Genomic DNA, 72089 nt, shown 5'->3' with positions numbered 1-72089 from the left:
GGTATCTTTGATGAATATTCTCCCCTCCTTTTGTGGTTCGTGGGGCCCAAAAGCATGGTATGAGATATAACCTGGCCCTGAACCAGGTTTCTGTTACTGCACAGATATCGATGTTCTCCATGCTAAGGAGAGTTTCGAGCGTGCAACTTGAGGTTTAGACTTCTGGCGTTGAGTAGCATTACTCTTAGTTTCTTATCCTTTGTGATACCTATGGAGGTGGGTTTGTCTTTGCCAATATCCGAAAGCCCAGGGTGACAGGTGCAAGCGTCCCTAGCGAAGCATGCGTGGCTTGTCGAGCATATCATCCCAAGCTGACAGGCATTGGATCCCCTTTGAATGACACCAGTACTTAAGCCAATTGTTGAAATTGATCATCTTGTCTTCATATTGTGGCATCATTCTTGGTGAGGGTAAGATGCTACTCAAGGTCAGGTCATACCGGCCTGGGCTACATGCTCAGAGACCTGAATGCTTGTGTTATGTGGAGGATCGACTCTCTCCTTGTTCAGCCTGGTGGCGGGACGTCAGTGTGCCTGACGATAGAGTCATCTATTACAAGTGTATCAGGTGTGTTGTTTAGTCTTAAGGGCTGTGACTGTTTGGCACACTGGCTTTGTGAGATATGGTTTTGTTTGGGGGTAGCGGCTGCTTGGGTGTCTGCTTTGGAGGTCTCTGCTGCTCGGCAGATCTTTATTTAGAGCCTGATTATGTGTTTGGTTTGTAGGTCTATGTGAGACTGGAATTGTAGTGAGTATGGTTTCCTTCTCCTCCTGACTGGTTATGCCAGTACTGAGTTGAGAAGCCTCCAGTTTGGCTATATGGTTGCATCTCTCACATGTGTTGGAATTTGTTGGGAGGAGGAGAGGGCTGTCTGTGTACATGAGGCAGTTGTAACATTGCCTCAAGATTCCCAGATTCACCAGCTGGACGGCGAGGAGATTGACAACTGACCTTTGGACATGCTAGAATAATATTGGGAATTCCTTAATAATTGAAAACCAGGGCCAGTGGGGAGTGAGGGTGTAGTGCTTTTAATTTTTAGTGCTGACTTATATAATTGCTTTAGTGAGCAAGTGCCAGGTAACTTAAGTGCAATGTGTTACAGGTAACTTAAATGCAAAAACGACAAACAGTAACTTTCTTTCAAGTGAAACAAGGAAATAAGTACAGTAAGCAATGCAGATATCACTAGTGAGCCAAGCGCTTGAGAAAGCCAGCGTATCAGGTGGAATTAAAATAACAAGCAAACAAACAACAAGCATATAAACAAAGCTATATTCAGCAGGCCTGGATCTAGTCTATGCTACAGCAAACAAGGTGTACCAATTTCAGTAAGATACAGTTCAAATATTCAGGCACTATAAACCTTTAACCAGAAATTCCCAGCTCAGAAGGGCAGAGTCCAGCCTCTTCTCCCACAAGAGTGCAGACCACAAACCTTCTTAATGTAAAATAACTGGCCTGAAGCCCAACTGCCTAAACCAGAACTAATACACTTTAAGAATAACAGACACTGGGCTCTCAATCAGCAGTTCCCAACTTAGAAGGATGAAAGCTACCTGTCCTGCCACCACAGTGCATGCCACAAACCTTCCTAATGTAAAACAACTGGTCTGAAGCCCAAGTGCTTAATCCAAAAGACTTAGAATGACAGCTAAACTTTAATCAAGTTACTACCAAGCAGTAATAAATACAATTGAATACTTTAGAGAATGCCTGGATTAGTGCTCAAGTTACACAAACAAAGCTAGATCCAGCAGGCCCTAATCCAGTCTATGCCACAGCAAACAAGGTGCACCAACTTCAGTAAGAAGCAGTTCAGATATGCATGCACTATAAGCCTTCAATCAGAAATTCCCAGCTCAGAAGGGCAGAGTCCAGCCTCTCCTCCAACAAGAGTGCAGACCACAAACCCTCTTAATGTAAAATAACTGGCCTGAAAGCCTAAGTGCTTAAACCAGAATTAATACACTTTTAGAATAACAGACACTGAGCCCTCAATCAGCAGTTCCCAACCTAGAAGGATGTAAGCTACCTGTTCTGCCACTACAGTGCAGACCACAAACCCTCTCAGTGCAAAACAACTGGTCCGAAGCCCAAGTGTTTAGACCAGAAGGCCTAGAATGAGTTACACCAAGCAGTAATAAATACAATTGAGTACTTTTAAGATGATGCAAAAGTAAAAAAAAGTAGGTAGAAACACAAGTACAGTAAAAGCAGATTAATTTTTTTTTTTTTCTGAACAAGTGCTGAGATCAAAGAAACAGATTTGAGTGCTGAAACTAGAAAACTGGCTAGTTATAGGAAAGCTAGAAGAAAAAGAAGGCTTCCCTCCAACACAGAATGGCTTGAGGGCTCAAAAGCCTACAAATAGTTTATACCACTTAACAGGAAAGGCAGGAAACAAGCTTAAATTTTTTTTTTTTTTTTTTCTGTTTCCCAGATGCTCTCTTTGTACACAGTAGGAGTGCCTGAAATCAGAATATGATCTCACTGCACTCAGTTGAGTGAGCAAATGAGATGGGCCCAGAAGGTGTATCCAAACACAAATTTACAAGAGGGGCGGGCAGCTGCAAGGCCACTAAGATTAACACCAAGACAAAAACAGGGAGGGTGAGAGAAGAAGCAAAGGAGTATTGTATCCCAGCAAAGTGAAGCTATGCTAAGACCAGCATTAGTAGTTGCCAGGCAGTTGCCATTCATATGACTCCCCTCTTTTCATCATTCTTAGGTTAGTACTCATAGGTTCATAGGTTAGTACTCGGCTAACTGCCTTTGTGGGCCATTTTAAGCCTAGCCATTTATCCCATCTGAGAATCAAACCCTGAACCTTGTGTTTGTAAGGTGAACACCTTAACCATTATGCCAACCTCCCACCACCTTGACAAGCTAATTCTTTATTTTTCAGTAAGTACTGGTTGAATTCTTTCTAACTTCAGAATATTTTCCTAAATACTTCATCCTTAAAGTTTCAGGGACTACGTATTACTTTCCCCTCAGGTATTTGGCAGTGCTCTGTACAGACTCAGACACACTGAGTGACATTTTTCCTGTAAAAAGAATATATAAGGAAACAGCTTCACTACTTAGTAATAATGACCATCCCTCCTGGCATGTCTAATGCTTTCTCCTATTAACCTGGTGAACTTGAACATTCTGAGGCAGTGTAGCAACTGCCTCATGTACACAGACAACCCTCTCCTCTTACCTTCCAAAACTCAGACTTGTGAGAGATGCACTTATATATCGAAACTGGAAGCCATGCATTCTCAAGACAAGACCGAAATAGCTGGTCAAGAGGAGAAGCTCAACACCTGCACCACACCACATGCAACACATAGCCCTCCAGAACACCCACCATCACAGCTCTCACATAAAAATACAAACCACACACCCACCTTCGTGGAGGATCTCAATAGAAATCTACATAAACAGCATAGACCTCCAAGGCAAAAATGCACTCAACCACACAACACAGCACAAACTACAAGACACATAGCTCACCTACACAGTGTGCCCCTTAACCTAAGCCCTTAAGGCAAAACAGCTTGCCCAATACAATAATCTTAGGTGAATCAATAGTGAGGCACACTGATGTCCCACTCACTAGGCTGAATAAGGAGAAGGTAACAGTCAGCTGTCTATTAGGTGCCAGAATCCAACACATAACACACGCACTCAGGACACCCCACAACAAGTACAAGTATGACTCTGTCACTGTCCATGTGGATGTGAATGACCTGAGACACACCTCCCTGGACTACATGAAAAGAGACATGGAGGAGCTCTCAGATTATGTGGCCCAGTCAGGTATGACCCTAGCCCTGAGTAGAATCCTACCATTGCCCAGAATGATATCGCAGTACAAGCAGAAAATGATTGATTTCAACTATTGGCTAAGTTTCTGGTGTCATTCTAAGGGGATCCAGTATCTGTCTGCTTGGGATGACATGAATGACAGACCTCGATGCTTTGCCAGAGATGGCCTGCATCTGTCACCCCTGGGTTTCCGTATACTGACTAAGGCTCTTGCCACCCCTATAGTGCCTTTTTGGGTGATGTTCCAAAGACCAAATTACCACTGTAACAGCTATAAATAAATGCAATCAGAAGGTCATGCTGCTCAGTGCTAGACGTCTAAATCTCAAGATGCACTTGCTCAAAGCACTCCTCAAAATGGAGAACATCAACATTTGTGCTGTAGCGGAGACCTGGTTTAAAGCAGCAGAAAGCACCCCTGTGCTACCAGGCTGAATTCATTTGACACCTTTTGGCCGCAGAACATGGACCGAAGCTTCAAATGCAGTGGTGTCTCCATATTCATAAAGGATATGCACACCTCCAGACTAGTTGCCCAGCATAATGCATCTGAGATACTTCAGGTACAACTAACATTGAGTAAGATAGTGATTCAGGTAGTAGTCTGCTATATGTTCCCAGCCATGTTCCAAGACTCTTACTCCATGTTCCTAAGCACCCTGGAAACTATTAGGGTCCAACCCAACACTCTCATACTAGGTGACTTCAACTACCCTTAAATCAAATGAGAAAACTACTCATGCACCAATGCACTGGCCCCACACTTCCTGGTGTTCATCACTTTCAATGCCCTGGACCAACTCATTCTTACCACCACTAGAGGAAGCAACATCCCTGACCTGGTTATTACTAACATGGGCAACTGTTGCTCTACACTAAAAGTCAATTCCTCCCTGGTTAGATCCGACCACAAACAAATCATCATGGAAATCCTCATCTCACCCACACCCCCCGCAAAGGTAACCACCAAGAAAAACTTCTCAAAAGATGACTTTAGACTCCTAAAAACAGAGGTGGCTAACTTCACAGCACCCATGTCAATGGAAAATAGATTCATGACTACCAAGTCATACACCGATGCACTATACGAACACGTACATAAATGCATGAAACTAGCATACATGACAGAACCAAGATGCTCTCCTCCAAAAAAAGGAAGCCAATCAATTGGTCCCCTGTCATTAATAAACTCTACAATAGAAGGAAGAAACTGTTGCAGAATAAGGTGAAGTCCCAAGACTGGAAAAACTCCCTTATTAGCCTCAACAAAAAGTTGAGATCCCTCATCAAAACCTCTAAAGCCAGTTATGAAGGCAGAATTGCAGCAGACGCTAAAAACAACCACAAAGCCTTCTATAGTTATATCAAGAATGTCCACGGCAATAGCCAGGTTTGATCTGAGTTACTGCAGAATGGTATCTTGTATACTGAGCCAACAGATGTTGCCAACATACTCGCCAACAGATTTAGTGCCAACTTTAACCCCCCCCAAAGGACCAATCACAATACTGGAGGAATACCAGGCACCCAGCATTACTGCAGCACAGGTTAAAGCTGCATTGTCCAAGGCCAAGAATACAGCTTCCATGGGACCCAACAATATTCCTGGATGTGTTCTACATGAACTACAAAGTAAATTGACAACACATTTGTGTGCACTGTTGAATCACAGCCTCACCTCAGGCTTTGTCCCTACCAAATGGTGCACTGCTACAGTCATTCCTGTCGATAAAGGGGGAGTGACTACAGATCCTGGGAATTATCACCGCATTAGGCTGATGAGTCTGGTATGTAAGGCTATGGACTGCATCATTATGGCTCTAATTAATAAAGATACAGGGAATCTGCAAACTCTAGATCCCACGCAATTTGGTTTTGTGAAAGATAGATCATACCTGCTCAACCTGGTTGACTTCTTTGAGTCAGTCACCAGAGCTGTGGATGAGGGCAAGGCAGTTCATACAGCCTGCCTTGATCTGGCCAAGGCCTTTGATACCATTCCCCACTCAGGAATTATTGATAAACTCACCAAACTAGGCATCAACCGCTATATCACTAGGTGGGTTGCAAATTAGCTCACAGATAGAACCCACATGTGAAAGTAGCAGACTCCAAGTCAGACTGCTGACCAGTCATAAGTGGAGTCACACAGGGATCCATCCTGGGTCCTTTCCTGTTTGGCATCTATTTCTCATAAGTCCAGGCCAACACAGAGGGACTCTGGCTGACCAAGTTCGCAGATGACGGCAAGCTGGGAGCCATTATTAACTCCCCAAGTGATGTAGAAATCCGACAGAAAGGTCTCACTGAGGCCAATGACTGGTGTCGAAACCATGGCCTTAAGCTTTATGCCAAAAATGCGTCATCATCCCCTTTGGGAAAAAATCAGTCCCCACTAATTACCACATTAATCGGAGCCCACTGAACACTGAAGGTGTTATAAGAGATCTGGGGACTCAGGTTGACAGCAACCGCTCCTTCGACCACCACATTGCCACTGTGGTCAGAATGTCCTTCTATGTGGCACATCTCATTACCAAGGGTTTTGCATCCAGGAAGACAGAGGTCACCATCTCTCTCTCTACTCTTCACTCATGAGGCCAATCATCGAGTATAATGCCCTCGCTAGACACATGCAACAGCTGGAAAGACCACAAAAGTACCTCACGAAGAGGATCCTAGGCCTTAATCACATGTCCTACATGAACAGACTCAAAAAAACTCCAGCTATTCTCTGTCTCATGTCATCTGCTAAGAGGCGATCTCTGCTTGACTTACAAAGCCATATCTGAACCAGCTCTGTTAGAAATGCTACAGCTAAAGAAATCCCAATCCCGCCACACCATACGCTCCAGAGACCTCAACCTCATTACCACAATCAACAGAACATGCTGGAGGGACAGATTCATAACCCAGAGACTGCCCATGCCCTGGAACAGACTTCCCATACATGTCAAGCAGAGCACCTCATTGGGCCTCTTCAAGAGAAGTCTTGATGTGTGGATGGGAAATGGAAAGTTCACCCTGGGGATCACTCCAGTGGCTCTACTTGATAGATGCACTGGGAACACCATACCAGGGCACTTCTATGGGCTAGGCTTGTAAAGGCTCCAGGGCCATTAACCTAGTACACACCTATGAGCCTATGCATCTGGAGTGTTTCTACCTGGGCCTCTGCTGAAAACTGGCTCATTCCAAGTCAGACTTTCCTGGTAAAAATGTTAAATAACATTTTACTTTTGATGTTCTGATGTATTGACTTGGGTAGAAGTTGGTTACTTTGTGAAAATCTTTGAAGTGGGATATTGTGAGCCTAGGAGGGAGAAATACAGACATAACATTGCATTCAGTGATGCCATGTTAAAATATGCTAGCATGGATAAAACTTATTTATTTAACATTTGTTAACTGGGAAAGTCCAACTTGGAACAAAATCAATTTTCAGCGGAGGCCCTGGGAGAAACGGTCCTGATGCATGTCTTTGTAACATGGAAGGAAACCAGAGCATCCAGAGGAAACCCACATGAATGCAGGGAGGACATGCAGACTCCACACAGAAGGCACCCCAGCCAAGAATCCAAACGGAGATCCTCTTGCTGTGAGGCGACAACGCTACTGCTGCACCACTGTGGCATTAATCATGAGTGTATTGGTATATGGAGGTAAGTAAAGTGTTAAGGGAAGGGTGTATGCTTTGTAGATAATGAATTAAGTTTTGTATGTTGAAGAAAGCATGGCAGAATATTGTAGGAGACACTGTGTGATATTGTTAGGAATATCAAGAAAGATTTAGATTTCAGTGGTAATTGTAGACAGTGTTATTAAATATATATATCAAATGCATGATAAGGAAAATGTATGTATTGATTGTTTTCTCTTTTATAACTGTGTGTTTACTCATGTCACTTTGTAATATTTGAATTTAATAACAGTGCTTTGGGGTGCTATGGAGTCGCACTATTTGCTCCATGCATAAGAGACATAATTCAAGTTAAAACATTTCCATTGTAAAATAATAAGCTGTGTAAACCCTGTAATCACGAGTTAGCAGGTTGGATTTTTCTATTTATTGTAGTGAGGGAAGGATGTTAGATGCTATTCACTCTTAATATGATGATAATTTAAAATCTAGCACTGGTTTAAAGCAGCATAGTTGAAAAGAGTACATGTGCATATAAGGAGATGCAACCCCTCAATCAAAAGTACACGATAATGCAAGAAAGTACAGTCTATATACAGTGGTGTATGGATAATAAATGTAAACAAACAATTCTGCAAAAAACACAAGTAAAATGAATATTTCACACAAAACTCCAACTCATGATATAATTCCCAACATGAAATATTTAGACAGTGACATAACAGAACATAAAAGAACAAACTACACGTAAAATTGTGTGACTACACACAGCACACACACACACGCACACACACACACACACACACACACACACACACACACACACACACACACACACACACACACACACACACACACACACATGCACGCACGCACTCACACACACAAAATAACAAAACTGTAACTGTAAGTATGTTTCACATCGGGCAAGAATGGTTCAACACACACAGGAAGAATATTAAAATTTCCCTAAGGAATGGAATCCCTGCTGGTATATGCCTAGAAATCACACTGGCCATGATTTCCTATGAAGAACAGGAATCCAGGATTTCTGCTTCACTGAGTAATGCTTGACAAGTTGATTCCTCAAGGAGTCTGTTCTCATTAAGTAGTGTAGCAACCCATCACAAAATAAGAAACTTAATCATACACAAATACACTAAAAATATAACCACACAGCAGTGATATAACTATCTATATATATATATATATATATATATATATATATATATATATATATATATATATATATATATCTATATATTTATATATATGTGTGTGTGTGTGTGTGTGTGTGTGTGTGTGTGAGCATGTATACATACATATATATATATATATATATATATATATATATATATATATGTGTGTGTGTGTGTGTGTGTGTGTGTAGATATATATATATATATATATATATATATATATATATATATATATATATATATATATATATATATATCTTGAGAGAGAGACTTTGCAGGAAGCAAGCTCCCTGCACTTACATGAGGGAATAAGTACCTCACAGTCAATGTTTTTATGTCAATTCCATAGTGAAAGGGAATGTAAAACAAAACAAAACCAAACAAATAATCAATGGGAGTGCTGTAATACAAACAATGCTGGTAATGACTTCATATGACAAACAATATTCATTGAGTTGCAACTCAACCAGTTTTGTGAGATGAACTGAAATATCAACCAGAAGTTACTTAACAACTAGAACAATTTATACTACTCTTCTCAAAAAAATAAACAAAACTAAATAAATAAATGCAGGGAGTAGAGTAACATGCCACTGTAATCAGATAATCCATGCTTGATTATGAAATACAGGGCTCTTCCAATCCCCAGTCCGCATAAGCTAATGGGAAGTGGCAGAGTTGTATGTCCAATTCCAAAAGAGGTCTAGGATCGCTACACTGATCAAAGTCAGAGTTGTATGTTATTAAAGTTGAATTATATATCAGAACGGGCCTCTTGGTGTGTCTTTCACCACGCGCTGGTCTATTATACCCTGCCCTTCCCACTAATCCTTTTTCCACACTGACCCTTCTATCTACAGCCTATTGACTCTTATTGGAAGTTTCTCTCTACTCTCCTCTTCTACAATTGCTTCAACTGGTTAGCCGTTGTACATGTTAACACTTCTACTTATTGAGTGCGTCTCTCACCACGCACTGTCTGCCTACCCCTGTCTCTTGTCTCCTGGAGCCTCCCAGACTCTGTTCTTTCCCTTCCTTTATCTAGTGACCATCATTTCTTCTACTTTGAACATAGAAGAATAATACACTCGATGTGATATCTGCCCATACTGAACTAAATGCTCACTCATATATAAATTTATATGTATTTTACCTTAATTGCCTTTTGTTATATGTGCTGTTAAACTGCTCTTTTTTTACAAGTGCTGCTTTAAATCATTGACTATCCATGGTGCATTTACTAGGTATAATATCTGCTGTTTAGGTGATTAATTACCTGTTTACCCTAAGTGTACTAAGTGATACAGACTGGCACCATATTCTGCTGTCTGAAGTGATTGAATCTCTTATGTTATTTGACTTGGACCACCTCTTACAATGTCTAGATAGATTGTTTTAACTGCAATTGAATTCCACCACTCTTTTGCACCCACCACACTAATCCCTCACCACAGCCCCCCACCCCCACTTGTATCTCACCCTATTCTACCTTACACTTACTTCAGTTGTTCCCCATATTACTCATTCACTCAGCCACTGTTATAGCTCCTATTTATCTTAGTCCCTTGCAACTCACTTGTCTTTACATTTCTAATTTTTGTTTTGCAGATTACTTAATGCTACCTGTTCTACCTTGCATCTTCTCCCGACCCTAACTGCCTGGATTTGCCACCTCCTGCCAAACTTCTGTAGACTGTGTCCTCTCCTAGTGGACTTAATCAAAGTATGTACTACTCACCTGGAACATTGTTATGCTGCCTGTAATCTCAGGGCTACCCCTGTGCTGGCTCTAGCTTACCTGCTGACCGCCCCCTCTCCACTACCTCATTCTTCTACTCTAACCTGCTAATCCCTCAGTCCTCCTACCCCCCACTCAGCCCTACTCCTCTCCACTGTTAAGCACCCTCCCATAATCCAGATCACTCTTCCCTATAACCATTCCTTCTTCTATCTGCTTGTGTCCTCTCTAACACAGCAAGTGATCCTAGACTCCCCCTTACTCCTTGCCATACCTTGCTCTCCCTTTAGCTTCTATAGTTGTGCCTTGCTTCTAACTCCCTGCTACCTTATCTCTCTGGCCCACTACCTCTGTTTATAGGTTAATCCCTGCACTCTTTTCTCACTCTTTCTCCCATTCTCACTGATTGATTGTTTTTCTACTGGGTTCTTCCTTGCTGGTGCAGCCCCGCTCTGTTCGCCCTTGCTACGCTCGGGCTCACTTCGCTCCCCTACCCTACCCCCATTCTCACCCTCCCGCAGTACAGTTTCCTTTATACTTAACCATCCCTCCCCTTCCTGCCAATCCACCCACTACAATTCCACTTCCTGCATATCTCCACTCCCACATTCCATTCCTAACTTCCTTTCCCCACACCCAATCCAAAATAACTTCCTTTCCTAACTTCCTCTCGCCACACCCAATCCAAACTACTAAACACGTTGCATCTACTTATATCTGCAACACTACTCACTCTACTCTGTGTATCCACCTCCTATCACTACCACCTCACATATCCATTCCTCTGTTCTCCAACTTCTCACTCAGTCTACAGCTTTCCTACTGCTTCTTCCTTCACCATTTCTCCAAACCTGTTTAACACTTTTATCTCAACTCTATATAAAAGACACATACTTCACATTCTCAAACTATCTAATAAAACTAAACCTAAACCACCCAAATACTATCAACCTTTCACATTAATTGCTCTTCTCTCAAAAGACATACTCTCCTCTGGGGACATCCACCCCAACCCAGGCCCCTCTACACCTCCCCTTGCCCCATCCCCCACATCTACCTTATTTACCTCCTTCTCAAAACTCTCTACTAACAACTTACCAAACACACTACCCCATCTCATAACTCACCTCCATGTAAACACCTAACATTCTACTCACTGAATATTTAAAGCTTAGTTAATAAAACCACTGAGCTACACTCATGGATTGCTTACAAAACCCCTAACATCCTATCCCTATCTGAAACTTGGCACAAGCCACATATCTGTAATAGTGAAATTCTCCCTCCTGGCTATAACATCTACCGCTCTGACAGACCTTCAAAGAAAGGTGGTGGTGTAGCCATCCTCTTCTCTAACACCCTCAACCTATCACCTTACCCCACATCTATTCCCAGCTTCCACCCTGCTGGACTTCTCATTCTAAATATTCATCTGAATGCCCACAAAAACTAACTGTAGCTTCCATCTATATTCCTCCGGGCAACAATATACCCATACTGGAAAACATCCTAACCTGGTTCACCCTCAACATACCTTATGAAACACTCATTCTTGGAGATGTCAATATAGACTGGGCAAAACTATCTACTGACTCTCCCTTATATAGTACTCATCTTCATGGTTTCCACCAACTCATTTCTACACCGACTCGCTTCCACAAAACCTCAGCCTCCAGCTCCATAATAGACTGGATTCTCACAAACACCACCCCCCCCATCACTACCACGATCCCTCAACCTTATCAGACTTCCTTAGCGACCATCTCCCTACCTCCATTCTAAGATACAATTTCGCACACTTAAACCTCACCTTTTCAAATATTGTAGAAAACTATCTACATTTAATCCTTCACAGTTTAACTCTTTACTACAAAACATAGACTGGTCCATCCTTAAACAACTCCCTCTAAATGAGTCTGTTAACACTTTTAACAGCATTTTCCTAAATACTCTGGACTCCCTAGCTCCCTCTAGGAAGATTCGAGTGAAATCCAATCATGCTCCCTGTCTTTCAAAAGGAACTAAGTCTATCATGAAACAATGAGACAGTGTCTGGAAAGCCTGGAGCAAATCTAAACAAACACCTCTTTTACTCAAATACAAACAACTACGTAATCTTGCTAAAAAACAGGCAATAATTGACAAGAAGTCATTCTATAGCTCTGGCCAAAACAATCATAATCTAAACCCTTGTAAATTTTGGACAACACTCAACAGCATCCTCTACCCTGGTAGTCCCTCTAACCCCTCACCCTACCCAAACACAACTCCTGAGGAAACAGCTACCCTACTTAATTCACATTTTATCTCCTCCATCCAAAATCTCCTACCCTCTCAACCTACCTCTTCCTCTTTACCTGACCCCTCACCCACCCCCAACACTACACCCTTTTACTTCAAGCCTGTTCCCATCTCCTACATCAAATCTCTACTGCTCAAACTCAAACCCTGCTCCCCCTCCACTGACAAACTATCCTCTACCTACCTCAAACTTGCTGCTGACTCCATCGCCTACCCAGTTACAATATTAATAAATAGATCTATACTAGAATCTACTGTTCCTACCCTTTGGAAATCCTTCTACATTATCCGTCTCCACAAAGGAGGTAACTCCACTGACCATTCAAACTACCGACCTATTGCCATACTGTCCCCATTATCTAAGACACTAGAAAATTGTATCCACACCCAGCTTATGGATCACCTTCTCAATCAAAACTTACTCACCCCTACTCAACATGGCTTTCGCCCCTCTCACAGCACAACTACAGCTCTACTCTCCTTCACTCACACCATTGCAGAATCTCTGGACAACAATAAACTTACTTCCTGTCTCTTTCTAGACCTCTCCAAAGCTTTTGATACAGTGTCTCACCCACTACTACTATCTAAACTTACAAACTTTCACCTCTCCATCTCCACCCTCAACTGGTTTGCTAGCTATCTCTCTGAAAGCAAACAATCAGTTAAATGGCTCTCTTCCACTTCTCCTTTCTTACCTATCTCCACTGGTGTTCCACAAGGTTCCATCTTGGGTCCCCTCTTATTCAACATATTCACCAATGATCTCTTCACCTCATGCCATCAGTCATCACTCATACAATATGCAGATGACTCCACAATCATTTCTACAGCCAACATCTCTGACCTAAACTCCCTAACCCAAACAGCTCTACTTTCCACTGAACAATGGCTTTCAGAAAATCTACTGATTCTCAATCCTACTAAAACCAAACTCCTACTCTTCCTGCCCCACTCTCTTAATCATCATAAATCCTCCTTTGTCATTAAGTCTTGCAATAACACAACTATCCTACCTGTCACCCACACAAAACTCTTAGGAGTCATTATCGATGATGAATTAAAATTCAATCAACACATACAACAATGTATAAAGAAAACACATCAGAAATTAGGTCTATTATACCGAAACAAAAAATATCTCAGTCCCAAGGCTAGACTCACCCTAGGATAAGCACTTCTCCTCCCCTCACTCCTCTATGCTGCTCCTGTTATAACAAATATCAAAAAAACTACCCTGAATAAACTCCAACAATCCTACCACAAAATAGCCAGATTCATCACCAACTCCCCAAATAACACACACCAATGCATTGCTTTAAAGTCTCTACTCTGGCTAGAACTCCCTCAACTACTACATCTCTATCAGTTTCACATGCTACACTCCATGCTCTTTAAACCATCCAACTGTCCATCTTTATCTCATCTTGTCTCTGTCTACACCCCATCTCGACCTCTCCGAACCTCTAATCAACAATTGCTTGACATTTACCACCCAAATAAGTCAGTAAGTAAGTTACTCTACAAACACTCGGTGGCCATTGCTTGGAACAAACTACCCCTTGACATTCGCTCAATCCCTCACACCCCACTATTTAAAAAGAAACTTAAGACACATCTACTCAATACCAAAATTTTCCCCTGCTATGACCCTACATAGTTCTGTCCTACCCCCACACTGGAATCACTCAGTCTATCCTGGACATACCTTGAACTCTATACCCACTACCACAGTTACATAGTATCTGAAAAAAAAAAAAAAAACTTGTGCTGGCATCTAACTATGGTTGTTTTCTATTTGTTACTACTATAAGACTAGTTTTATTTATGTTGTTTCCTGTGCTGGTATACTACTGTAATGTTTTTTATTATTGTACTATCTGGAGCTTTTCTCCTCGGGTCTCCACTGAAAATGGGACAAAATCCCAGTTGGACTAACCCGGTTAACAAATGTCAATAAATAAATAAAATAAATAAACCTTCATTTTAAATGTTTAACTTTCGTTAGAAGTCAAGCTTAAGAAAAGACCTTCATTTCATGAAGAATCTTTTTATCAGGAACTATGAGAATAAATTTGCATTTAACCCTGTCCAAATCATGAATGCATTGGCTATGTCTCCTTACTAGCTGTGCTGACTGTGTCATGTAGCTAACTAAGTACATGTGCTCAGTGGGGTATGCAACCTCCTTACTCTTACTGTTCATTTTCTGGGATTATGCTTATTTATTAGAAATTTGTTGTCATACAACAGCATTTCCACTTTGCTAGAGACATCCCACCCTCTTATCTTTCTCCTTGATGATTATGCTCTTGACTTCTTGTTTTATAGTTAATGCCAGTCACGCCATCCTTTCTCCCACCTACTTAGGATACATTCATTTCCTTTCCCTTAGCATTTCAGGTTTTGTAACTGATCTCTTTCCTGCTATATCCCTATTTTTCTGTTTTGTGGAACCTTGTGGTTTATAAATATATTCTCTTCTTGCTTCTACCATAGACTGTCATTTTCCTGCCATTTTTAGGTTTTGTAAATAACCCTCTTCCTACCTCCTATAGTCTCTAACATGTAGTATGTCAGGTTGGTAAATAAATCCCCTCAAACCTCATTCCCTTGCTAACTTGCTGGCATGCCATTTAACTATACACCATCATACTTTGTTGGCATGCCTGTATCTTTCCTTCCATCATCTTTTGCAACTCTTGCAGTATTAAGAGTGATGTGCCACACTTCCTGTGCACAGACTGTTTCTGCCCAATGGCATTCCTACCATGTCATTGATATGTAATATCCCCCAGGTATCGCGTGTTAAGTAGGCACATGGTTCAGGACCTGTTAAGTGATTCTGGACATGTATTTCTGCTCATATCCCTCTTACTTCCACATTTCCTTGTTTTTTTTTTTTTGAGACTTTAAGAGTAACTTGTAACAGCACACATGGGAACAGATTCACAACAACTGTCATTTTACGACCTCTCTTCCACTCTAGCACATTACCCATTCTTTCACTCCTCTGTAGCCAGCCTAGGCCAGGATGTACATCAGCATTTTGGACCACCCCCTTGACATGACTGATTAACAGTTAATCTGCATTTTTGTGTCCTTGAATCATATACTTGTCTGTATACTTTCTTCTGTTCCTCATACACATTACTAACAATTATTTGCACAGGATATACCTCTTTCTTTTAAACTCTAATAAACAAATTAAATAGATGTCAGTTGTCAGCAGTCTTTAGGAAATATTTTTCTTCTTTTCCATGCTTGACAAAGAAATGAGGAAGCTAAATACTTCAGTTTAGTGAAACAAAAAATTCATGTCTGTGCTTCTTCCACGTAACGGCACGATAATGGCAACCTCGGAGAAGATAGTTATATACAGGGCTTGTGCAGATGCTGTGAATTTGTCTTTTACATAATGCACTGTTATCTCTAAAATGTCTATATGAGAACTTGAGCTTGCTTTTGTGCACATTCAGTGAAAAAGTTTCATAGGTTGTAATCAGACTTCTTCTGCATGCATGCAAGTGATATAATGGTGTATATAACAGAAATGTTTGCATTTGTATCATGCTCCTAAATATCTCTCAAGTCAGCATTGTACTGTTGTGACTGCTAGAGTCGGTAGGTTTTTTCTGAATCCAGCTTGATGTAAATGACTTATGTAGTGCATACAGTAAGTAGTAGTTAAATCCCCTGTGGATCCCTGCCAGGGTAAAAGACTTTTACTGTGTATGTCTTTACAAACTGAGTGCAAGTTTTTTTCTGAACCCTAAACACTGAAAGGCAATAAATCTGATTTATGTTCCTAAATTATGTTTTTAATAAAATGTTTCTAGCAAAGCCATAGCATCCACGAACAGGTCAACACCATTGCTAAGACGCAGTAGTATGAAAATTGAATAATAGGAAATCATTTGCAACTGACCATGCAAGACGAGAACTGACAAATTAAATCTATTTTATTTTGTGACAACTTGAGTTTGCAAGCAGATATTAATGTTTACTGTCCAATGTTTCCTATTCTTGTGGTCTGTCCTCTTTATGGATTTTCTCTTTTGAAAATAAATAGCTTTTGCAATCATTTTATTTGAATAACACATTATTGAACATAACTGCAAGTTTCATTCTATTCCCGGATACAAGCAATTTTGTTCTCAGCTGATTCAACTGTGTTCTGAGTAAGTAGACTCTGGAAAACGTTAAGCTATCCCTCAAACTGATTTTGATATATTACCTCATACTCTTTGATTTAACTTCTCTCGTTTTGAAAACATACACGTATGTCTCTTCAAAGGAACACAGTCATTTTAATAGTTTGCCTGATCAGACTCTTACGCATTTTTCAAGATGAATTTATTCATCTGGTCAGATGCATATTCATTTTTCAAGAATAATTTTTCTTATGTTTTTTTGTCCACCCAATCCAAATCAATAACCACACATTCTAGCCATTGTGAACAATTTGACTGAAATAACCAGCAGTGAAGATCACTTCAAAATAATTTCCTCAGTAGTATTTCAGCCTTGAGAGACACCAAATTTATTATCATATTCTTGCACATGGAGCAGGTTGGCATAATCTTGCTCATGCCAACCCAGACCAACTGGTATCCAAATGGTGTACACATACCAGCTCTGATCATTGCTATAACAATTCAACCTAGGGATTTTCAACCTTTGCTCCTACCAAAAGCCACTGAAAGAAGCAATCCAAAAAATAGACAAGCTCTCTAAAACAAAGTTGTCTCCAGAAGAGGCTGACAAACAAAGAGAAGAGAAATGAAGGGGGTGAAGCCAGAACACAACTGCTCTCAAGGTGCAGAATCATCTTGAAAAAGGAGAGGTAGGGGTGTGCTTTGTTGAGCCAACCACCAGAGTGACAGATTTGGACATGGGTGGAGCATATGTATCTCTAATCAAGCTTTTCCCTTGCAACTCAGCTCAATGAGTGTGAGCAAACTGGTCTTGCCCACCCCGACCCGAGTCAATAACTACACATTACAGCCATTGCAACCAGTTTATTAACTGAAATAACCAGCAGTTAAAAATCACTTGGTAATAATGTTCTCTGTCACATTTCATCCTTGAGAGATATCAAATTAATTACCACATTTTTGTACATGGAGCCATTGGTGTAATCTTGCCTGTACCAACCCTGCTCAACCTGTACCTGAGTAACATACACAATGCCTGCTCAGAACATTGCTATAACAATTCAGGCCAGCAGCTTGTTACCCTCTAAACCTGCCATAAGCTCCTGAAAAGGGAAGTTCAAATCATAAACACCCTTTCTACCCCCAAGTTGTCTCTAGAAGAAACAAAATGAACAAAAAGAGGGAAATATAACTGTCCACCAGCATGTCTCCACATGCTGTCCCCCCACTGGCCTCCATCATATTGAATGACACAATATAACAAAACAATCATTAGTCACTTGCTAAATTAACATACAAGTTTACTATTTCATAAATAGCAAATATCATTAAGCAGAGCTGAATTTGAGCTATTCCTTAGTTGTAACAGAAGAATAAAACTACTTTGAATAACATGAGCATAAAAACTTGTACTTAATTTGAAAACGTAACTAACATTGGCAGAAATTGATATACATATGTTTAAGGAAAGTTGCAGATTAAATAAATCCAACCCAATAGTAAAAATCTTTAAGTGGCTTTGACAAATCTGAGTGTTCAATCACATGGATACACAACACCTTGGCCACACTTGCAATGTGATGGTAAATGAACCACTTTGACAACTCAATTGTGGTAGGGTTTATAGCCTGATGCAAACAAAATCTAGGTATTAAAGCAGACAAAATATCCACGTCAGGGTGTTGAAACCTTAAGGAAGAAAGGTCTGCTAAGATTCTGGCCAAAGGTATCTTCTTGGGAATTAGCGTCAGGTTTTACTTCCAAAATGAATAACTACTGTGGCAGGATTAGGCTAGTGAGTGAGCAACTGTAACCAATCATCCCACAGCTGCAGCCAAGACAGACCAGAATCAGATCCAAGGGAAAGTTAATGCCATGTACATGTACAGAAGCCCGTGAAGCTGCTCTCTGAATAATGTCCTATGACCGATATGACCTTTTTAACTACAAATTAAAACAAACAGATAATTTGTTGATAGAAGACAGAAATACATTAGATGCTCATCTGCCCATCTTCTTCAAAACATGAAGTGACTGGTTCTCCTATGCTAGGTTTGTTGTTCTGACAATTCTAAATTAATATAAAGAAAGACCAGAAGAATAAATATGTTGGCATTGCGCAACATGGAACGGAGATCTGTAGGTGTAGTTATCTGAATTGAACTAAGGTGAAAAACTACCTGCACAGGAGAAATGTTTGCAGCTAATTTGTGCAATACAGTAGCCCAGTGCACTGGGTAAAGGAAATATGCTCCCAATTTTCTGACACAAACATGATGACCACAACCACTCTGATTGTTTTTGATCTCCTCAGCCAAAGAGTGGCTTGTTCTTTTGCCAGAATTACATCCCTCCATGACAATGACTAAAATAGCTCACTTACTGTAAAGGAGCCTACATATGACCATGAAAATAGGGGTGCCCAAACTACAAAAGACTGGAAATCTTGGGACCATGAAAATAAGGTTGCCTAAACTAAAAAAGACTGGAAATCTTGGGACGAGGCCAAGATCCCTCACAATATGTTTCCCAAAATATGCCTGTCTGCCTACCTATGTTTTTTTTTCTGGGATCTGGTACTATCCCTTTGATGTTGCCTCACCCTTTAATAACTCTTGACACTACCCAATGGCTAGTGATATCCAGTAGATTAGGTGATTGAGCACGCCAACCAAGTGCTATTAAATGAATACATACTGTACTAGCTGCTTCATCAAACAAACACCTTTGAACTAAGAATTAGAGAATAATTTAAATAGACCACCATCTTTTATGGCCATACATATTTAAGTAAAAACCTAAAAGCACCAACAAACAGATGCAGAGTATGATTTCTTGGTACTCACAGCCCACAATCAAGGTAAAAGGTTTAGAGCTATTCCTAGCTAGTTCACCAGACATCTGGTGGTACAGACATCATGAACTGGTGTGCTTCTGGTGCCAACAGGCAAAATCTGGAATACTGAAGCTGGGACAGACTAGAATGTGTCTAGCTTTAAAAGTTAATTTACAACCTTAATAAAACCAATAAACTCAAAACTGAACGGATCCACTTAGTATGGTACAACCTTTTCACTAGTGCCTGAACTATGACCTGATTGTAAGAATAGAAAATGACAAGGTGCTCCCCTCCAAATAAAGGTAGTAAAACAAATTGGTAAAATCCCCAAAAAGGTTATGTCCCATCATTGTTCATCTGACAATAATGAGGGTGACATGCTGCTGAAAAGCATCAACCTTGAAAATACCTACCTATATCTATCCCAGCAGCTGCAAGACTAAACAACTGCAGAACATTCAAAGATGTTCAGAGGTTCTGACAAAGAGCAAGTCCATTAAAGTTACTAAAGAAAGTGTTCCATAATTGAACATATTCCTTTTATTCTGGCAAAAATATGAACCCAATGATGTTTGCTTTTTACTCCTTTTAGCATATTTGAGACTGCTCTCATTAAAGGTTCTGCCTGGGAAAATGGATAAGCAGGCAAAATAAGGAGGCCATGCAATCAACTCAGTAATCCTAACTTTCTTCACTACCAAAAAAAAAACTTTTGATTATAGAACAAAGGCTTTGCAATTTGTCTTGAAGTAGCTTGAAAACTAAAGTGGGGGCATCAATTTCTATACCAAAAAGATAATGATCTGACAAGGAATCTCTGTTTTAGCCAAAGCCAATGAAACTCCCAAGATATGACACAGACTAATGAAAATGTGAATCATTTCCCTAGCCCCTTCTTCCCCCTCACCCACTGGGGTAGTTATCCAGGTAGTGAATGGGAGCTTGCTTTGGGGAACTGTACTGCCATCATGATGTGTAAAGCTATGCCAAATGTTTAAAACAAGGCAGAGGCTGTAGCTCAAAGCATGGGCATAGTCATTTCAAAGTAAAATTATCTATGAAAGGAGAAACTCAAGATGGAGCCTTAATACTAACTGTATATTGAGTTTGCCAAGCCATGGATCAAAAATCCCTTAATTACATGAGCTACTTGATCTAAAGAGGCAAAATGAAATGTGGTTTGCTCTCTGTCAATAAAGTCATTGACTGATTCTCCTGTTAGGTGAGATAGGTGGTGGATGAGACAGAAGTTACCCTTTTTTTCCTTAGGAACTAACCTAATGACAGAAATCTTGAAGTATTCCCATGGTGGATGGACAAAGAGGCCTGCAAAGCTATCTCACTTTAACTTAACTTCCTCCTCCCATCCCATTACAGAGCTTAATATCTTAACTGGCTTTGCATCAGCTGTGATCAGTGACCCAATGGAAAAACCTGACTGAAAACCTTGAATAATGAATAAAGCTGAATGTCTGTTGAGGTAATCCTGTAGCTTCTCCTCTAATTTCTGAACCTTGTTCTGGGAATGAGACTCAGTAAAGGTGTGGTTGCCCCTGAAAGGAAGCTTTCTGTCTTTGGCCATGAAAGGAACCCTTACCTTCAGCTATGATCTACTGCTTAACAAGGTAAGGCTTCTCACCTTGATTATTGGCAAGTGGCTGTTGACTATTCTTCGTCCAGCATCTTACTGTTGAGTGATTCTTGCCAAAGTAAGAGCAAGTGTGTGAGAATCAATAGGATGACCATGATCAGTTGTCATTGAGAAAAGCCCAGCAGAACTCTGTCCTGCTATGTGTGTCCACAGACATGGAGGAAGTAAAAGGCCCACTTTTATCTGACATGACACTGAGCAGCATGTTTACTCTTTCCAGTTTCTCAAGAATGGCTGTAAATTTCAGATTTTTACTTCTTGCTTTTTTTGGAAAAGGCCATCTTGGAATGCTACATTCTCTGACAGTCTTTTCTTAATTTCCATTCCTGACATTTGCAGCGTGTCCTCACATCAGAATAATTATTCAATGCTTTATCATTTTTAAACATTCTCAATTCATTTAATCTTATATTGTCCATTAGAGTCCCATTTATTTTAAAGATGTATTGAAGCCATAAGTTGCATCTGCGCTATACCATAGTAATCTGCCCACTGACTATCTGCTGTGTCATTGTCCATGACAACTTTCTTCTCTCTGTTTTTCTTTACTTTATCTTTATTTCTCCAGACATTGTTTCTTTGATGATATCTAGACATAACCATTTTCAATTGCTAAGACAAAATGGTCATTTCTGGTTATTAAATGTCCATTTACATGCAGATAGATGGTAATAGGGTTAAGAAGTTCTAATGAAGACTTGACCAGGTAGATGGGTGATGTGGCATCATAATTGTGAACACAAATTTATCATTGCCATGCATTTCAATTCACTCTGTCAATTTAGTGCAGATCTCTGAGGTACAGGGCTAATATATTGGTAAGAAATAAAGATCTACTTAAGATCAGAATGAATGGTGATGTCAAAGGTAGCTCTATCTGTCTTCCTAGCTATGTATCTTTCTTACTTTAAGTTTAGCTACCTGTGCCCATGCATATTTACAATTACAGAGTACATTATTATTTACTACTTTATAGTCCTTGAAATAGCTAAGTTGTTAATAGCAAACCTGCAATTCATAAATCTATCTTCTTTGACCATAAGCATATGACTGTTTTAAATGATGTCCTTCCCAATTGTTTATTCAAAAACTGTTTAGCTGTGGTAAATGTTCTTTTCATGATGTCTTGTTAGTTACTACCAGCTGGACATACACAGCTTTTAAGTGGTTTCATCTCTTTGAATACATTCTTAAACTGAGAAAGAAGGGAGCTAGAGAACTGAATGTCTGTAAAGTAGACACCCAGATTTGCCATTAGTTTTATTTTTCACTAGAACAGAAAATATGTGCACGTTACTTTGAAAAACAGCTACAGTAAAATGAAGTTGACTTAGCTAATTTGATTACTGCACCAACAAATTGTCCAATTGAGCTCATTGTGGTGATATAAACTATGAATCCCAACTTGTTTCCATTTTATAGATGTTTTGCTCAAAGATTTATACAAGGTTTTATACAATCAATAATATAAGACTGGATATACAGAGTTTATATAATTGCACAATTTGTGCAGTAATTTATATCATTCAATGCATCTGTAAGTTGTTTTATGTGATTGAAACTAAAAGTGCTTTTTTTACCAGAATTAAGGAACTCCTTTGAAATATATGTGGCAATTTCAAGGAAAGTCCATTAGCAGCTCATTTTAATGAATACCACAGGGATGATGTGATGGATTTGAAAGTGTCTGTTTTGAAACAAATTAAGTGTAATGTTAGGAATATGATATTGGTTAAAAGGCATTTACAGTATAAGGAATGTGTTTTTATATCAAAGTTTAATACACTGATATTTAATGTCTTGAATCAAAGTTGTAACTGTAAAGTGTTTCTCAACTTATTATATTAATTATAATGCCATTTACTGTGTTATTTACATAATAGTGTATGCTCATTTGTGTTTAATCCTCTTTGGGAAGCCTTTGCTGAGGTGCCATGGGAATAAACTGCGTGAATGGAAAATGCCATTTCTTTCTGTCTTGTTTTTGCTTTGTTTAGTATGTTATTCCTTTTCTCTTTCCTCCATGAATGAAATGTTTGAAACATGATGAGTGGAAGTGAAGGCTACCCGTCAGAATATGGACGAATTCATGGAAAGCTCCAGGTCTGTTTTAAGAAGAGAACAATCTTTGATTTTTGAATGACTTTAAGAAATATAGAGAAGCACATTTTAGTGTTCTTTTTGCTTCTCTATCTGCTGTGCCTAATATTGAATTGTATGCAGGGCAAAATTAATTACCTATTGAGTTAGAAAAATGTTTATAATAAACAAAGACTTATTTTAACAGCATTATGTTGTGGAAATATTAACTGAATTTAAAACTGTGTGGTCTTAGCGCTTTTAAGACCCCTTCTGTACCATTTGATTTAAATGATGCTGAAGAAAAGGTGCTATCTATGTGATAGATAGCTACTTCTCAACTATGTATACTTGAATTGGTTAATATTTCGGTGGAACAAAACACTATATAATAAGGCAAAGATCAACACCAGAATGTGTGGTCTTGTCTGATATGATTCAGGAGCTTCAATCTAAAATTAAATAAAAAAGAAAAGACGCTGGCAAATAAGTGAGAAAAAGTTGGACAGAGATAAAGGTTATGCCAATAACTGGCTATTTTTATGGAAGAAGAAATGTTGAACAAATAGAAATTTAGATTTATGATCACACGATCACAATTCATATATGGTTATGTCTGCTAAATCTTACTCATCCTGGATGTTGGCTTATCATGTCAGTTTTGCTACTTATATACAGATTTCACAACAATCAGGTGAAAATGCAACATATTATAATAATAATAATAATAATAATAATAATAATAATTCTAGAGACAAACAGTGGACTTATTGCAATTTTAAAATATCCTATGACAATGGACCACAGCCAACTACTTTTCAGCCATTTGGCCAAAAAGCAATATATGAACAGCAGGATTAGGCACATTGCCATCCACAAAATAAATGAAGCAGATGGTAAACAAGTTACTTTCCCTTTTAATTTACAAATGTACATTAAATTTGCTTTTTGAAATGAACAGACTTACAAGAATTGTGCTGTTTAAATGGACATGGCGAGTTTGACAAATAACGAAATTTTGAATATTTTTGGCATCTCTATTTCATCAGATGAACTGTTTATTAAGAATTTGAAAATAAAAATGGCAAAAATCCAAAATCCACTGTGTTGTACTTTCAGACCAACACTTTATTAAACACAGAGTGAGTACTTTTGTTTATACAGATATAGACTTCTTCACATTCTGCCTACCAAATAAAACTCAGCTATACTTATGCATTTTACAGTGTATCTATACAAAGTATATTTACCATTCTTCATATTTATTGCATGGCAGTGTTTATATATTCTTAAACTCAATTTTCTAATAGTCCTTACTACATAGAATGCCTGGCATGCCAGACACTCAGTAACATAAATTATACTAAAAGTACTGAAGTTGCAATATTTTGGTGCAGCATGATTTATTCCTGTATTCAAACAGTAACAAATAAGGAACGTTTGCTACTAATCTGCATTGATTGCACCTATTATGTGAGTATGTTACTTTTATTCTTAAGTCACTTCATTCTGTCTCACCTTTCTGTCTTTCAAAAATATTCTTAATGTCATAACATTTTTTTATTTATAATAATGGGTGCTGCACCAACCAATTTAACCACAAAAAGATCACCAGCTAAAACCCATTGGTTATTTATTACTATATCACAAAGTGCTGTAGTGTCATGCATAAAAGTTAATGTTGTTGTTGTCCTTTAGCTTTTCCCGGTTAGGGGTCGCCACAGCAGAACTCCAGTCCGCTAATGATTGGCATGAACGCCGAGGGGTCAGCTCGACGTTCAACCTTCAATGAAGGTACGCCCATTTACGCATGTCTTTCAAATGCCCACCCAACAATATACATGTTTGTATCATTAATACCCATCAGAGAGGGTTTAGCACCTTCTTCATCTTTGTCAGTCTATGGTTTATACTGATGTTTTCTTCCTTTTCCTGTGTCACTGGCCATCTCCTTTGTAAAACTTACAGATGATACCCATTCTTTAAGCATTCTTTTCAGACTTATGATTTCTCATTCAAAATCATAATCATTTGTGGTTATGTGGTTAACCTACTAATCCTCACTATTTGACCTTGTATTATGTTATGCCTTTAATGGGTGGGGTGTATGCTACCATAATATAAGTAGCTATTACTGGTAATACCTTTGCTTGCAACTGTGGTAAATAACGTGTCATTTAAAAACTTCATTTTGTATGTGCTAGATGCTGTAGAACCCAATACTAAGGGGAAGAAATGCTAAGAATATGTTCAACACCAAGGACCATGTGTGGCAAATAAACTAAATGCCACAAATTTGGCAGGCTTGAATGACCACATTAATTTTAGATGCATTTTAAATAAATAGAGGCTTAAGACCTAGTAAAATAATTGATTTTAGCCAAGGGACATGATTGTATGTGCCTTGTGGTTTAAGACCAAGTACAAGAGCTGATTTTTTAAAGAAGGGATATGACTAGATGTGCTTTGTATGATGTCCTATTTTTTAAATATTTTATTAGCTGATTTTTATCAGGCAGTCAGAGTCTGAAGAAGTTTGTATGAGAGTAAATGAAAGTACTTATTCTATGCATAAGAACATATTGATTTGAAGGAATGATACAGCTGATGTCAGATTTTGGCTTGTTTTTAAAGTCTGGTGCTTATTACGAATTTGAGAGTGAAATTTGTTCCTGCCATTTTGCCTTGACTTAATAGAAACAAAGTTGATTGTTTTGACCTTTGCTAAAAGTTACATTGTTGTCCTTATTAAGCTGATGATTTGGACAAAAATGTGGAAGTTCATGCTCTAGCAAAGTCTGGATACTTCTGTTTCTGATTCAGCTGATTCTTATTTTGATAAAATTTTGGAGATTTTATTTTAATGATGTCTTATTTTGATTCTTATTTTGATGAAACAATTGGGAGATAATGTGTAGCAGTTATTTGATACTAATATGGTTAAGAGTTTCTATAAGAGTATATTAAATCTTTTTTCGGTATCTATGACTGATGATTCAAATTCCCTGCTTTTTTAAATTTGAAAAACAGAAGTGTGATGTGAAATACAATTTAAATAAAGAACTGTAATAACCCTTAATGATTTTTAGTAAAATGAAAAATGTGATTATCAAATCAGCTGACAAAGGAAAGAAAATGGTGGTTATGAATGTGAATCAGTATAAACAAATGTGTGTGAGCCATTTTGATTACTTAGATAATTATGAATTTAGTACATGGGATGGCTATAAAAATGTCTTAATTAATTTTAGATGTTTTAAATAATGGACAATAAGGGACAAATGTTAGGTTATTAATTGGATTTAATTCACATGCTAAAATGGCAAGCTTTTACTGTTTGCCCAAGATTCCTAAAAACATATATGAACCACCAGTAGTCCCATTGATTTGGGACAAGGTACAATACCTCAGAATGTGGGTAAGATACTTAGTTCTTAACTAAATACATTTGTAAAATTTCCTTCCTATATAAGGGGCACTTACTACAAATGATGTCTGGAATTAAATGGCATAAGGATAAGCAGTGGTTAACTGTTGATGTGGTAAAATTATAAACTAGTACCAAACAAAGGTTTAGAATTAAAGCCATTGCTTACAATCTGGGGTATACTCCTCGTGAACATACCTCTCAACCTCTCAGAGCAAGAAATCTGGACAAAACCATAAATAATGGGGAACAAAGGCCAAAAAATAGAGAAACATTTTAAATATTGCTCTTACAAACTTAGAAAGTTGATAGAATAGCAGGTTTTGCATTAGTATAAATTTTCTGAAAGGTACGATGTCTGAAACTCTAAGGTCTGTCTTTATTTCCTGACTTTAACCTTCAATGATTTAAAAATGACTTGCCAGAAAAACACAATTTTATGAGAAATAGACCAAAAATATGAGGCAAAAATCTGAAAATTCTGTGAAAATCTGTACAGTTGAGAGGTATGCACCTAGAATGCAATATCTAGATAAACTGGTTGAATTCTGTCTACAAAATTAATGTTTCATGGTCAATGAAAATATTTAGAAACAAGGTAAAGGCACTACCATCAAGATATTTTTTTTACTTTGCCTATGCTTGTTTATTTATACACTTTTTTGAAAGGGAATGTTTATATTCTATTTTTTTCCAAATAAGTTGTATGGTATTTTGTTTTATTAATGATTTGATTTATATTTGTAAGGGGATTCTATCCAAGCACCTAATTTTATTTTTGAGTTTAGGAATAACACATTTGGAATAGATTTTTCTTAATATACTTAGCTTACAATGGTAGATTATTTGGAAGTTAATTAATTGAAATTATGATAAATCATACTTTTTATAAATTACGTCAGAAACAAAATTTCTCCTTGGATTATTTGTTTGGCTCTAGTTTTCACCTTGAATATTTTATGTCTTCTTTATATAAGGAAGAATTTTGTGAGGTAGTATATTGCATTATAGGAGGGAAGACTTTTTAAAGCAATTTGGTAAGTTAGTAGATTTTTTTAATACAGGTTGTACAGAAAATGATATTTTTCCTGCTGTGTAGAGAAGCTTCCACTAATCAGAGATCAGCTTATATAGCTCATATGTATAACTATTGAAAAAAATGAGAATTGAGAAGTTTCAGATAGAATTAATTTAAATAATAAGAATAAATAATTGTGTATTTTTCAATGTCTTACCCAAGGACATTCTCTCACTAATTACAAACAACTGAAAAAATTGTTCAAATGGATTTGATATCGAATGCATGTTTATGTAGCATTCCCTTATTTTCTTTTTCTAGGAGTAAAAATGTTTCCAGTTGTCTTATGATTAATTATTTTGTCGGGACCACAGGAGCACTGTCTCGCAGCTGTAACTGCATAGTTTGTTCAATGCATTGTAGAAAGTTTGATTTGATCAATAACATAACACTGGCTATAAGGGGTAAATATAATTCTGTAACTTATGTAATGATTTATACATTTTAGTGTCCCTGTAAGTTGCTTTATGTGGGTGAAACTAAAAGCACTTTTTCTACCAGACTTAACTGGCATCTTAGAAACATACTTGAAAAATGTCAAAGAAAGTCCATTAGCAGATAATTATAATGAATACCAAAAAGATAATTTGATTGCTTTGAAAGTGCTGTTTGAAGAAGTTAATCATGTTGTGACTTTGCTATTGTCTGAAAGGCATTTACAGTATAAGAAAAAGTGTTTCTGATATTAAAGTTCCATACATTGCCACCTCATGGCTTAAATCAAAGTTGTAACTGAAAAATATTTCTCGACTGATTTTAGAGAATGGGTAGCACACATATTTTTACCCTGATTTCAGAACAAACATTCTCTAGTAGGGTATTAATGTACAGGTAATACCTAGTAAAACATTATGTTGCTTTACAGCAGTGTATTAAGGTTCTGTGAAGCTTAGACACAATTTCTTTATGTTTGCTAAACATGGTAAGTGTAAAAAGATAAATAAAAAAGTAGCGTGTGTGTGTGTGTGTGTGTGTGTGTGTGTGTGTGTGTGAGAGAGAGAGAGAGAGACAGAGATAGAGTGAAAAATGACAACATGAGTGAAAGAGAGAGAGAGAAAGTACATGTCAACTTCTTTTGACTTCAACAGGTGGTTCATCAGCATGCATTGCTCAAACAATAAGGAGTTTGAAACTCTAATGTCTGGCATTACTGACTAACTTTAATCCTCAGTGAGATACCAGCATACATGTGTAAACATTAAATATATAACCTATATTTTAGTGTAAAATACTTTCTCCAACAACAGTTATATATGCTACAGTAAGTAGAAGAACTATTTTACATCAAAAAGGTAAAAAGGTAAAAAGGTATACACAAATAATAGCAATAATTATAAAACAAATTCACAGATAGCCCAATCTCTAAGTTTAATGATGATCTCCACGCTGGGCATTATAAGGGAATTTAAGCCATTCCTGTGCAGGCCTTGCTTTCCTGGTAATGCCTAGTATGTCAGGTATTATTGTTTGTGTATTAATTATGATATAATTTCCTGTGTTGTTTACATGGCGTATGTGTTTTTATTTTTTATCCTCCCTGGAAGATTTTGCCAATGCACTAGGGGAATAAACTGCATGAGTGTAACGCACCATTTCTTTCTTTCTCATTTTTACTTTGTATTTGCAGTATATAGATATATACATTTAAATGAAACTGACTTCTTTTTCCATCTACTTTAAGCAAGTATCTGTTTTCCTGCCATGAGATATCCAAATTTATTGTATTTATTTATTTGGCATTTGCTAACTGGGATAGTCCATTTGAGCAAAAGCCCTTTTTCAGTGGAAGCCCTGGGAGAAAAGTTCCACAGTACAAGTAAGCAAGATAATTTACAAAATTGAAGATGAATACAGTGAGTAATTTACAATAAACCAGTTAAGCAAATGTAGATAAATCTCCACAGTACAATATAGTAAGCAGCATTATAACACTGAAAAAAAAACATAGCAAAGAAATACATAACAAAACATTTGAATGAATTAACATAACACAGTGGGTTATCTTCAGAGGGTAATTGTACAATACAGAGCAGTTAAGTGAGTTATGGTAGCAGGGAAGGGAGGAATAGAGAGGATAGTGAAAAAAGAGGGTGGTTTCTTGTGGCATGATTACAGAGGCAAAACCATGTGCTATTAAGGTACCTTTTGAGACTTTTCTTGAATTCAATGATGTAGGAAATGTTTCTAATGTTCATAAAGAGCTTGTTTCATGCAAGAGCAAGGAAGTAGCTGTAGAGATTCTGTCCAATAGATTTATTAGGTTTGTGAATTTGTAAGAGAAATTGGTCGGGGCTTCTGAGGGATCGAGGGGGCTTATAGAGGGAGACAAATGAGGAAATGCTAGGCCAAAAGGAGGGCTTATTCAAAATAGTATGGGTGATGAGAAGTTGGGTAAATAAGAGTTGATCAGGATCAACTTTAGCCAGCTGAGTGTCTGGAGAGCATGACAGTGGTGTGATCTTCTGGGCAGATTGGCTACAAATCTAGCAGCTTTGTTGTAGGTAGTTTCAAGTTTGGAAAGTAGTGAAGACTGTAAGTTGATTAAAATTTGAGAGCTGTAAAAGAGGTTGGGGAGAAGGTAAGCTTGGGCTAGGGAGATCCTGGAGATGGGTGTGAGGAACCTTTTGTTTCTATAGAACAGTATGCGGGAAGACTGAGGACAGGATGAGTGAAGTTGGTTAGTAAAAATGTTAAAATGGAGGAGGTCTAAAATAGAGCCTTGAGGGACACCCAGTTTGATGGAGAGAGAAGGACAAAGAGCAGACAGCCATTTTAGAGATTGCAGTCTGTTTGTGAGGTAGCTCCTGAATCAGGAGACAGTTGCTGAGGAGAGGTTAAGCTCTGAGAGTTTGGAGAGGAGTATGGGGTGATAGTGTCAAAGGCTTTGGAGAGATCTAAAAAGATGCAGTACACTAGTTTATCATTGTCTCTAGGTAGGGAGATGGAGTTAGAAAAGGAAATAAGTGCAGTTGTGGTATTGTATTGGGGTGGAAGCCATGTTGAGCAGGGGTAAATAAGTTTTCATGAGTAAGATAAGCTGAGATTTGTTTATAAACACAGTGCTCAAGAATTTTGGAAAGGGGGGAGAGTATGGCAATAGGTCAATAATTAGAGAGCTCAACAGAATCTCCACCTATGTGGATTGGTATAGCGTGGAACTTTTTCCAGAAGGCAGGAACAGTGGATTCACTAATTGAGTGGTTTATGAGGATGGACACAGGATATGCTATGGAGTCAGCAGCAGCTTTTAGGAAGAGAAGTGGCAGGTTGTCAGCTGAAGGGGAACCTGATTTAAGTTTGATAAGAAGTTTTTAATGTAGCTGGTTGGAATGGATTTTAGTGAGAAAGAACTGTTTTACAGTCGGGGGTGGTAGGGGGTGTGGGGCTGCTTGGGTAGACAGTTTGCATAAGTTTGCTGATGGTATTTATGAAGTAAGAATTGAAAACTGAAGCAGTTTCAAGGGGTGTGTCATTGGGGCAGGGGTTGGGAGTTGAAGGACTTCCTGGGTGGAGACTTTTGTTGACAGCATTCCAAAATGTTTTAGAGTTCCTGGGTTCAGTATTTTTGGGTGAGAGATAGTAGTTCTTTTTGTCAGATTTTATGTGTTTCTTGGTTAAATTTTGGAGTTCTCTGTATTGCTGGTAGTGTTTGGTTTTAGTCCAAAGTTTCCAGGCTCAATCTGTGTTATGGATAAGAGACCGAGTAGAGTAGGAGAGCCAAGGGGAACACTGTGATTTGACTCTGACAGTTCAAGGAGGGTCAAGGAAGTTCAGAATGTTTAGAAAGATGGAGTTGAATTGAAGGAGAGCTTCGCATTATTGGAAGTCTTGTACCTCATCCTTTATGATTACAAAATGTCAATTTATTTTAGGCTAGATGGCAGTAGGATAAAAATGTTCTAATGAAGATTGTACTAGATGTTTGGTTAAAGTATAATTATCTTGAACAATACTTCATCATTTCAATACATTTAAAATCACACTTTGTAAATTCAGTGTAGATTTGTGAAGTACAATTGCTGGGATATATGAAAGAAAGAAATATACATGTAACATCAAAGAAAAACGAAAAAAATGTAACCAACTGCAGACAAAATGGAGATTAAAAAACTTTTACTGGTTAGCGCTTTCATGCGAACAATCCTCGCACTTCCTCAGACAGTTTTACAAGCAAAATACATCAAGCTTATATGCTTGACAATATTAATTAAACAATTAATCAATTAGAATAAACAAGCATTAAAAAGTCAATTAAACCTTATTATAGAACAATTATTAGGAAGACATTACTTTAAAAAAATGTACTTCATATAGAAAAGTAAAATTATATGAACAAAACCAACACCTAAAATCTTTATGTATTATTTATAATATTGTATAATAATTAACCTAAATATTATTATTGAATGATGAAACGCTACACAATTCATATATATACTGAATGAATAATAAATATTAATATCTGGAACAAGTAAATTATCTTAGATTATCTTAAAAGAGCCTTAAGTTTCAAAAGACATTTAATAGAACAGGTCTCGTTGAGACCTGGAGGAGCAAATGCGTTCGTTTTGAGCTGCCAAAGCAGCTCTTGTTCCTCTAATAACATTTTCCACCACTATTGGAAGCACAACAACAAACTAGTGGCAATATATCGTCGGATATTAGACGAAGTGAAAGGATTCAACAGCAAAACAGGGCTAACAACCAAGCCTCCTCATCATCGGGTTTTCAACAACAAACCCGCAATTTTTCCAAAACGAACATGAACAAAAACAACAAGAGGAATCAAAACAGGAAAGGGTACAACCGTCGCAAGAAATAACCGAGGACTGTTTACATGGTATGCCTCTAATTGTATCTAATAGTAAAATGGACTTCAAAGTTTATAATTATACTGCTTTTTTACCTACCATAGAATTTATTGACTTATTGTCTAAAGGTTTTAATTATGCATTGCCTAACAATTTTAATATTGGGTGTTTGCTTTGTGATTTAAAGTTATACACGCAGAAATTAAATTTAAATGTACTATTCAAAGGATGTAATCAGATTCTGAATGACGAACACATACCCAGTACATACAACCCACCACTCAATACTAATTTAGCAGTTTTTGAAAGGATATCAGAAATCCACTTGAGGGGTTTATTTAAACAATTTACCTCTAGCTCTGACAAGAATTTGCAAGTTATTAATATGATTCAGTCAGTTAAAAATAAGCAAATACGGGTTATGAAACCCGATAAAGGTGGGGGGGCAGTTCTCATGTACGAAGCAGATTATAACAGTAGGATGGAATTAATGTTGGCATCTGACAGTTATTTAAAGATCTCTAAAAATGAGCTTAATCAAGCACATTCAAAAATCAAAAGTATTCTAAGTGATCTATTCATTGAAGGGAGCGTCACCTTAGATTTGTACCACTATTTAAGTATGCCAGCACCTTTGACTCCAGTAATGTTTGGGGTGCCCAAGTTGCATAAAGGGATTCATGATTTAAATTTTCGACCCATTATTGTCGGTCGGCAGTCAATTACATATGCTTGCGCTAAATGGGTCGATAAAAAATTAAAAGAAATTCTCAAAACAGAGCCACAGATCTGTATAGATTCGTGGCATGTTCTAAAACATTTGAACTCTATTCCCTTTAACAACAATTACAAGTTTGTTACTGCTGATGTCAGCAACTTGTATACAGTCATACCTCAGGACATTGGGCTTTACTGGGTAAGAGAATTTCTTTTACTCAAGCATTACCCTGGCCAAGATATTGACTTGCTCATTAGCTTATTAGACTTGGTGTTGAGCAATAATTACTTTATATTTAAGGACAAAATATATCTGCAAAAAACTGGAGTTGCGATGGGTTCCCCATGTGGGGGTTCCTTCGCTAACACAGTCATGGCATTCTGGGAACATACATATTTGTTCAAAGATGTTCTATTTCAACAAATAGTGGTATGGTACACGAGGTACCAAGACGATATCTTCATGATTATTAACAGCAGTGAGGAACAGATCAAGGAATTAATGAAAACAATGAATGAATTGACTTCTTTACTTGCATTTACTTTTGTATTAAATGATGCATCCATTAATTTCCTAGATATATTGATTAGTAAAGATGTTTCTAGGAAATGTTTTGTCACCAGTATTTTTAGAAAGGCTTTGTATAGTAATCCCTTTTTACATTTCTCTAGTTACCATCCTTATTTTCAAAAGTGTGGCATTGTTAAAGGACAATTGGTCCATGCATCACGTATGTGTTCAGAAGACCATTTATTTGAAAAAGAGTGTTGGTTTCTTAAACAAATGTTTCTAAACAGAGACTATCCTTCCAAAATGTTTAACAATTTAATGAAAGAAGTTGAACATAAGAGAAGAAATGGTACACTAGCTCCTTTATTTATTAATAATCACATAAACACACAGGTTTCTGATATAGATAATTCACGGTCTATTATTGATAACAGGATCGAACCCTCTAGTATTATTAATTATAGATCAAGTTTATCAACACAATATAATGATCTTATGTTAGAGTTTAGGAACATCCTTAACATTAACTGGGAATTAATTTTACAGGATTCCCAATGTCGTGATGTTCTAGGCACAAGACCTTTAATGGTCTTTAAGAGAACACCTTCATTAAAGACATTATTTGAACGTCCTCTTCAACAATACAAACCCAATAGAGGGATGTTTAAATGTGGACACTGTAGTTACTGTAAATACATACAAACAGGGTCCACATTTCATATTAGAGGCGTTAAATATTTTATTAATAATAAATACAATTGCCAAACTGAAGGGGTAGTTTACTTAGCAGTGTGTCAACTATGCCATGCTTATTATTTTGGCAAGACGGAACGCCAATTTAAGCAGCGTATATATGAACATCTACACGCCATTTCTAAGAAAAAAACATATAATAGACAATAATAATCATAAATTTTTATTTATGGTAGTGCAAAAGATTACTAAAGACCCCAGAGGAGGACCTTGGAATCTGTTATTAGAGGAACAAGAGCTGCTTTGGCAGCTCAAAACAGGTCTCAATGAGACCTGTTCTATTAAATGTCTTTTGAAACTTAAGGCTCTTTTAAGATAATCTAAGATAATTTACTTGTTCCAGATATTAATATTTATTATTCATTCAGTATATATATGAATTGTGTAGCGTTTCATCATTCAATAATAATATTTAGGTTAATTATTATACAATATTATAAATAATACATAAAGATTTTAGGTGTTGGTTTTGTTTTTCATATAATTTTACTTTTCTATATGAAGTACATTTTTTTAAAGTAATGTCTTCCTAATAATTGTTCTATAATAAGGTTTAATTGACTTTTTAATGCTTGTTTATTCTTATTGATTAAATGTTTAATTAATATTGTTAAGCATATAAGCTTGATGTATTTTGCTTGTAAAACTGTCTGAGGAAGTGCGAGGATTGTTCGCATGAAAGCGCTAACCAGTAAAAGTTTTTCAGTCTCCATTTTGTCTGCAGTTGGTACCTTTTTTTCGTTTTTCTTTGTGGTTTTGCCTGTTTCATGGTTTCATACATGTAACATCAGATGGGATGGTCATAGCAACTGCAGCTCTGGCTGGCTCTCCATATATCTTTAAGTATGTTTATATAGCTGTATCAATGTATATTTTAGACAGTAGAGATTATGGCATGCACAGGAACTCTACTGCTGAGTGTTTCCATACTACACTGTATCCATTACAACTGCAAAACACATTACTATTTCCTGCCTTATATTCCTTAACTCATCAACTTTGTTAACTGTAAAAATACCATTTAGAAATTTCTCCCCTAGGCACATGCATATGATTGTTTTACATTACTTCATCACAACGTTTTTTTATTCTAAAATTGCTTAAGTGTGATAAATATCCTAGCCATGTTGTAACCAACACCACTTTGTTTTACTAGTGACTGATGACATAACACATATAGCTATTTAGTGGTTTCATCTCTTGTAATGCATTCTTACTCTCAGAAAAAAGACAAGCAGAAAACTGGATGTTTGAAAAGGAGATTTTCATGTTTTCCAACAGTTTTATTTTTTACTGGAATACTAATGCTTCACATTTTAAAGAGTTCTTCCTATCCAAGGGTGCATATCTGTTCAGAAGCTAAAAACCATGGCAGTGTGTTAGAAACAAAGTCCCTATGTACAGATTACTTTGCAAAGCATCTCCATCAAAAATTTATTTGAATTACCTAATTTGCTTGTTACAAGTAATTGCCCTGCTGAGCTCCTTATGGTGATAGACATTGTGTATCCCATTTTTTTTTTCATTATAGAGGTGTTTATCTCAAAGAAAGTATAAAGAGTCTGCAAGATCCTCACCAAAAAGACTGCCATCTTCTGGTAGTGGGTACCCCTATTAAAGTACATCATAGCAAACCATCTTTCTGATGGCTTTGTCCATCCAGCACCATGGTATATATCTACCTAAAAACTTCATGACCACATGAATCATCAAGTTAATTCGGTCTGCCTTAGGCAGTTTTTATCCTGTGCCTACATGTTTCTTTCTTGACTGAGAAAAAAACATGACCTGCTCTTTAATGGGAACATTCATTATTCCTTGTAGACAAACTTTTCTATTATTATTTGAATACATTTTCTTCTAACGCAAAATGTAATTACTTTTGTTTACAATGAATTATTTCTGCATTGCATGCACCTGGGAAACAACATATCTATTTCTAGTCTACCTTTTTACAGAGTATGATGGAGAAAATGGCAGCCTGGCAACTGTATGAAACCTTAACCAGACATGGCAATCTTTTGCAATCCTATAAGGTTTCATACTGTACCTACTATCTCTCTCTCTCTCTCTCAATCATATTTTCACTTGATAGTTTGAATCTGGCTTAATTTGATTATAACCAGTGACTGCTGTCAAGGTTTGCACTACTACACTTGGTGACTTAGGTAATCTCCAGTTTCACATTATTGTTTGTAATGTTTTAATGTATTTTATTAGTTAATTGTATTCCCTGAAATTATATTTCAATGTTTTTACTATTTCCTGAATTTATGCTTTTGTCACTTACAGTTGTGCACCACTGTTTATACAATTTGTTTATATAATTTATGTGGAAAATTTGTACTTCTCTTAGACAGAGCCTATACATGGCCCACTTGGATTACTGTTCTCCCTGATCAACAAATTATAAAATATATATGTAAATAAATCTCTGCATAGCAAGAGAAAATATAAGGACAAAAATTGTAAAATGTGATGAAATAATTGAAGTTGCAAGGTACACGTGTCAGCTTTGTCCTTTATTGTTGCTTCCTTATGTAGGCACACAGATGTGCATTCTTGGATAGGTGGAATTCTTAAAAAACTAAAGCATTAGTTATTTGTGCTGTTCCGATACAAACATTATAGATTATGTGCTTTCTATGGGTCCAATATAAATTGTATGTATTTTCCATATCAAATGAGATGCTTGCTTCTGCTTTTCATTTTGCTTTGCGCTCTACTAATCAATATGCTAACTTTATGCTATACTATTATTGATACATACATTTGCTGGTCAGCTTTCAAACCAAGCATTCCATCACAATTATTCAGCAAAGTAATAAAAAGGCCAAATGTCCCCCCCACTGGTATAAATTTATATGGATGTTAATACTTTTCTCAAAGTAAGTCACTGACCCCACCAGTGTATCATAGCCCAGGTGCAGTTCAGATATACTAAGAATACCATTTTTTGCCAAAATTCTTCATGAGTAAAACTGTCACTAGATTCATGTCTGACATTTATGTAACTATGAGGTATTCATTACAGACTATTTGTTTACGGCAGAAAAAAAATCAAAATTTAATATGAAGAGACTAAATTTGCAATCTTACAAAGAATTCAACAGCTATGGTAGTACTCTATAGACCCAGTTTTCATTTATAACAGATGCAGGGACACTTGGTGCAGATACAGTCTGAAATGTAAGATACTGCAGGCAAAGTTATATATTCAAAAAAGACAATATAAGTTTAAAAGACAGTTGTTTTTATGGATTTGTAATAAAAATCTCTATTTGACAAATTTATTTTAAAATGTACACTTTTCTGCTGGAACTTGGAATCTCTCCCTCTCACCCATGCAGTGCTGTATGCACTCTTCCAACTTGCATTTACCATAGATACCTGTGTGTTATAGCATTGGGATCTCAAGCAATGTTGAGACACCAACTTACAGAAATCTTCATTGAGCAGCATGTGTGAACAATCTATTTATGTGAATGCCAGTGACATAAAATAATGCAAAGCTGCATGGAAATACAAAGCCTGGCTAAAAGAGCATCAGCCAACATAAGATAGTGCTTATGAATTATTCCTCTTTATCAAGGCATAATTATTAATATAAGCAAATATTTATGTTGAAAATAATTCCTCTAATAATCAAATATCAGACAACAGATGGAAAAGACTTTGCAGTGGTTTTTAGAGTTGTTAGCTCAGCTACTTGATAGGAAAAAAATAAAATGGAAATGTCACATCAGCCTGAAACAAGGGTCATACACTGATTAGGTTCATAGGTTAGTACTAAGCTAGCTGCCCTTGCGAGCCATTTTAAGCCTAGCCAATTATCCCTTGTGAGACTCAAACCCTGCACCTTGTGTTTGTAAGGCAAACACCTTAACCATTAGGCCACCCTCCCAACCCTGTATTGATGTATTGTAACAGCAGGGAATAGCTCTTCTATTAGAAGTTGTATAAAACATGTATTAATCAGTACTTTTCTATTTATGTCAAAACATTCCTAAACTATATGTGTAAAGAATAAACAGAATATAAAATACATGCTCTCTAATATGTGCATATATACTACAAACATCGAAGAATAAGAAAATGTATATTATTCTATTTCATATGTTGTCTACAGAATGAATGACAGGAGCAGATGTTGTGCCTTGCATATACATGCTGCAAAGCTACAGATTTTATATGAAGTTTTTATTAAGCTTTTATATTGTACTACTTTGTAAGTTGTAAACTTTCATTAATTCTGAATTATTCAACAGTAGCAATAATGTAAACTGCAGCTGTAACAATAATAAATAGTCTTTCTCATTAGAAATGTTATGATAATACAATTAAGCAGTAAGAACATATGATGACAAAGCAAGCTGAGGCAAGAAATGATTCCTCTGTACTTGTTACAAAAAATAGTCTGCTGTAACAGCCCTTTTAAAATAACTTGTAAAACAACTTTTAAAATAGCTGCTTGACCAACTATGGACACATTGCATGACCAACTTAGGACACAATGTATATCTAAAGAGCCAGGACTGCATTTGTCAAGAACTATATAAAAGTCCTGTACTCATTGGTGTATTTTGTCAGTCAGTCAACCAAATCAGCTACACAATGAAATAAACTGTACTGACCCAACTGGAGATGCCTTGCTTTCTGATCATTTATTTTTCTTGTTCTTCTAACTGCCTGTATTTTTCCTCACAGGTGCAGTGCTCGTAGATACATTTACACTGTGGGTCACTGTACCTTGAGAAAATGGAGGAATTCTCCCTACTGTGACCCCTTTCAATTAACCTTTTTTGTGAAATATCATTAAAATGGATATCATGCAACTACCTATAAAACATAATGCATTATGCATCTTGTCTTTCTGTATGAGATTGCAATACAATAGGGTCTGTGAATTCACCCTTACTCTGCAGTTGTGTGATTTCAGAGTTGGTGTATATAATTTGCAGGAGGTGTTGGGGTGCACTGAGACTTGCCCCAGTCATTTTAGTTTCACTCTTGGAAATAATTCCCCCTTTAATATTTATTTATTTGTTTGCTTGTTTGTTTGCTGTCTGAAGTGCACAACAGTTGATGATTTATTTATTTGTCCTTTGTTAGCTGGGTTAGCCCCACTAGGCTAGTAGCTTATTTTCAGGGGAGGCCTGAGGTGGTATTTAGACTACTAAAGGAAAGTTGTACAAGGCATTGAGAAACATCCCCTACTGTTTGGAGTACAGGAAGTGAAGCACTCACTGGAGGTGCCACATGGTGATGAAGGGCTGTTACTGCAGTGCCAGGAATCATATGATAGAAGAGAATGGAGCAGAACTGGGCAAAGCAGAAGGGGAACACTTCCTGGAGGAATGAGAAGGAGATGAAGTAACTGTTACAGAGCTGGACAGTGGAGGACTGGAGACACAAGTGCTGATAAATTTGATGAACTATGCAGCCAAATGAAGGAGAAGAAACTAATTGCAGTGACATGGTGGACAGAGTGTTACAGGAATAAAAAACTAAGAGATTGTAAACACAAACAATGGAATGGAATGGAAGAAGGAACTAAGTAGGGACAAACATTAGAAATTTCTCAACAGCCACAGAGAAGACAACCAGTTGTAAGAGTAAAAAGTAAAAGTGATGGTAGTTGAACAGGTATGACATTTTGGATATTTTGGATAGTACTATTTTACCATTAGAATTTAACATTAAAGACATAAGATCATTGATTGATTTGGGAGGTGAAATATTTGTGAACTGACATTTGAAAGTTTTAACTTGATAGAAAACAATTATGACTGAGACTGTAAAAAAAATGCAGTGGCACCATGGAACGACAATTTGTTTCAGACCTTGAGACTACCTTTAGACAAGATGGATGAGCATGAGTTAAAACTGTTTTTTTTTCTTTCAGAATTTAGTAAAGTACATGAAATAAAAAAAGTGATGAAAATTATGGACTGGTATGTTGGGAAGATTGGGTAGCAAAGGATAAGGATGGGAAAATTCAACATATTTCAAATGAAATAATTGTGAATGGTAAGAGAGACTTTATTAGTACTGGGGGCAACACAAACCATGTTATTTCTGTGGAGATGAAAACCATTTAGTATACGACTGTAACAAATGAAGGTGTGGCCAATGTGGGGAAAGGGGACATAAAGCAAAAACTGTAAGACTTTTTGTAGAAAATGTAAAGAATTTGGACACTTCTGGTTTGATTGTCCCATATTAGAAGAGGTAAGAGTAGATAAAGAAGAAAGCTCAGAAGAAAGATATATAGTAGAAAATGTTATACAGCAGATGTTGATGGTAAAAATGGTATGGGACAGTGGATACTGAAGAAAGATTAAACAATAAAAAAGCACTTAGAGAAGCAATAACAGTTCAGTATGAGAATATCAATAGAACAAGAAAATACTTGCAATTTTAGAAAGGGAAAATGATGAAGATGGAGAAATTGGGACAGAAGAAATAAGACTGAAAAATCAATTGGTGAGATACTTAAGAGAAGGAAAAGAAAAATAAGATCTGGAAGTAAAGCACGTACAAAGCAATAAAAAGGAAGGTATAAGAACTTTAGCAGTAAACGTGAATAGCATGAGAAATTAACAGGTTTGGTGACAGTGGAATGATGTAAGAAATACATATAGATGTTTTTGATTGCTTGATACCAGATGTAAAAAAAAAAGAATAAAATGGAAAATAATACAGGCAGTATGGGGGGGGGGGGCAATTGATTGGAAGGAAATGAGACATGTTCTATAATAGGAAAAATAAGAATATTAGATGTTACAATAGTAATATCAGGAAGGAAAGTGACATATGATATGAAAATGAGACCAAATCTATAAGATTAATAGGGATTTTTGCATCTACTAATATGATAGGGAGAAAACAGTTGTTTGAAGAAATAATAAATTATATTAACAGATTTTAACTGTAACCTAAGGAAAAAAACAGGAAAAAATGCACAGGATATTAAGATGTTAAGGGATTTAATAAAATATTGAGATTTAACAGTTGGAAGAATATGGGCATATAAAAGGGGAATTTTTAATATTGAAACTGATTATGTAATTTATTTTAAAGACATGAAAGAAATAGAGGGTACAGATGGCAGTATGTGCTAGAACAGGTGGAGACAATTAAATAATGAAAGAGGGGAAGGGCTAAAGAACTTAACTGCAGAGTTTAAAAGGAGGAGACAACAATAACTGAGAAAGAAATATTATGAAATTATCATATGATAATGATAATGAAACCATTTTATAAAATTGGGAATGGTGGTGGGTAGTATACAGGCAGAAGCATAAAAATGCATCTTGAAGTGGAAAGAAAATAAAAAGGAAATGAGGTGAAATATAAAGAAAGTTTACAGAATTATGGGAAAGGACTAGAAAAAAAGGTGACAACATAAGGGAAATAGAAAAACAGATGTATGAAAAGTCCAGAGAAAAGGTAAAAATAATATTACAAAGGCAAAGATTTTTTTCTGAAAGGAAGGAAAGACGTTTCTCCTTATTTAAGAATCATCATCATCTTTCGGCTTTTCCCGTTAGGGGTCACCACAGCGGATCATCTCATTCCATTTCTTCCTATCCTCTGCATCTTGCTCTGTCACACCAACCTCCTGCATGTCCTCTCCCACCAGGTCCATAAACCTTATCTTAAGCCTTCCTCTTTTCCTCTTACCTGGCAGCTCCACCTTAGCATCTTTTTCCCAATATACCCATCATCCCTCCTCGGCACATGTCCAAACCAATGCAATCTCATCTCTCTTGCTTTGTCTCCAAACTGTCCAACATGAGCTGACCCTCTAATGTACTGATTCCTAACCCTATCCATCCTAGTCACACCGAGTGCAAATCTTAACATCTTTAACTCTGCCACATCCAGCTCTGACTCCTGCCTTTTTGTCAATGCCACTGTCTCCAACCCATATAACATAGCTGGTCTCACTACTGTCTTGTAGACCTTCCCTTTCACTCTTACTGGTACCCATCTGTCACAAATCACTCCTGACACTCTTCTCCACCCATTCCACCCTGCCTGTACTCTCTTCTTCACCTCTCTTTCACATTCACCATTACTCTGAACTGCTGATCCCAAGTACTTAAACTCGTCCACCTTTACCAACTCTACTCCCTGCATCCTCACCATTCCTCTACCCTCCCTCTCATTTACATACATATATTCTGTCTTAGCCCTGCTGACCTTCATTCCTCTGCTCTCTAGAGCATATATCCACCTCTCCAGAGTCTCCTCAACCTGATTATGTTGACATATGCTATTCACAGTATGAGGTGCATAAATGGCCAAAAACATGAATATTGTCATGTGCGTATCACAGTCTTTCAGATGGCCAACCATCTTCAGAGTGATAACTTCTCCACTAAGGAAAATGACATCATAATTGATGCTCTTTGCCAACATGGAAGGAGACTCCTAGGCCATTCTGGTGATACTGTTTGGAGAAATGAATTCTGGATAGACCTCACCAACACAATCTGTGGTTGGAGGCCACAACCAATCCTGTGAGGCCTGTAGATGATGCTGCTTGGACATAATTCTTCATGCAGTCAACAGAGTAACATGTTATGAGAGCTCGAGGGATGCTACCAGTGTTAAACCACGATTTGCCCCCCAATGACATCACAATATATCTGGCATCACTGCATACAGCAAGAGTGGAGCAACACATTCAAGGTGCTGGGATTGATGCTGGGTTTCTAGGATGAACATGTATGTATTTATTTCCATTACAGGAATGTGCATTTAACAATCACTGCATATTGCTGTAGCATGCATATGCATCTGCTGCTGTTTTTGATTTACAGCAGCACCGCTGATCCATGAACACACTTCCACACAGGACAAGGATGATGAATGTAAGTATGATTACATGTATTGATACAAATGAATTACTGACAGAGAAGTCCAAACAAAATGTGTTGTGCTCTTTGCATTAATATTCACAGGCCCATCTACTTTGGGCCTACAATGGGGATCTGAAGGTGTGTGTCTCTATACTATTACTGTGAACACTACCTTGCTTGTGTCTGCATATCATTTCATGGCACTGCTGCTCATTGTTATATTGTTGTTTCCCTACCATTTGACACTACAGGTACATCCAGTGAAGGGCAAGCCATGCATCTTCACGTGCAGACAAACCAGGTATATTACAGCAACATTGTCATAGCTTTCAACAATATGTAATGCACATGATAATAAACAGTTTTGCCAATACAGGCCCATCTGGTGTACAACTGCAAAGTCCATCACATGAGTATTTGCAGCCCGTGTTACTGTGCTGTATATGTGATGCTGTTAGTATTCTTTTTGCTAAATACATGACTGTGCTGTCTTTCTCTTTACATTACCACTGCAGGATTCACAGTACAACCCACAACCTCTACACAGCAGGGGTCTGTCAGTGGTATGATATAATGTATGTTTCATACATGTCCTTGCTGTTAATCCTGTAGTTGTCCTCCATTAATAGTGTCCTTCTTATCATTCCTAGGTCAGTCTACATCAGCTTCCTCAAGTGCACATACAGTACAACTGGTATGTGTTTGTCACACATTCTGTATGTTTTAACTGTTCTCACCTGGTTAATGATATACATGATGTGGTCAGTAATGCTACTTTTTTCCTTGCACTAGTTGAAGTTCATCCTTGTGCAACCCCACCATATTCCCATGAGTGTCTGCAAGGGTTTTTTTTCTGTACACTACATATGTCATGTATGTTGGCCATATAAACAGATCACTTACTTATTTTATGTACATTCTGTGAAACATACATACAGTAGTCTGCAGGTGAAGCCATTAGTATGTGTAACATTGCAGTGAAGTATATGCACCAAGTGTGTTTGAGATTCATCATGTGCTGAAGGCACTGTCCTGATCTGTGTCTTTGTATCTTGCAGCACATCAACTGTCTTTATCATCCAGCAGCCCATCCAGTGATCATGATGTTGTTCATGATGTGTCTCAGTGGGTCTCCTTCTATATCCCAAAAGCCCAGAATCACAAAGACAACAATCCTGAGATGAGAATCACGAAACAGGAAACACTGAACCCTTCAAGGTTTAACCAGGGCAAGTAACATGGGGAATTATGTCCTTTCTCCACTGTAGTGCAGTCCCAGAATTGGTATATATAGTTTGGGAGGTGTGGAGAGTGTATCCCCCACCTAGGTGGTTTTCAGATGGTACATTGAGTGCCCATGTTGTTTTGGGCATGTTTACTTGCCCTGGTTAAACTTTGTCAGTTCGGTGTTTCCTGATTTCAAAATTCTCGTTTCACTATTGTCATATTTGTGATTTTGTCTCTTCCCTATTTTTGGACCTTTCAAAAACATTCAATACACTTTCTCATCCACTTCTTTTAAACCAGATCTCTCAAACTGGACTCTCCTCCTTATCACTTAATTGGTTCAGCAGTTACCTATCAAACAGAGAACAAGCAGTGAAATGGAACTCCCCCCTCTCTTCTTATCTCCCCAACATTATCGGTGTGCCCCAGAGGTCTATATTAGAATCCCTACAATTTAGCATCTTTATCAACAATTTACAACCATCACTCACTCGTGGCTCACTTATTCAATATGCTGAAGATTCAACCATCATATGTTCAGCTGACTCCACTCCCAAACTCCAATATTATACTCAACATGCCTTCTCCTTCATAGAAAACTGGCTTGCAAAAAAATCACCTGCTACTCAACCCAAAACCATGATAATTGTTTTTACCCCGCAAAAAATACCCTTTTAAACAGGGAGCAATTTACTATACTCTCCCACAGTAATACACCAACCAAACTAGTCTCCTACACTAAATTACTAGAAGTAATAATAAGACAAATACCTAAAATGTGACCTACTTGTTCAACACAACATCAATAAAACTCAGCAAAAACTTGACATATTTTACAGACACAAATACTTTCTCAGCCCTTAAACTAAAAATACCCTTACTATCACATATCTACTACCTTCTCTAACCTATGGTGCTCCTTTACTCACCAACTTACTATCTACCCTAAAGTCAAAACTTGACATTTGTTACAACAAATTCACTAGATTCACTACTAATGCCTCTTATTCAACCCACCACTGTATAGCATGACAGTCTCTTAATTGGCTCAAACTACCACACTATCTCTCCTACCTACAACTATCAACTGCACATAAGCTAGTATACAAACCTTCAGATTGTCCTGCCCTTTCCACTCTTTTTGCCAACTACCTTCCCAAAAGATCTCTAGATCTGAAAGTCAACATCTACTACAGATACACAAACCAAAGCTAACTGCAGGCCAACTTTTATCTCTTATTTACTTGCCAGGAACTGGAATGCTCTTCTGGTATCACTTCTGTTCCATATGGAGCTGTAACTGTTCCACACCTCCTAGTTTTAAATCATGACCTCTTCTACTCCCATAGCTCCTCTCACATTCTTAAAACATTATCCGTTCACTCTATTTTCCTCAATATGTAACATATGCCTGGCTACCTTTTATGAAGCTTCATCACTATACCATGTTGTAAGTTTCACCTTGCAAGTTACAGATTCCCTGTACCTGTACCTTTAATTACTAGCAAATGTCAATATCCATACACTAAATGTAATAAGAGAAATTTCCTAAGCTGATTTATTATCTCATATGTGTAAGTTTTGTATGTATGGATATTGATTCTTTTGAAGTTAATTTGTTTAATTCTTCTATTTAGCTTGTACAATTTATACTAATTGTTCTTATTTGTTAAATGTAAAATTTTCAGAGCTTTTCTCCCTGAGCCTCCACTGAAAATGGGCTCGTAATGGCCCAGTGAACTATCCTGGTAAACGAATGTCAATAAATAAATAAATAAAATGTTATAATATTGTACAGATATCTAAGTGTAGCACTGATGTGTGACCATTATTGTTTGCCATACAGTGATATGTATGTATACTTGAATCAGTTGTGCCCTGAGCTGATATTGTTTTGACACATTTGCATATGTTCATGCTGGAATATGTTACAATTATGTGATATGTGATGCTCAGTGTGTACATCTAGTGGGTACTTGCCATTAGATGCAATCTGTGCTGCTGTGATGGGGAAATACCTGGGCATCAATGGTCAGTCTGTATACTCATGTACATGTGGCTTGTCATGACTCAAATGTTTGGGTCAGACATTGCCTTGGAGCCTGGGCCTGCACTTGTGGTCATACACTAAATTGCCTATGCCTGTGACTTATGTCCCCTATGTCCTCCTTCTTCTGCTCCAATAACTGTGGGATGTCCTCTTTAGACATTTGTTGTTCTTGGGATAGTTCTACCACAAGTGCACCTGGAAGACCTCTATGTGCTTGGGTTAGCATGTTGTGGAGCATGGCACATGCAGTTATCATCTGTGCTGCCTTCTTAGATTTGTATTGTAGTGCACCAGCTGATGTGTTCAGACATCTGAACCTAGCTTTCAATATACCAAATACACACACTATTGTGTTTCTGGTTGTTGCATATGCTGTGTTGTAGGTCTCCTCTACAGGGTTGGATGGTTCATGGTGCAGTGTCATTAGCCATGGCTGAAGTGGATAACCACAGTCACTTGTTGTGGGGAGTAAAAATACTTATGGTTAGACTAGATGTTGTTGAGAAGGGATCCTCCTATTGCACCATAGCTGCATTCCTGTACTTATCCAGTAGCAATCCCTCAGGAACTTCATCTTACTGAAATGCAACCCTGAGTCCACTTTCCCTCCAAATGGCAGGATCATGGACACTTCCTGGATGCATTGCCATGATGTTTGTTAAGCTGTCATCTGCTGCACACACTACTTTGCAGGTGATGGATGGCCAGCTTTTTCTGTTTATGTATCAGTCTGCTTCAGGATGCACTGGTGTCTTGATAGGTATGTGTGTGCAATCTATTGCACTGAGTACATGGAGAAAAAGTCTGCTATGTTGTAGAACTGGTGGATTACATTTTTCTACTCCATGTGGGTGGATGGGAAGTATATGCAGTCATAAAACTTGCTGCACATTGCTTCCAGGAATTTTGACAATATATGACTGACAGCTGATTATGATACTCTCACAGCATCTCCCATGTGTCTCTGGGATGTTCCAGATGCAAGTACACCCAGGCTGAGACAGACTTTGGTTTCAAGGGGAATAGGGTTTCCTTGTAGGGTCTGCACAGATGTGTGGGGCACACATGTTATAGATAGCCTGCAACATTTATCTGTCTAGACAATATCTGTTGATCATTTCCTGATCAGACAACAGGTTTAGTTGCAGCCTTGTTCTGACTCTAGCTGGCTGCCTTCTAGGGTGCACAGATACAGCCTCTTTTATAGCTTGCATTGCTGCTGCTTGTTGCAGTATATTAACAGCAGGCTGCACTTTTATATGTTTTTTTTAATTTATTTTGCTATGGATTTCACCGTAATCCATAATATTCGCTTGAATTTCTTGGGGTCCATAATGTATGTACTGAGGATTTCAAAAAATAGAGTCAGCGGCGGCGTGGCCAAGGATGAACACAGGATAGCAGCAGATTTCTTCAGCTCCACCAATTTCATTACACTGACAGGAATTAATTACTTAAAAAAATAATTTTTGAAGTAATTTTCTTTCTAAATATGTTTGTTTTATATAGTTCTTGAACTATATCTAAAAAAGAAAGGAAATTTTAACAATATTCCTGTCAGAAATCACTTTGGAAATGTTCCTGTCAGTTTATCAGTCTGAAATGAGTTCCAGTAAGACAAATTCTCAAGACTCCAGCATCAAGAAAGAACTTCAGTCTCTGATAACTATAATCCAGCAACTTACTGCTAAGATGGATAAAATGGATACTAAAATAGATACCTTCATAGAAAAACTACAAAACAAATAGACTTGTTACATATAGACCTGCAACAACAGAAGATCCAGATGACAGGCATAGAAGAAGCTGTGAATGACATGGAAAATAGAATCCAAGAAGAGGAAATCAACACTGAGTTTCTGCTGAAACAAAATACACATTTACAAACAAAGCTGGATGACCTGGAAAATAGATCTAGGCGCAATAACATTAGGATTTTTGGACTGCCAGAAAATATTGAAGGTAACAATATTACTTCTTTTTTAACAACATGGCTCCCTAAAACTTTAGACTTACCAGAAGCATTCTCTTTTGGTATTGAAAGAGCACATAGATCTATAGCTAATGCTAACTCTAACAAAAACTATCCTAGATCAGTTATAGTTAGATTTCTATCATCTTTTGATAAAGAGATGGTTCTTAAATCTGCTTGGGCTAAAGCTCCTGTTAAGATTAATGAGACAACTGTGCATTTTGACAATGACTATTCTTCCTTGGTAATAGCTAAAAGAAAAGTTTTTCTGCCACTAATAAGGGAGCTTAAAAAAGCACAGTTTAAAACATACCTTCTGTTTCCTGCCAAGCTAAAAATCTTCCTTCCTGATGGTCCTAAAATTTTGATGACTTAGACTCTGCTTTACTGTTTATCAAAAAAAATAAGATTTTGGATAAAATAGAGGAAATGGAATGGGCTTGTCCTTCATTAAAGAGACTGGCAACTGAAACTTTGTGGAAGACTTCAGAGAAGAAGAAGAGACTAAAAAACAAATGATTTGTTCTATGTTTTTTTTTTCTTTTTTCTCTCATCATTTTACTTCATTATTAATCTTTTTAAATATAGTTCCTGCATTTCCAGAAAGCCACAAATATTCTGAAAAGATTTAATCAAAGTTATTCTCTGTGTGCAAAGAAATGTTTTGTTTCATAACCAGTCAAAATATCTGAGGAACTAATAACAAGCTATTATTCAATTTGTTTCTCTTTCTGAAAAGAGAAGTAAGATCAGTAATTTGATACATTTTTTCTTCTCTTTTTTTCTCCTTTTCTTATTTTCTTTGTTTAAACAATGACATTCTATTTAGATTATGTAGTGGGTAAAGGGTGGGGGAGGGCAGGGAGAGAAGAGTAATGAAAATATGATAAATGGAATAATAACATATTTATTCCTTGTAAAAAGTTTATATGTTCTTCAAATGCTATTCCTAATTATACTTTCTTGATTATACTGCTTATGCTTGTTTGTAAATAATCTGTCATGTTTTAACTAATAATAATTAGAACTAAATAATAGTAAATAATATGTTTTATTTTTAACTCTATTAATATAAACAGTAAGTAATATTCCATTGTATATACTTCTTATAGCTTACTCTTACATGTTTTCTATTTCTGCTTTACACTCTTTTATTTTCTACTCTCTTTTTCTTTTCTTTATTCTTTCTCTTTATTTTTTTTTCATATTAATATATAGAAATGCTTTTGATCATATAGACACAGTAAATAATAAGATTTGTATAAAAATTGAGTTGGGACAAAAATATTGAGTTTTATTACTTATTAATAACTTTGGGCTTAATTTCACTTACATAGAGGCTGTAATAACCTGTCATGTTTAGATGCATTTACACTGCTAAATGAATGTTGTTTCGCCAAATGTTAAGGGAGACAATCTGGGATGTGTGCTGCCCTCATGAACAGTGTCCTTGAGTGTTTTAAAAGCTTCAACTCTCAGAATTTGTGACTATGTGAAGGAAAATGAACTCTTTAACATTTAAATGTGAGTTATTTTATATAATTACTTAAATATCTATGTTATAATTCATAAAATATGTCAGTTATAATGATATTAAATGATGCAGTTTCTTGTAGTAAGTAAATGTCTTATTTTAGAAGGCATAGAAAATGAAACATTTATTCAAGTGTTTTTGAAAATCTACTTGACTGCAGCATACTAATCTGTGTTAAAACTTATGTTCCAAACATATACATTACTATAACTCATTTAATTCATCTGATTGACAAGCATAAATAACTTTATAACTCTATTCTGGAAGAAATTGTCATGTGATATATTTTAAAGCAGTAGTATAGACATACAAAATACAGATGGCTTTTTACAATAATGCAAGTGTTTCTGAGAATTTGCATAACTATGCAGTATAATTTATAACAATTTCTATAAATATAATATTTTATTCTATTGACAATAATGAGTATGAGTAAAATGCTCATATACAAGCAATTCAAGGTTTTTTTTGGAAGCTGTTGACTGCATTTACATGACAGAAAATAGATGCATCTTAATATATGTAATGTCTGAACCATATTAGCCAAAGTTTTTGATTTAAATGAATGTTAGAACTTATTTTTACATACTTTGAATAAATTAATATGTAAATATGCCTTCCTTTTTTTTTTTTTTTTCTCTCTCTCTCTTTCTTTCACTCTCTCTCCCTCTTTCACGTCTTTTATTTCTCTCTCTCCTCTTGGTTCCTAATATCAAGATTATTTGAATGCTATTTGAATACAAGTGTATTATATTACATAGATGTATATAGTAGTATGAATAGTTTTTTAAAAAAAAGTTTATTTTAGTTTATATGATGCTGTTTTATCAAATGTGTAGTTTTGTCTTGCTAGATAATTGAATTGAAAGCTGTTAATTTAAGTTAAATATAGCCAGTATTAAATTGATAAGGTGGTAGCTGAGGTACTGCTGCTTAGGGTAGGGGGTTAACTTGAGTGGTAAATACTACTCTAAGTTGGAGTTTTTAACTCCAGGCTGGATGCAAGGTTTAATCCTTACATTATTTTCAGTTGTTCATTGTTATATGTATATAGTTTTGACATCCACAATATATTTTGTACACTCATTGTCACTACAAACAAAATTGAATCCTATACAAAATCCCATAAGAGATTCAATAAATACAGCTATATTTAAAGGTACACCTAAAGGAGGAGATGTAACATTACTTATGTTGTTATTTGTTATTTTGATCATAAGATTCTTAAGTTTTAAAAATGCCAAATGACATCTTTAAAAGGAATTTCTTTAAACATTAATGGATTGAATAATCCATGTAAAAGGGCAAGCCTAATAAGATACATTAATTTACATAAGGCCAACTTAGTCTTCCTGCAAGAAACCCATCTCTTGAAAAAAGATATTGATAAACTAGCCACAAACAAATATACAGTATTGGTTAGTTTGGAGCACACTCAGAAAAAAAGAGGAGTGGCTATTTTATGGAATAAAAGTATGCCCATTCCTAAAACCATTAAGTCTTATCAGGATGACAAAGGAATGTTTTGTATGGTTACAATACAAATTAATGGGAAGACTTACACTTTAATTAATGTATATTGGTTACCTGGAATTGATATTAATACAGTGAAACATCATCTTGATAAGATCATATCATTCTCTATAGGAGATATTATTTTAGCTGGTGACTTTAATTGTATACTACATGAAAGTGATACTACCACTATAGGAAAAAGAAGAATAACATCTAATGCAAAACATTTAAATGATTTTGCTAATTCTTATCATTTGAATGATATTAATAATCAGATAGATTCAAAATCATTACCATACACCTTTTTTTCTAACAGATACAAAACTTATTCAAAAATAGATAGGGTCTTTATTTCTAAACAAATGGTAACAGATTTAATTAATTCCAAAATCATTTCATGTCCTATATCTGATCATAATTCAATTGTTTTGAATTCATGATAAAAAATACTCATAATGTTCAGATCAAAAGGATACCAGCATACTTAACTCAACTAAAACACTATAAAGAATATATACTTTCAGAAGTAAAACATTTTTTAGACATAAATAATACTCCTGAAGTCTCAATTGTCTATGTTTGGGATGCCTTAAAATCATATCTATATGGACAAAGTATCAGATGGTATAATAATAAAAGGAACTCTTGGGATAAGGAATTGTTAGATATTCAAAGTAAATTAGACTCTTATAAACATAATAATAAAGAAAATATTATGGACAAGAAAGTTATTGAAGAAATAAACAAACTAGATGAGAAATACAAAGAAATTTTAACTCATAAAGTTAAAATAACTTTAGAGAAATACAAGCTTTTGTCTTATTCAATAAGCCCCAAATACTTACATAGACTTAAAAATAAAACAAAAAGGTTGAATAAACAAAACCATATCAAAGAAATCTTTTCTCTAAGAAAAAAAGAAGAATGTTTCTAGTATACCAGAAATACTAGATGAATTTAGAAATCACTTTCACAAAATTAACCATAATAACATTAACATGGAACCTAAAGATAAAATAAAGGAGTTTATAACCACAAACATGAATAAAAAGCTTAATAAACAACAGATTAAACTATTGGACAAAAGTATTTCATATACAGAGGTTATTACACAAATAAATAAGCTTAAATCAAACAAAGCACCGGGTAATGATGGTATTATACTAGAGATATATAAAATCCTTTCTAAAATTACATATTCATTAATACATAAGGTTTTTATTTTGGCCCAAACTGAGTTAATAACCCCCCCATCTTGGCAATATACATTTATTTCGCCAATTTTAAAACCTAATAAAGATCCAACTAGATGTACTTCATATCGGCCCATCCCATTACTTAATGTTGATTATAAAATGTTTATGAGTATTTTTGCTGATAGATTGAAGACAATCATCCCCAGCATTATAGATATAGATCAGACAGGCTTCATTGTAAATAGAAAGACTTTTGATAATATAAGAAGAACTTTAACATTAATTGATTTTGCAAATAGGAAAAAGAAAGATTTAACACTTATTAGTCTTGATATAAGTTCAGCATTTGATTCAGTAAGTTGGGACTATCTGTTTACCTTAATGAAGTGCACAAACTTCTCAGATGCATTTGTAAATCTAATTGAGCATTTATACAAAGGAACATTGGCTTATATTAAGGTAGGAACATATGTTTCACAAAAAATACCCATTTTTAAAGGTACAAAACAAGGATGTCCACTTTCTCCACTATTATTCACTTTAGTAATGGAGCCTTGGGCTAATTTGATCAGAAATAGTACTGACATAGAGGGTTTTGAAATAGATGAAAATACAACATCCAAAATTCAACTTTTTGCAGATGATGTTCTAATTACATCAGCAGGATCTAATTCTTCTATGCAGTCTCTATTTGATAAAATGATGAATTTTAAAAGTATTTCTGGTTTAATATTCAATGAAGAAAAACTAAAATACTACCTATATATACGAAAAAATATTCTCATTAGTGATTTTACTAAATATGTACCCAATTCAGGTCAGATAACTTATTTAGGTATAATACTATCTAAAGATATTAAATCTATTATATATAATAATTATAATACCTGTTTTCTTAATATACAAAATCTTTTAATACCTGGAATAATATGTTTTTACTATGGAGGAGAGACTTACAATTATTAAAATGATAATATTCCCCAAGATTTTATACTTAATACAATCAATAATACTTCCACCTACAAAAATAATTATCAAGAAACTGAATACACTAATGTTAAATTTCCTATGGGCACCTAATAGACCTAGGATTGCATTAAAGAAACATACTAATAGCTGGTCTCAAGGGGTATTTCTTTTCCAGACTTTAATTTATATACTATCTCTTCTATTGTAAAAGTTATTACTTTATTAATAGATCAGTCATATGTCGCAAAATGGAAAGATTATTGGGAGCTAATTAGTATGCACTTCATGAAAATCTCCTTAACACATAAAAATATGATTGTAAATAACTCCATGTTATGGTTACTAAAGGAATTTTGTACTTCACCTATTACACCTAAACATATGGTTTGTTACCCATTAAATATTATTATTAGCTATTGTAACTTTATATTCATGCACCCTAAGTATAGGGAATGGAATTTTATTATATTCCTATAATGTATACTCAGGGTATGCTTTTGTAATCTACTTCTGAAGGAACTCATTTAGCTATAGATAATGATCTAAAGTACTGGTATCAGTTGATATCTGATAATAAAGTTAAAAATCTAGATTTCTTAAAACAAGAATTTGATCTAAGAGAAACTTGTTGGTTAGAGGTTCAGACCTTTAGACAACATCTCATTAATAAAATAGATCTAATGTCTATAACAGTTAAAGAATCTATTCTAACACTGATTGATTACTTGATATTAAATTTACAACATAAAGTTTCTGATAAAGGTAAACTTTCATACATATATAAAATTATCAGACAAGAAACTTTTTACAGTGTAGATACATACTGGAATTATTTCACTTCTATTAATGGGGACCCACCAAATCATCAAGATAAACAATATATATTGGAATTTGCCTATAGAACTACGTCTTCCATTGTCTGGAGACTTTATACATGGAAACTTTTACATAGATCTTTTTATACACCTTTGATGATGAATAAAATAAATAATAAAGATAATCTATGTAAGAGATGTAATGTAGAAATTAATGCTGACTGGGCTCATATGTTTTATGACTGTATAAAATTGAAAGAATACTGGAAGTCAATTAATGAATTTTTGCAGGCTCTTTTTACAGATAATTTCATTATTTCTAAATCTCTTATATTATTCAACACACCTGTACCTCAAAGTGTTAAAACCTTAAGCTTCCCTTATTATGGTCTATTCTAGCAGTGGCTAGGAAAATAATAACCAGAAATTGGATTTCAGATACACCTCCTTCGTTCAATGAATTTAAAAATGTTATGAATATAGTGTGCCATATGGAAATAAACACAATTAGGTCAAGAACAACTAGAAAAACATCTTATTATATTGTATGGGATAATTTACAAAATTTGTTAAAAAAATCCTAATTTCAATAGCATGGTATTTTAGTTTAATTAATTGATCTGATTGTAGTGGATGTCTTTGTAAATACTTTAGTTGTTTTGTTGAATGTTATAATCATATCTATTTTTAATTACTTGTATAAAATTGTTATGATATTTCTCTTGTATGTTAAAACAATAAACCTGTTTTGAAAAAAAAAATAGAGTCAGCGTGGCTGATTGTCACATTTGAGTTGCACTATGTGCACACAATGTGTTTTGAAATCCCATTGGCATGCATGGAATCCCTAATTACCCTATACTGAATACTTAAGTACTTAGTCTACCTCCAGTGTGTCTTCTGGAATTCCATCTGCAGTAGGTATGCTGAAGTCTGCCTTCAGCATGCTGCACTGTCTGCAAACAGGTTTCGCAAAATTTACAGAATCTGGCCCATTATTTTTTATTTTGGAAAAAGAATTAATCATTTTGGGAAACGTTTAAAAAATTAATATAGATGGGAAGGGTTTAAATGCAAAAATATGAATATGATATGATATTATATGGGAAGTATGATGTAGTAAAGAAATGTGATATTGATAAATGGGATAAAGAACTGCTTGTGACAATATGAGTGCTGCAGAAAAAAGATATGAGAATCCATTATGTAATTAAAAAAGGGAAGAGGATGATGTATTGGCAGAAATAAGGAGATGGTTGTGAAAGAAATGGTGGATGGATAGAATGGAAAAAGAACTATTTAGTTGAGTTAGTTTGTGTTGATAACTTGTTCTTTTGTGTTGATAACTTGCAAATAATTTTACATTTGAATGTAAAAAAGTGAGTGTGTAAATAATTGATTTAAATTTTTATGTGATATAAAATTAATTTAAATGTTAATAAAGCACTCCCTACTCTTTTTAGGATCTTTTACATCCACCAGAGCTACCAGCATCTCAAGCAGATGGAAACTCAGTTCAACGATTCATCCAAAGGACAACAATTCATCCAAAGGACAACACATTGCGTGTGTGTGTGTGTGTGTGTGTGTGTGTGTGTGTGTGTGTGTGTGTGTGTGTGTGTGTATATATATATATATATATATATATATATATATATATATATATATGTACACACCATATATTTATATCTATCTGTATATACACACATACACACACACTCACATATATATATATATATATATATATATATATATATATATATATATATATATCATATGGGTTTATGTGAGATTACTGTGTTTTCAGAAACTTGAACTTCATATGGTCAAGACCATATGTTTGAGTTTTGGAAAGCTTGAAGCCTTTCAATAGAGATCTTGGTACAGGAGGAATTGGGGAATTCACCCTTTTCCCAACTGAACTGTGATCTCAGAGTTGATATATAAAATATGCTGAGGGTTCAGCAGGAGTCTTTCCCCCCTGCAGAAACATACCCTTGGATTCCATAAACTGTGTATAAGCTTTGCGTGAAGCCTACATGGAATTCACATGAGTGCATGGTGATGCAAGGTGAGCAGCAGCACTAATTACGTATTCATGCCGTGCACCATGGTTAAACATAAATAAGTCCATTTTTATGACTGGCAACAGTGTTGTCAACCAGGAAACTATAAAGCAACACTGATAGCAAACCTGTGTACATCAGAGTACAGTTAGTGTGTTTGCATGGAATGCCATAATGATCACCAGGGCTTAACATATAGTTGTCAGAGCTGTTAATCTCTTAATATAAGAAATCTGGATAAAGACCAATATAATGGAGGACAATGACCCAGAAAGAAGGACAGATTTTACATATTTGCCATTTTAAACTTAGAAATATGCTAAAATAACAAGGTTTGTGTTAAGATATATTTTCTGAAGGAACTGAAGTCGGAAACTTAAATGTATGTAATTATTTAGTGACATCAATCCTGAGATCATTCCAGTAATATGGCAGAAAAACAAAAATTTTATAAAGAACAGTCCAAAAAATACAAGGTAAAAATCTAGACAATCTGCAAAAATGTGGACAGTTGAGAGGTATGAATGTATATGGTCCAAACACAGTACAGGACAGTGTATATAGTGCAGATTATTCTGACATCCCATTCCTGGCATTCAGTACCAAAGTTGTGTAAATGATCTGTAAGGGTGCATGGACTGCCATGTAAAATAAACACTCAGGGAAAGTGTGTGTGCACTGAATAAGGACACATAGATGAATGTTTGGAATGAACACAGGGAAAGAGGACAGGTGAAACAACCTAATGTACAGCAGACAGGGCATGTCAATGGAAGACAGTTGTAGCAGCAACACCAGTCACATATCAATATGGTACAGTATGCATACAGGACTGCACAGTGAAAATGTGTATTATATGACTGTCACACAAGGTGACATGACGATGGGGAAGATGTATGGGTGAAATAACATCCTTACATGAAGAATGCAGAGGACATCCATCAGGGATTTACTAGAAAGGCTCACCCAGACTCTGCTACACTTTGCTGTGAGGGAAAGGTTAGTTTGCTTTTTATTTGTTGCATTACTTTATTGCCTTTTTCTATTTTGAATACTGTGATTTGTTTTCTTTACCTTGTGTTTTACTTGTATTCTGCTTTTATCTGCATATTAAAACTTGAAAAGAGACGACAACTCTGTCTCTTGTGAGTCAGGCAGAAATTTTTTCCACACTCTCCCACCCTGTTACTCTAGTGTTCTTAAACACCACTGTCTTCCAAGTTGCCGTCCCCTTATGTTAATTTGACCATATATCTCATTTTCTCTCTGTTTTTACTGGCTTGTGTAAGTAAGCACAAATTTATAATTTTGTGAAATCACTCCCCTTCAACTATTTAAATTTATTGGCCATCCTACAGAATACAAAAGTGACCATCCCCTTTCAATCTATCTTGCTGTTTTAAAAATAGTGACTCTCCACTAAAACTTAACTTTTTAGACAGGTAAAATTTAAGTTACCTACTTTCACATCTAACTCCTCTAGTGCACTCTGCAGTGTTTAGGATAAACCATTTTTTTCATCTTACCTTTAAGCATCCCTGTGACTAGCACTTGCTTTAGAACCTGCTGGAAAGCACTAGGAAGTCTTAAACTGATACAATTACTCAACTCTCCTTGTTAATAAGGAGAAATTAATCGTAGGCACTAAACAGCCTATAATTGCAAAGTATCTTGCTAAGGTAAGGGAAAACAGCTCTTGTACTTTACAAAAAAAAAGCACCAAACCAGGCATGCCCAAGGGTCAGCTTCGGTGATTTCTGCTGTCCACCTGATGAATCTGGGCATACTGGGGCAATGCTGCAATTGCCTCATGTACACAGACAACCCTCTCCTCCTACCACCCAACACTGCAACCTGTGAGAGATGCACTTACATAGCCAAACTGGAAGCAAAGCTCTCTCCACCCAAGATTGTGCTAGACAGTCAAGAAGAGAAGGTTAACACCCATACTACACATCAAGCAACACATAGCCTTTCTAAACCCACACCATCAACACCCACACATAGTAACACTAAACCCACATATGTGGAGGCCCTTAACAGTAACCTGCCCAAGCAACAAAGACCAACGAAGCTGAAATACAAACAAACACCAATCACAAAGTGTCACATATCTCACAACACCAGTGTGCCACCCAACAACAGCCCCTAAGGCAAGACAATGTACCCAACACTTTAGTCATAGGTAACTCTATAGTCAGGCACACTGATGTCCCACTCACCAGGCTGAACAAGGAGAAAATTACAGGCATCTGCTTGTTGGGTGGCAGGATGCGCCACAAAATGCATGCACTCAACTTACTCCACAACAAGTACAAATATGACTCTGTCATTGTTCATGTTGGAGTGAATGACTTGAGATATACCTCCCTGGACTACATGAAAAGAGACATGGAAGAGCTCTCGGGTCATGTGGCCCAGGCAGGTATGACCCTAGCCCTGAGTAGCATCCTGCCTTTGCCCAGAATGATACCACAATATAAGGACAAAATGATTGACTTAAACAATTGGCTAAGCTTCTGGAGTCATTCAAAGAGGATTCAGTATCTGTCTGCCTAGGACGACATGATCGACAGACCACGATGCTTTGCCAGAGATGGTCTGCACCTGTCACCCCTGGGATTCAGGTTACTGGCTAACGCTCTTGCCACCCCTATAGTGCCTTTTTTAGGCAAAGTTCAAAGGACAAAACCACAACCTAACAGGTACAAGCATGCAAAATCTGAAGGTAATGCTACTCAATGCTAGAAGTCTAAACCTCAAAATGCACTCTCTCGAGGCACTCCTAAAAATGGAGAACACTGATATCTGTACAGTAACTGAGACCTGGTTCTAGGCTCCAGAGAGCAGCCCTGCAATACCAAGCTACAACTCGGGTCTATATTAGAACATTGAAGTTTCAAAACTTCGAATGTTCTAATATTGAACCCTATTCAGCGAAAGCTGAAAACATCGAACATACAGAACAGCAAATTTTTCCTAGGGAAAAAAATTTGCTGTTCCAAAACACATACACACAACACAAGCACACCAAACAAACAGCAATCCACACACATACACCTAAAATCTTACACCTATCCCTACACTAAACTATACACACAACACTAACTATCCACTTTACTTAACCCAAACCCTAACCCTAACGTTCGTCACTATCTCACACTCACCTCACCCGCGCCCTAACCCTAACTCTCCTAACCCACCCTAACCCTCATGTCCACACAATCACACACATACCTAACCCGCGCCCTAACCCTAACTCACCTACCCCACCCTAACCCTCACGTCCACACAATCGCACACTTACCTAACCTGCACCCTAACCCTAACTAACCTAACCCACACACAATCAGACACTTACCTGAACCCGACCTGTAACTTTCCACCACAGCGCTGAAAATACCGAAGCAACAGAAACGGACAACCAAATTCTTTCCCTAGGAAAAAATTTGGTTTTCTGTTGCTTCAATATTTTCAGATTTTGCTGAATAGGGTTCTATATTAGAACATTAGAAGTTTTGAAACTTTGATGTTCTAATATAGACCCCTACAACTCTTACCACACTTTTTGGCCACCAAACCAGGACCAAAACACTAAAGGTGGAGGAGTGTTCATATTCACCAATGATATTCACAACACCAGGCTAGTTGCCCAACACAATGCGTCTGAAATTCTCCATGTGCAACTAACACTATGTAAGACTGTAATCCAAATTGTAGCTTGCTTCAGATCCCCCACCATGCCCCAAGATTCTCACTACACCTTTCTAAACATACTGGAAAATATTAAGATACAACCAAACACCTTAATACTGGGTAATTTCAACTACCCTGCCATTAACTGGGAAAACTAATTGTGTACCAATACCTTTGCCCAACGGTTCTTGGAATTCATAAATTTCAATGCCCTGGATCAACTAATGCTTAGTCCCACCAGGGGCTCCAGTATCCTAGACCTGGTCATTACCAACATGGGAAATCGATGCTGCACACCTATGGTCTTCCCCTCATTGGTCAGGTCTGATCATAAGCTAATCACCCTTGACATCCAAATCCCACTCCCACCCCCTAGTAAGGAAACCTTCGTAAAGAACTTCTCCAAAGCCAACTTCATACTACTCAAGTCAGAAGTGACAAACTTCATGACACCCATGCAGACAGGAACTGAAAGTTCGACTGCTGAATCCTACACTAAGGCACTTTATGAGCACAACCAATCGTGCATGAATTGTGCCATCTCCAATAGAGCCAATACGCTCTCCTCCAAAAAAAAGGAAGCCAGTCTTGTGGTCCCTTGCCATAAACAAACTTTACAACAAAAGGAAGAAACTGTTGCAAAAAAGAGAAAAATCCCAGGATGCAAAAAACACCCTTACCAGCCTCAATAAGAAGCTGAGATCCCTCATAAAATCCTCCAAAGCTAGTTACAAAAATAAAATTGCCAAAGATTCCAAAGACAACCACAAGGCAATCTATAGTTATGTCAAGAATCTAAATGGCAATGCTCAGATCTGCTCTGAGCTACAACAGAATGGCATTAAATATACTGATCCCAAGGATATTGCCAATATGTTGGCAGATCAATTCAATGCAAACTTCACCCCCTCGCACCCCCTAAATGGCCCATCTCAATACCAAAAGATTGTCAAATTGTGGTAATACCGCCACACAGGTAAAAAATGCACTCTCCAAAGCTAAGAATACAGAATCCATGGGACCAGACGACATCCCAGGCTGTGTACTACATGAACTACAAAATTAACTGAGACCTCACCTAAGTGTCATGTTTAATCATAGCCTCACCATAGGCTTTGTGCCCACTGAGTGGTGCACATCTACAGTTATCCCACTCCACAAAGGGTGATCCACCTTGGATCCCGGGAGCTACTGCCGCATCACTCTGATGAGCCTGATCTGCAAGGCCATGAAACGTATTATCATGGAACTTATAAACAAGGCATTGCCAACCTTCAAACACTGGACCCCATGCAGTTTGGTTTTGTGAATGGCCGATCTTGTCTTCTGAACCTGAATAACTTCTTTGAATCAGTATCCAGAGCTATGGACAAGGGTAAGGTGGTCCACACAACCTATCTGGACCTTGCTAAGGCCTTTGACACCATCCCCCACTCTGGAATTATAGATAAACTTACTAAGCTGGGAATGAATCCCTACTGGTTCTTCTGGCTTACTGATAGAACCCACAATGTAAATGTAGCCAACTCCACATCCAGCTCCAGACAAGTGACAAGTGGCATACCTCAGGGTTCAGTCCTGGGACCACTCTTGTGTGGCATCTACTTCTCTAAAGTACAGGCCAGCACTAAAGGACTCTGCCTAACCATTTGCAGATGAATGCAAACTGGGAGCCATTCTTGAATCCCCAAGTGATGTGGACATTCTACAAAAAGGCCTTACAGAAACAGATGTTTGGTGACAGAGCCATGGGCTCAAGCTCAATGCCAATAATTGTATAGTTATCCCCTTTGGGAAAAAACATGTACCCGTGAATTATCACACAGGTGGCAGTACACTAAACACCAAAAGTGTGATAATAGACTTAGGGACACAGGTGGACAGTTGTCTCACCTTTGATAACCACATCGCCACAACAGTCAAGAAATCTTTCTATGTGGCACACCTCATCACTAAGGGCTTTTCATCCAGAAAAAATGAGGTCATTGTCCCAATGTACTCATCCCTCATTACACCCATTATAGAATACAATGCCCCATTTGGTATATCCTCTCATGACATCTGCAACAACTGGAAAGGCCACAGAAAACCTCACTAAAAGAACCACAGACCTAAAGCAGATGCCCTATGCTGATCATCTAAAAAAACTCCACCTATACTTTAACACATATCGTCTACTCAGAGGTGATCTCTGCTTAACATACAAGGCCATGTCAAACCCAGAGCTGTTGGACATGCTACACTTAAAGATAATTCCAATCCCTCAAAGACACACGTTCCAGGGATCTAAACCTTGTCATTACAATGAACAAAACATGCTGGAGGGATAGGTACCTGACCCAGAGACTCCCCAGACTATGGAATAGACTGCCAATACATGTCAAGCAGAGCGTCTCTTTGGCCCTCTTCATAAGGAACCTTGATGATTGGATGGGAGATAGGAAATTCACACAGGGGATCACGTCAGTCACCCTGCTAGACAGGGTTTCAGGGAAGTAAATACTGTGGGAAGAAATAGCCAGGGAATTGTTATGGCTAGGCTTGCATAGGCCCTAGGGCCGATAGCCTAGTACAGACCTATGAACATATAAACCTATGTCATATACATTTGGGGTAGAGTGCATACTGTGAAGCTGTGCAAACTAATTTGCCAGAATATGAGTGCAATATCAGCATAGGTCTCCAACAAATGGGACACAGGTAAAGGCTCATGGACAACATAAAAAAAAGTAACCACAATCATGGGCAATATCAAAACAATACCACCAGTATTCCCATGTCTCTGACATGATTTGGAGTTATCAGAGATTTGGAGTTATCACAGATAACTCTGCATAAACACACTTGTGCAACTATTCTGACATGTCTGCACTCTATGAGGTTATTCACGTGCACTGTCCTGATACTGTAACATCTGCTAGAGATGTTAGGAGGGACACTGCTATACCTGTATGTGACATTATGATCAATACAGTCTAGTTGACTGGTGTACATGGTATATACATATATATATATATATATATATATATATATATATATATATATATATATATCTATGTATATATATATATATATATATATATATATATATATATATATATATATACATATACATATATATACATACAGTAAATATATATATATATATATATATATATATATATATTTATATATATACATATATATATATATATATATTTATATTTATACATATATATATATATATATATATATATATATATATATATATATATATATATATATGTGTATATATATATGTGTGTGTGTGTGTGTGTATATATATATATATATATATATATATATATATATATATATATATATATATAAATATAAATACATATATAACTAAAATTAACTGCACTCAAAAAAATGAACGAAGAGAAGAGATTTTAACCAAGAAATAAACTTTGTGACAATAACAGCATTCAAAAAATAGTAAATCACACCAACAACATTTATTATCAATATTTCTTTATATATATATATATATGAAACAACTCGATGCGGCTTCTGCACTATCAGACAGTAATGTTTATGCCACAAAAAGAATGCCTAGGTATGGCCAAAAAGATGTGTGATAGCCCACTATGGCAAGGGTGGCACATTTCAGTTCCACATTACCTGAAGATGTGTAGTGAGGTACATGAAGAAGGATGCATTGTACTGAGCTATTGGTGTGATGAAGGATGCGACCTATGGAAGCATTATGGCCTGTCGTGTGGATATGCTTCACATACTCAATAGTTTTGTTACATGCATGGGAGTAGTTAGCACTGTGGCCACATGCTGGTGGACGTTCCACATTCCACCTACCTCACGACACAGGTCCCATACCTATTGGTCTGATTATAGGGTGTGATGTCTACATTATACTTGGGTTGAGTGTTTGTTTTCATAATTTAACAAATCCACCCATGTTTTTGTGTCATTGCAGGTGTTGTCATGGCTGTGACAGCAATCTTTGGTGTGTGTTGATACTGTCTGTATTATACTAATATCACAGCTGGAGTCAGTGATTGGCCACAGTCTTTAGTCTTTCAAACAGGTGTTTGGACATAGGATGTGTATGTCATTTGTGATATATGTGACTTAAATAATGGGCAGAATAGGGCCTAGCAGACAGCCCTGATGTATGGACCTAATCACTGGATCTGAGATATAGGTCAATTTACATATTTCAACATATTTAGATGCCACGTATGTGGTACAATGGTCTCCCCCCTTGGTGTTTATGGCTACTTCTGACAGTGTTAAGTGAATACCTCAGTTCAGATTTGTGCCAAATGCCTTGGGCTTGTCAAGTTCAAAACGATGATAGTGTTGTTATCATGCAAGTCCTCAATGACCTCTTTGAGGACATCTTCCATATGTAACAGACATGATATAGCATTAACAACTCACACAGGTCTGTTGTACACAGCCAGGATACTACTAGTGTCCATTTAGAATAGGTGCATAATGACATGTTTTTCTACCTCACAGGTGATGAGAGTCAGGATGTGCCTATACATGCACCTCCAACTCACATGGATACATGTTGATGTACTCCATTCTACAGGAACATTTTCTGTGTGGAGGGTGTGCTGAAGTGTGTATTCCACACTGTCAGCAATGTGTATGTGCTGAGTCACATAACAGACAAACTGTAATGTTTTCACTTCCCACTGATTCTGTCTGACAGGCCTGGATGAAGGTAAGACAGTTTATACAGCCTAGCTTGATCTGGCATGGGGATTGGACACAATTTCCCATGCAAATATCACTGAAAAACTCTTCCAGATGGGGATTAACCATTACATCACTAGCTGGGTAGCCAATTAGCTCACTGACAGAACACATATTGTGAAAGTTGGTGAATGAACCTGTACAAGTAGACCTGTCACCATTGATGTACTCCAGGGATCTGTGCTTGGCCCCTTTACTGGTTGGAATCTATTTCTAGACAGTTCTGGCTACAGTATATGCCATTTGGCTTACTGTGTTTGCTGATTCTTGCATACTGGGTACAATCACTGAGTCCATCTATGATGATAACATACCACAGAAGGGGCTAACACAGTCAAATGAGTGGTGACAAAGCCACATGATCTACAAATAAAGCAAAAAAGTGACTTTATTTTGCCCTCCTGCAAAGTGGAATTCTCTGCTAATTACAGCATTAACAACAGTCTCATTATGCTGAAACCCAGTGATGCAAGCACTGGGAAGTCATGTAGATAGCAATCCAAACTTTGACCACAAGGTGTCCTCACTGGCATTGAAAGCCTATGTTGTGCACACCATAAGTCATGCCATTATATTCAGGTCTGAGGATTATATTGCAGCACTGTACACGGACCTCATTAGAACACTAATAGAGTACAATGCTCTCTTTTGTATGTACCTCATCAGAGACATGCAGCAACCAGAGAGAACACAGGTGTTTCTCACCATGAAAACACAGGGCCTACAAGCCTACAAGCCATGCCGTGATGTATGTGGATAGACTGAAAACCATGTCACTGTAATCTGTATTGTATAGGATGAGGTGACATCTGTCTGGCCTCCAAGCCAGTCTCTAACCTTGCCCTGGTGGGAATAGTGCATATTCACAAATCAAATATAGCTGCTGACATCAGCAGTGTCCAGTAAGGAGAATATGGTAATAGCAGTGTCCCACATGCTGGTGCAAAAGGCTTTCAGTAATGTCAAGCAAGCACACAAACACAACCATACACACACACCCCATTGAGAGCAGTACCCCTAGTTATCTAAATACACCAACTACAGAACTCTGTATTTAAGGCAAGCACCACATTTCAAGTCTGACTTGGACATTCAGTGTCTGGCGGGGAGAATATGGTAATAACAGTGTCCCACATGTTAATGCCAAACAAGTGAACAAAAAGACACACACCCCCCAGTTGACTGTAGTGAGAAAAGAACCCCTACCAATCTAATTACACAGACTACAGAGCTCATGACTTGCACAAGTGCCAAGGCAAATGTCTGACTTTTATAACGTTGTAGGAAAACTTATAGTGGTTGACATCAGCAGTTCATGTTGGAAAGAAGATGTTGTGAAGCCTGCACAAAATGGATGTGTCGGCATGTGAACATATCAAAATATTGTTTATTCATGGGACTGGAGTGGTAACTGTAGGCTGCACACTTATTCTCTTCTGGCTAGATGCACTTAAACACACACACACACACACACACACACACACACACACACACACACACACACACACACACACACACACACACACACAGCCCAGATGATTACAGTGAGAAAAAAAAACTACCTAGCTAAGTTTACAGACAGCAGAGCTCAGTACTTTATACAAGTGCCATGGCATAAGTCTCACTTTTACTTGGCTGAAGAACAACTTATGTGGATGACATCAGCATTGGATGTAGGACAGAAGATGTTGGGAGGCCTGCATATGTTCACAGCTTCATACATTTATAGCAGGTTCCTAAGCTAATGGCCCTGGAGACTTTGCAAGCCTACCCATGTAAAAACTCAAGTAGCCTTATTGAGCATAATTAAATGGTCATTGGTAGCAGAGAGATTTTTTGATCATCACCACCTGGCCCTGTCTGTGAGGGACATAGATGCCACTCCTGGGGTAAACTTACAATCACCCATCCAACTGTAAACGTTGCATTTGAATAGGGTCATTGAGGAGCACTGCTTCACATGCAGTGGGAGCCTATTCCAGAGGAGCAGAAACCCCTGAGAGATATATCTGTCTCTTTACCGTGTTCTGTTTATGTCACAGGCTAGGTTGAGATCCCTGGAGCAAGTTATTCTTGTCCCATTTGATTTGCGGATGTCCAGCAATTCCAGTAGTGCAGGGTCTTTGCTCTGTAGGCCAGCCAAGGTCACCTCTCAGGAGCCTGTATGATACTGAGTAGAGTGGCCAGGCTTAGTCTTTCCATGTATGTCATGTTTTGGAGGCCCTGGATTCTCCTGGTCAGATACCTCTGTAGTTTTCCAAGTTGCTGTAGGTGTCTGGTGAGGTACATACAGAAGGGAGCATTGTACTCAGTTAGTAGTCTGATAAGGGTCTAGTACAGCGGAGCTATGACCTCCCTGGTCTTAGATGAGATGCTTTTATTTATGAGGTGCACAATGTAGAATGTGTGTCTTAACACTATGGAGACAAAGTGATAAAAGTTTAGATTGCCATCAACCTGTGCTCCCAAGTCTCGCACCACTGAGTTTGAGCTTAGAGCATTGCTATGTACATCCTAATTAGCCGGGGTATTTCTTTGTCAAATGGGACAATGAGGCATTTTTTCTGATAAGTTTCAGTCCATGAGTTTGGCATTGGTCATTTGTCTGTGTCAGCCCTTTCTGCAATATGTTAACATCATTTTGGGATTCTATATGATTGTGCCCAGTTGACAGTTATCTGCAAATGTGGTAAGCCACATGCCATCTACCTTCACCTGGACTTCAGAGAAATAGTTTCCAAACAGTCAAGGGCTCAACACAGATCCATGTGTTACTCCATTTGTAACTGGTCAATTGATGGAGGTGGACTCCCAAGCTTTGACAGTATGTGTTCTGTCAGTAAGTCAGTTGAGTACCCATCAAATAATGTATGGGATAATCCCCAGATGAGCGATTTTCTCTATGATACCTAATTGGTGAATTGCGTGAAAGGCCTTGACTAAATCAACAGAGGTGGTATGTCCTGTTTTCCCACTTGTAGGGCTTTGGAGATATTATCAAATAAGTCCACTAGATTTAATAAGCAAGATCTACCCTTGACAAAACCAAACTGGGTTGGGTCAAGAGTGTTGAGGCCACCTATGTCCCTGTGGATAAGGTCCATGATGATTTATTTCCATAGCCTTGCAGATAAGGCTGGTTAGACTTCTGGCTCAATAGTTCCCAGGGTTAGTTGTTGGATGTGTAAGCATGTTCAACTGTGAAGATAGTTCCAGTTCTGCATGATACCAGATTGATGTACATTGCATATCACACATTTGAAATTAATTTATGTAGTGCAGTTGATATATTTGTGAACAAGTAGTGAGACACCAGGGTTGCAGTGCATGAGGGGAGGTAACCCATGGCTGCATTGTAAATATGTGACATATTGTTAGATAAGACCTTCATTTTTGTTATGTTTTCATTTGTAATTTCATGGCATAAAGTGTAAATGGACATTGAACAGCACTAATTTATGCAGATATGTACTTTGCATAGCGCAGCAGTGAGTAGTGGGTTTGTACGATGGTTAGCAAGTTGTTGCACATGCGAGATACACATTTCCATTGCTTTCCCTGTTTGCACAAAGTTAAGCAGTGTGCAAACATGAGCTGCATTGCTAAAGTCTGACACTTAGTACTGAGTCTATGAAAAACACCTGCTGCTTAGCTGTGACAGCAGGTGTAAATGCATTAGCAAATGTATTTTGAGTCCAGATGATACATGGTTCAAATCCACGTGTATCTAATACTTTTAAATAAACAGTGATAATGCGATGACACTATTTTTTATAGTACATGTGTTGCTATGTGCTGGCATAGCTCAGGAGTTTTAAGTGGAATTGTGCAGAGGTAACTGCAGCATTGTAAGGCCACTCACCCTCACATAGCATTGGTATGTGATGCCAAACTCTGCACAAACATGGATGCCAAAAAGTGAAGGGATTCATTCCTTTTACTGGTACTTATGTGTGTTGTGCATTATTCTATTTTTTGACAGATTATAGGTGTTAAAATGGGATGGATATGAAGGTGGTGAAATGGAGAGCAAGCAGGGGGAAGAACAAAGGGAAAGCAATACAGGAATGTGCAGGAGGGAGGGAGGTAAGAACCATAGATATCCATTTCTTGAACAGTGAAAACTGATAATATTTGCAGAATATTAGCTGAATTTGGGCTGTCACCTCCAGAATGAGGGATGGCAACAATGTAATTATGTTGTATGACCAAGTGAACCGAATCAAATAGCTATGTATGGGATGATATATATATATATATATATATATATATATATATATATATATATATATATTGGGACAAGTTCCCTTTTTTAATTTAGTAACAGAGGAATGCTGTGAAAGGGATGTATGTATTTCTGGGTCAGGTAAGTTAAGTAGGTAAGGAAACAAAAGTAAACAAGATAAACAAGACAAGACACACAGATGATGAGGGATACAAACAATTGGGGGGTATCACGATTGGGATGAGGGAGGGGACAACACAGGCTCATGGCTTTCAAACATGGAGATATTGAGAATTGAATCCTCACCCACTGGACTGTCATCACTTTCCCCTTATTCCACTGGTGGCTGAAGTGCTTGACATCTTCTTCTCCTATGTATCATGAGGGAGAGCAGCCTCTCCATCCGGTGCAGGCATAAACCAATGGTGTGGTTCACAACCCTATGCAGTAACCCTAGTATCTCCTGGTGGGTGATGAAATCCCCACCTTTGCATCTGTTTCCAGAGGGTACCACTGTACCAGCTTTTGGGGCAGTACTATCACAGAGTGCAGGTAGTTAAGGGACAGCAGAGGCAGTGCTTCCAATCTGAGTCCCAGACATGCTGGGCATCGGTGCTGGGGCTGGTGGAGCGAGGTCAGGCTGATCCAGTGGAGCTGGCCTACCTCACTGTGCTGTGTAACATTTAGTGATTTGGTACACGTGAATGACATGGAAACATTTGAAGGAAGCATAATAGAAATAAAAAAGAGAGATAAAGGTTGGGGTGAGAGAAAAAAGAGATAAAATTAGTACCATCATATGTGACATCCAATGCATTAACACAATTATACAACTATTTTATCTGAAGTATTACATTTAGGTATATGCCCTAATAAATACACACTACAACTACAAATTTCTGAATTTAATCCTTGAAATGTGCATATGTTGCACATATGTGTGTGTTTCAATTAAAAAGATTATAGTTAGCGGGACATTTATGCCACTTGTAGAGTTTAATTTGGTGTAAATATTATTAAAGAAATGCAGTATTGTATAATTCTGACTCGTGGCATTGGAACCCACTACCTCTGACTGTAGTCTTATATTTGACTGTTAATGTTGGTTTGTGCTATAGACTAATGCTTGCTTTTACAGTTAGGTTATGCATCCTCAGTTTGCTACAACTGTATAAAAAAAACTATCTTTAACTTTTAATGCTACAATAATATTTCTCTTTTGCTGCTCACATACCACTTGCTTCCTTCAGTCTCTCCATTCAAGCAGCATGACCCCATCTATTGAACTCAAGTTCGGCATTAGTGGGGAAAGAATATAACAGAAAACAAGAACATTATGCATAACAGACATGCCTCTATTTAACTTTATAAATATTACAAATTCCCTCTTATTATCATACTTACACAGCAGTGGGATGTCTGCAGTTTCACATACAGTCAACCAGTGGTTGAGGATATCCATTTTATGCTTCTGTAGGTTATAAAATGATGCCTTTACTATTCTCCAGTGTGTGGGATGCCAGTAGCACTGGATACAGCCTGAGCTAAAGTACTCCATGCCTCATATTTGTACTGGAAGCCAGAATAGTCCCCCTGCAGAAGCCATTCATAAATACAGCTAACTGTCTAAGGTGTTACACATGTATGTGTGTGACCTGACAATGTTCTTGTATATAGATCCAGTTATGTATGTGTCTTATGAAACTGTGAAGGCCATGCAAGTCCAGATAGCAGAATTTTACTTACACAGCTATAGTACACAGAATACCCTCAGTCGTACATCTGAAAATACAAAAAGGGTTTATTATCCCTCATACATATAGTTCATATCAGCTCCACTATATAAAGTGTTATAAGTGACAGTGAATATAATGGGAAATGGAACAACAGTAAAAATGTCTGGAATATCCTGTATTAGAACCCAGGACCATGTGAATGGCAGCTCTACACTTACACCTGTTGCCACAATAATGTTGAAATAACTCTTCTCTATTTTTCAGTTCATTGCTATAAACTGCACTGTCATAACAGTAAAAAATTTTGCATACCCTGTACTTGAACGCAGAACCATCTGTACTGCAGCCCTACACTTACACCTGCTTCCACAGGACTAGCTATATGATATTTCCATAAATTCTTACTCATTCATAACTGCGTTAACTGCCTCACAATGCCGTTTACTGTCTTTGCTCAGTGCCCAACAGGATTAATTGAATGCATCCATTTTCACTTATTGGCTGTCTGTATCCTGTCTGCAGGTGTAAATGACTGTAGCTGTTGGGGAACCTTACTGTCACTCAATGGTGGCATTGTGTGATGGAAATCAAAAATTGTTACAATGCATTATTCTTGATGTTTGCACTTTTACAAATGATCTGTGTGCAAGTGTTCTGCAGGTGTTATGTCTGCTTCCTGTGTGGGCCACTAGTCTGGGTTTGCGCACTTCTAAGCATTGCACAAACAAGATAAGCACATCCAAACCTGACAT

Source organism: Protopterus annectens, chromosome 1.part0, assembly GCF_019279795.1.
Source record: "Protopterus annectens isolate FY-2018-M chromosome 1.part0, PAN1.0, whole genome shotgun sequence".
NCBI lineage: Eukaryota > Metazoa > Chordata > Ceratodontiformes > Protopteridae > Protopterus > Protopterus annectens.
Note: the sequence above shows the minus strand (reverse complement) of the source record.